The following is a 72,089-nucleotide window of genomic DNA, read 5'->3' on the forward strand; positions in this document are numbered from 1 at the left end:
TGTTGTTCTAATTCCCAACCAAAGTGATGTTATATATGTTCGCCTTTTCGGCAAGAGTCTTTTAGACGCTTCAATTATCAATTTAGTGCTTGCTTTGGAAACTATCCATACCGCGAAAGCATGATATACAAAAAGTCTACTTGACAAAAGCTAAATCTTTCTTTCTTTGGTGAAGGGGTCATGTTTGGATTCATAAGAATCTCGCTCAGCATAATCTTTTTTGTCTACTTAAGATGCTTGTAGTATTCGGTACATAACAAATATGATCAAATATCTGGAACCATATTCTTCTTTTGCATTAGGGTAAACTACACTTTTGGTCCTCAAACTACAGTGTAGATGACAGGATATTTTTGTCGCTAAACTTTGATTTATTACAATTTCTGGCTTAAACTTTTTAAATGGTTGCAATCAAGTCGCACAGCTCAATTTAGTTAACTAAATATTGATGCGTCACTAATGTATTGAAAGTGATGCAGCGGTGTTGTGATTGATGATGTGGTAATAATTAATATGTTATATCACTTCCACATGAGCGTTGCATCAATATTTAATTAACTAAATAAAGTTGTGAAATTTGATCGCAACAATATATAAATTTTGAGCCAAAAATTGCAATAAACTAAGTTTGAGAACCAAAATGTTACGTGTTTCATAGTTTGAGGACCGAAGGTGTAATTTACCTCTCAAATTATAATGTAAATACACTTTCCTAACAAATAATGCCATCCAAGACTTGCAAAAAGCTAAGGGCATATTTGGTTCATGATTGGAATAGGAATGAAAAATGAATTGAATTGTTTTGGAATAGAAAATGGAATAATGAACCATCCAAAAAATGTTTGATTCATTATTGGAATAGAAAACAGAATGAGAATCTAGAATTTTGAGAGAATGTTTTGATTAAGATAGAGGAAAGTAATGAAGTGAGAGGAAGAGAAAGTGTTGTGAGAGAGGATTTGAGTAGAACTTTACTTTAGAATAGGTCAATTCAGGATTTAAAGCTAGATTTGATCATAAATTGATTTGGCCATTTCCATTGTAAAGTGGAATAGGAATCGAAATTTAATTCTTGTAAAATAAACAGTAACTATCAAAATCAATGAATCTCATTCTTATTCTATAGTCTAAAATAGATGAGCCAAACATGTCCTAAAATCAAACTCCGATCTTACTTATAGAAAAGGAAATATTCGTTCCAACAACATATCAGTGAACAACGTACCGACTGTCCCTAGAGCAAATGGCAATGGGCTTGGTGGTTGGTACCCGAGGTCCCAAGTTCGAACCCTAATTGATTCACATTTCCTGCTAAGTTTATTTTTAAATAAAATAAACAAAGCAGGTAGCGTGCTATGTATCTCTAAAAAAAAAACATATCAGCGAACAACTTATTCTAAAATCCCAACAAATCTTAAGTACGTTTTATTGAAAGATGTTCCTGATATTCCTTATCCACACCCCCCGTCCCCCCCTAAAAGCATGGACTGAATAAATGCTGAGCACAGTACATTGAAGAGATCTCCACTTCTTTTAAGACATAATCTTTCTTGTGAGCAGGGGGGGGAGATAAGAGGGAATGGTCAGATAATGGTGTGCCTCCTCTTTTAACAGCCTTTCATGTGGCCCCTCATTTGGCATTTTTACCTTTCACTCCCTTGGCTCCTTTTTTCTTTTTCTTTTTTTTCTAATAAACTCCTTTTCTCATTTTGCTCCATGAGGAAAAGTACACTTGTCCTCTATCCTGTTTTGTCTCTTCTCTATACATAAGGTTTTATTATTATTATTATTGTTATTATTATTATTTATTTGAAGTAGGATAAGGAGAGAAATTTTAATCTAACTACTTCAATTTGAGTTCTTGTTTGATAGGATAAGAAAGGTTGTTTCACTTGCTTGGGGGGACCTCTATTTGTAGGACCTAAATGTGTACAAAAATTAAATATCATAAGCTTATGAGATGATTAGGGTTTCAAACGATTCATCGATCGATTCGAACCGGGTCGGGCTGATCCGGGCTTCTCCAGTATATGGCCCACACATCTCGCTCTCTCGCTCGGCCTGTTCACAACTCTACTTAGGAGTTGTTTGGTAGTATGTAATTATATATAAATTCAAATTCGGTATTTGGTTTGATACATGTGAATCCAACTGCTGCAGTTAGAATTGCATAAGGAGGCCTAACTGCAGTAGTTGAAACTATGCTTAAATTGGTCGCAGTTCAAACTGCAACAATTGGAGAGAGTCACTTTAAACAAAAGACAAGCTTGCTCCCCTAATTATTTTTATATATAAAAATATTTTTTCTTTCCTATATTGGAGGTAATTCTACCACCACATATATAAAGTAATAAAATTTTGCAAATACACTTCTCAACACCATGTAACCATGCAAAATTATATACAGATATAGCACTTTCTACTGTATTCAACCAAACGAGATATATGTAGTCGTAACTATTGTATTTCTAACTGTATACATCTCCAACTACACTGCATTTCTAATTACATCGCCCATTGTAGAAGTAAGCATATTTTTAGTTCCATAGTTTGACTAAATTTCTTTGTTGGACTTAGACTATAGTTTCATTATCAAGAGAGTCCAAAATTTGGTCGTGTTTCTGAAACAGAATAAAGTTTTCATGAACTGAACTGTTGTAATTGAAACTACAACCAAAGGAGTATCAAACTTTAGGGACTAAATTTATGTCTAACCCTAGGATTTAAGTTAAAAAGGGATAGGGTTTTCACTATGGTAGTATTGAGAGACAAATAGTAGCATGGGTAGCATGGTATATCTTTAGTACAGAACATTGGGGGTCCCTAGTCCCATGAACTTGAAGCTAATGGAGGCACCTAAATCTACACCTGCCAAACCAAATCTAGGGACCTTTTTTTTTTTTTTTCTGGTGACCCAAATAAATTTAAAAAAAAAAAAGAAAAAAAGATGCAAGTGCTCTGTGCACTAAAAAGGGGGGTTTCTTGCTCTTAAATGGAGGTGTAAAGAGAGAATATGCATGTAAAACAGTGAAGGGGTGTGGGGTAGTGAGAGACATGGATGATGGGGGGTGCTGTTTCTCTTTTGACATTAGTGGACAAGTAAAAGTTGGGCAACCATGAGGAGGGGCCCTGCATGCACAAATCTAGCATGGGGTCCCCTGGGGATTCACTATACTTATGTGTTAGGGATGTTATTGGGTTAGGAAATTCAAAATTTTATCCGAACCCGAATCCAAAAGAAGTCCCCAGCAGATTCTGGTTTGGGTATAGAATTTGTCTGTGCCCGAATTTGAACCCGAGTAAGAATAAATTTTACACCGACCGTTCCTAGAGCAAGTAGCAAAAGACTTGGTGGTTGGTACTCGAGGCCCCAAGTTCGAATCCTAGTTGATTCACATTTCTAGCTAAGTTTATTTCTAAATGAAATAAATGAAACGAATAGCGTACTACCTATCTCTCTCAAAAAATAAATAAATAAATAAATAAATTTTATATTATTTACTATATGTGAATGTTTAACTTTATGTTTAAATTTATATTTTAGAAAATTATATTTTAATATAAATATATTTAGAAATGTGGTAAAGAGAAATGGTTATATTGAATTCGGGTTTTCGGGTTCGGGTTTTGCTCTCGGATTTTTGGTCGGGTTCGACTCTAGATATGGACTTTTAAAACCCTACCAACTTGCTTAAAATGCCATAAAATGATTTCCAGATTATCTGAAACCTGCAAGGTTACGAGAACAAAGAATAAAGAAATTTCTTTTTGCCTTGTAAAACTTTTTCACCACAATGTAGAGAAATTAATACATTATAATTGGCATAAACAACGCAAAGAATGTTCTTAGTCCCTGCTTGATAAACTTGCATGCTTAAAATTTCATCCAAAACTAAATCCAAGTGGGTCTAGTTTTCTCCCTTTTCTTCTTCTTTTTGATAGATGGGTCGTGGTTTCGGAATTTTAAAACAGTTGGATTTCAAATTTCAGTTTTCCGTGGCATTCCATTGAAAACAATTATCCTCAATAGTACAAGTCCAAGAACATATAATAATGCTTGAGCTAATAATAATAATAATAATAATAATAATAATAATAATAATCCAAAACACCTAGTACGATAAATAGACATGCAAACTGATACAGGAGCATTTCCAAGTTGCAACGATGGCGCCGGTGCTGGACCACAACAGTTACGTTTTCTCACGGGCTGCGCCTCCATCTCGTTCCGTGAAGCTCGGATCATGCCGTGCTCCTGCTCCAAAGTCCGAACATGCCGCTTTCAGATTCACACTTCCAGGTCAATCATTTTCACACAACTAAAAAATAAATAAATAAATAAAAGGGTCAATACGAGTGTTCGTTCGTAGATTCAGCTGATGTAAAGAACACAGTAATAAACTATTCCGTAAAAGACTTCGTCGTTATCTTATATCTCACTTTAATATCGCGCAGCCAAAATAAAATCTTTCATGAAATAGTTTATTAATGCACTCAATCCGACGACTCAAGATAACCGAGGAATACAAGAAGAAATAATATAATATATTCATTAAACAAGTGCTCGGAATTCGAAGCACTTACTGCTGGAGGCTTTTCTCCAACCAGCCATGCTTTTTTCTGAAAGAAACGCCGATAGCTTTTTTCTTTTCTTTTTTTTAACTTAAAAAAGGATTCTATCCCCCCCCCACCAACCAAAAAAAAAGAGCAAAAGCTTTCGATTAGAACTTATTCTTGAAAGTTTGAATGTTTATTTCTGCTTTTCAGTATGGTTTTTCGTTGTAGAAAAAGCATCATAACTTACTTGTCAAATGCTTAGATGTTGTTTTTCAGCTAACTACACAAGCTACTCCAAAAGGTAGACTAGATAGGTGTTATTGAGCAAAGTACTGTGATTCTGTTTGGTACAGCTATTTGATAGGCTAGCCAGCCGCACAGCACTACGGTGGTGGGAAGCGCCGAGGATGGCACTCTCCGCCACGGCAATTTTCCTATAGAGAGCTGTGGCGTAGGCCGACACCCCAACATCGATTCAGCCATGCCTGTAGAAGCCAAACCAAATAGGCCGTATACCCTGAAGCACTAAATTAGAGCTTATGCTTTTGAACTTAAGAATATCATTTAACCCCCCCCCCCCACCCCCCCCGCTCCACAATAGCAGAACCCACAAAACCTGACACAGAAATGGGACCGGACACGCACATACTTTGGCACCAACGATAGAGAGTACATGGAAACATGCAAAAGACTAGGACAAAGCGAGAGGGTCTTCATTCTTTAAGGACCATGCTAAGGGGAAGAGCAAGTAGTAGACCTGGGACCAGACACATCAAACATGGGGAGGTCACCCTCCAAAGCATTTAACTTAGCTGTGTTGATATGGGCAATGACATAAATCCTGAAGCTCTAGACTCAGGCCAACTAAGACTGGTGGGGACAGTTACAGGAAACAGTCCAAATGAATCTGCTCATGGGGCAATGATGGGGACTCTCCCACGTATGTACATTAATGAAGTTCAACAGCATTCTGAACCATCATTTAGTGATGAGCCAGTGCGATCGAAACAGGTGCACGCAGCCCACGTGACGGAACAAACATATGGGCCCTAGCTATGAGCCAGCATAAGATTAAGCAGTCAAGCATAGTGTGGCTTGGGTGTAATTATGGACCATTTCGCTGCCCTAACAATGTTCTTGTACTTGTTTGGCCTCGTCATGCGACCCGTTAAAAACGGCTCGAGAAAGATATCAGCACTTCTACTCGCATGCATGGTGGGAATCATAACTAGCAACCAGAAGCGACAGAACATTAAAATCCACTCATTTAGGGCATATTTGGATGTTGCAAATCATACGAGGATAACTTTTGTAGGATAGGGTTTTGTTCAGTGGTTCTAAATAATAGTTGACTTTAATCCCATTACAATATATTCTAGTAGTTTCAGTGTTCAATCTATCAGGCCACATTTGTATGATTAGAAATTAGGATTACTAATTTCTCCTTTTTTTTTTTTTGGTACTTTAAATCGTCCTTCCATAGAACTAAAGTCCTATGGGGAGACTCCCCACTGTGAGACCGGGGATCACCTCCGTCTCTGTTGCTTTAAAATTTGAGCCACCGATTGTCGGACGGCTGTGATCCCTGTTTCACCATGAGGTGTTTAGACTTAAAAAGGTTGATAAGAAATGGGTATTATAGTCATATGTGCATGTGAAATAGAAGAGACCATGGAAAAGGAGATAGGAAAACAAACCTGAGACAATTGAGGGAGACCTTTTTAAACCACAGGAAGGCAATTAATTTAGGTTGTGGCCTGGATCTGCAAATTAAACAATTATAGCTTTAGCTTATTCGTTAATGCCGTAGTTAGCTAGAGTAAACAGTAAAGAGAATTTTCAAGCAAAGACTAATTCATCATTGAAAGACTAATTCATCATTGGTCTCATCTAATTTTGGTTACTCATGACAATCATAAAAAATACATATTTGAAAATGTTAGCTTTCCACTGAAGTCACCTTCTCTTGCCGGATTTTCTGACTGTTGCTGAAGTACTGATTTGGATGGTTGATACCAGTATCACATGATGTGCCGTGGATAGCTTCAAAAGTCAATGTGCAAGCTAACTGGCAATTTTCAGATTCAAATTTTGTTATTTTTAGTAAAATGAGAGTTGAACCAAAGGAACGCAAATTATCAGATAATAGTTGGGACGGCAAATTCTTAGATACCATTACCTGGTAATGCCGATTTCGAACTTTATCCATAACTTCATCCTGTTGTCGTCCTCCAACCCCCATTTTATTAAGTGCAGCTCTCAAATTCTCCTCACTGGAATATTATATATATATAATACAAAATAAGGTTACAAGCAATGGGCAAGAGGAAAAGGAATCATTTACTTCTGATGAACAAAGTTCTTGTCCAAGTTCAGATGCTTATATTTACTGGGGATTTTCTTCAAAAGTTGGTGAGATATCTCCATATACTTCACAATTCCTATCCATTACATTTATGTTCCATTCTAGTTTTATTGGTCTATAGGAATGTTGCTTTAAAAACTAAATACTTATGGTCTCAGGGTTCTTTACACATTTAAACTAGTGTGCATACAGTGAATTGACATTTTTTTTTCCAGGGAACGCGGAAATAAGGATGCTTATTTGTGAGGATGTGTCAAAGAGGCCAAATTTGAAATGGACCACAATGAATTTGGTCATACCTTGGTCTATTCATCAAGGAAGAACCAAACAGTGCAGTTCACTTTCTGCCCTGTTCTAGCAGGCCCAGTTTGATTTTGGCTTACAATTCCAGGCCCATATTAGGCTTACAAGTCTATAAACTTGATATTCCTTTGCTTCCCTTCTTTCTATCAACTTTGTTAAACTTAGCAGAGTTTATACAAGATTACTGCTAATATCATAAATTAATGGAATAATTACAGTAAGCAGAAACATATAACATAAAATTGTAAGAACTTAAACTTTCATATCAAGAAACGCAGATTATCTTTTTCCTTTTTTCTTCTTTTTTCTGATATTTCCAAAATAATGAGACAAAATTGGTTTATGCTATAGGAGAGTAGGAATGTAGGATGCGTACCTATGGCAATAACAGAACTTAGATGACAAAGTCAAATATTTGTCTAAATGTATAACTAAGTTACAGTAATTAGCAGAAAAAGTACGAAGAATTTCATGTCACGAAATAAGCAAAGCTTATCCATGAGTCAAAGAGGAGAGTAAGTAATAATAGATAGATAGATAGATGTCCGAAATAGAGATACGCATGATCTGTTCAATAAAATAATGGACTTTTTTTGCATTTAGGCTCCTCAAAAAAAAAAATTACAAATGGCCTTAGTAAATTTATATTTGCATATATGGCCCTCTCCTTATCATGCGAGCGCCATGTTGGCGTTTTTAAAATTGAACGGGTGATTGAATCATCGTATTTAAACACGGTAATTCAATCATCGTGTTCATATCTATATTCTATTCCCTCTTTTTTAACTAAGAGGCGAAAGATGATAAAAAATATAAAAAGGAACACGGTGATCCAATCACCGTATTTAAACACGGTGATCCAATCACCTTGTTCAACTTAAAAATGCCGCATAAGCGCTCCTGTGGCAAGAAGAGGGCTATTTATGCAAATATAAATTTGTTAGGGCTCTTTGTAAAATAAAAAGTTTCAAGGAGGCTAAATGCAAAAAAAGCCCTAAAATAATTGATAGCAGGAAGCATAGTTCTAAACTGATAAGAACTAATAACAGTATTCATATTACGAGAATTATTAAGTTCCGTTAAAGAAACTTACTCGACTACAATAGAAGAGAATCAGCATAGCTCATGAGGAAATTTGTAAAAATTAAACAAGCTAGAAACGGTGTCAAACCTGAAGTGTCGGTAAGGACAACCATGGTGATCACCAACACTAGGTGTCGATGAAATGATCTTTTGACAGGCGAATGGAGTGTAATCCTGGAACAGAAAATAAGGTAATTGGTGTAATCTGTGTGAGCAGATAAAAATTTTTAAAATTCTAGTAATTGGTGTAAGCAAGCGGGCTTACTGTCCTCTTTCCTTCTTTGCCATAATTGTGGCGAATGCTGTAAGCGTATTCTTTGTCGAACCTCTCAGCACCAACCTATCGCAAAGATTGAAAAAAAAAATATATGAAATTAGTTAGAAACAGAAAGGTAAAAGAAAATCAAAGCATATATTCGGTGCCATGTTTGCTCTATAGAAAACAAAAGGGTATCCGACTACAAACATTGCATAGCCAATGATTCAATGAGAAAGAAAAGCCTAACCTCAGATGTTATGGGCCTAATCAGAGAAGGATCCATTAAGTATTGAAGGACCCTTACTTTTAATTGCAATGCTGTACAAACAAATTAAGCTTCTATCGTATATTTGTAAATATACTTCAACAATTAGAGGAACATCGGCATGGCGAGTATTATGTTTTTCTGTCTCGATGAAAGGAGAAATATAGCCAGATCTCATAACGTCTGGTTGTTGGCAAAACAAGGGAGCAGTTTTCAAGTATTGGAAAACCATACAATGTCTGCTACCTTGTGGGCTTGAATTCTGGTATATGTAGCTATTTAAGTATGGCAACTAAAACTCCTAAAACCTCAAGTAGTTATCCACTGGCCCATCACAAGAAAAAGAATAATTTACCTCTAAACCTCCGAGAACATATCACAATTTATGATGCCCATCACCTAAACTTCTTCGTGGAGAAAAAGAGAATTTACGTAACATTGTAATCGGTTTGAATTTACAGAAAATTGCTGATGTTCAACCTTTGTTTTAGTGGGTGTTTGGCGTAGTTTTTGAAAAGCGATTTTGGGCCCAAAAGTGATTTTTGACTCAATAGAGCGTTTAGCAATTTCGTTTCAAAATCTGATTCTGCCTTTAGAATCAGTTTTTTGATTTTTGAAGCGCAAAATCGGAAGCAGCTAAAACTTGCTTCTTCAAATCTTATTCTGATTTTGGACTCAAATTTTAAATTTTTATTTTTATTTTAGATTCAAATTTAAATTTAATTTCAAATTTCAAATTTTAACTTTAAATTTCAAATTTAAAAATTTTAAATTTTAAATTTAGATATTAAATTTTAATTTCAAATCTAAAAGTTTAAATTTCAAATTTCAAAATTCTAATTTCAAATTTCAAATTTAAGATAAAATTTAAATTTTCAAATTTAAAATTTTTAGCTTATATTTTAAATTTTTAAAATTTAAGTTATAAGTTTAATTTAAATTTTTCAAATTAAAAATTTTAAAATTTTAATTTTAAATAAATTTTAATTTTCAATTTTCAATTTTAAGTTTTAAATTTTAAATTTTTAAATTTTAAAATTCAAATTTTCAAATTTTAAATTTTTATTTTCAATTTTAGATTTAAAATTTCAAATTGAAAATTTAAATTTAGATTTAGAAAATTCAAAATTTAAAATTTTAAATTTTAATTTTCAATTTTATTTTTTAAATTAAAATATCAAATTTTTAAATTCAAATTTTAAATTAGTTTAAAATAAAATTTAGTAAAAATTTTATTATTCGCAAATAGCAAAAAAATTTTGCCAAACAGTTTTACACAATGACTTAAGAAAAATCGCTTTCCATCTAAATTCAAGCCGAACGTTCTACAATTTTTAACCAAAAAATCAATTCTCCAAACCAAAATCAATTCTGCAAAAGTCATTTTTCCAAAATCTAGGCCAAATGGGCCCTTAGCCCGACCATTTCCAAAATGAATTAATGTCAAACCTTCCATAAGCTTAAACGAGCTTCTTGAAAATTGTACATGGCTGGAATAAGAAAAATTTAGTCCATCCAATTAAAGCTTGCTAGTTTGTTCTTTGGTTAAGGCCAAGAGCTTCGTGGCTCGGTAGCTAGATCTTTCACTATCATGTTATTTTGGATTATTTTGTTTTCAAGCTTAAGAAAAGTATTTATGAATGCAATGTTAATTCACGAGGATTAAACAATTACTTGATAGAGTTGACAACATAGAATGCAGATTTAAAAAAGTGGATTTTGATATTTAAGCAGCTGTTAGACAAGAACCTTCTTAGAGAACTCCTCTTTCCAAAAAGCAAGAGCATCATCCAACTTTAATCCAACACCCTACAAAGGGCAAAAAAAGTATTAGTAACAAAGAAATATACATGAAGTTAGGAGAGCGAACTCAGAATGAACTTCGAAGAAATAAATAATGACTAAGGATCTATGACAATGTCAGCCAGCTTCATACATTATACTTGTCAGTAGAAGTGGGTATGTCATTACAAGAAAAAAGGGCCAATTAATTCCTGAATTCTAATAAGCAGTTGCAAATACTAGAAGCTTTAAGCATTTAGAAGACATTAATGCAAAACAAAACAAGAAGTTACTGAAAAATAAGAGGAAAAAATGCAAATGTAAAGCTTTATAATATAGATTTGAGCAAGTACCTTAAGAAAAAGGTTAAGTTGTATCCTGCCTCCATGCTTCAAATGATGATCTTCCCTTAACTGCAATTAAAAAAAAAATTATACAAACAGAGTACAATCTTGGGCAGAAAAATCCTACAATATCCCAAAAGTATGAAGCTCCATCACCTTATCAAATAAATGGCGCATACAAAGAGGAAAAGAGTTACTAGCTAGCTGATCTATGTCCTTTAAAGATATTTCGGCCGATTCATTTGGCTGCGAGAAATACTGACAAGTGAGCAAAAACAATTAAATATACTCATTTGGCAATTCATATCAAATGAAAATTGAAGTGACACCTGAGTGTAATCAGGCCCCAAATAGCTGTTGCTTAATGCTTCAACAATCTGAAGGGAAAAATGCAAAATCAATTTGTTCAAGCATGTCTAAATATATATAATACTAGCTGCCAGCCGGAGGAAGAATATTACTCACGGGAGTCAACCTATCCTTCTCCTGCTCCTTTATGGTAGATGTCCATTTCCTGTCAGAAGTGGTGACATTTTAATTGGTCAATACATTGTACAAATTAACAAATGAAAAATCAAACCATACGATGGGACAAATAAACAACACTTAAGCAGCTTAACACAGGTGATTATTATTAGAATCATCATCATCAAATGAACAGCATAGAAGAAGATGATAATGTCGCGAAGGCCAGTGACTGCATAAACCATGGTCGTTGTCACAACTTAAACTTTACTTTCAGAGTTTCAGTTTTGCAAATCTTGAGCATTAATTAAGTATTAAAACCTTCAGTCCCCACCGACAAGATGAGTGTTGTGCTCTCAAGTTTTAATAATCAAGGTTAATAGTTATTCTAAATGAGTTTAAATTGAAAAGGAAAAATAAGGCCAGGAAAGAACTTAGTTGCAAGTAATACATGCCTTAGCAGTCTTGAAATGTTGCACCTCCATCCTAAGTATTGCCTGAGTTTAAATATTCTTTATGATGCTAATGTGCTTTTAAAATCACTAAGCCATGGGCTTTATTGAAACATTAATCAAAACTGCTTAATTAGATGCTGCCTGCATTCATGAACTTTTAAGGCATCATTTCCCTGTTCTCCTGTCTTCTTTGCTCACATGTTTTCTGATGAGTAATAATGGTTAGATATGAATCTTCAGGTAACTTTAGTATATGTTCAGGATTTGGTTAGAGCTCAAACAACCATTTTAAGATGACCTGTAATATCCATCCAAGTTAAGCAAGCCTCAAGAGAGCAAACAAATGTTGCTTCAGAAGTGATATTAGAACCTTGTATGAACAGAATTCCAGTTGTTGCCACTATTGGAAATATTTTTATTGACTATGGTGTTAAGTCAGGTTAATTCTTTTCAGATCAATAAATGGCTAAAAAGAGTTGGTAAATATAAACGGGTCGAAATAGAATATGCAAGCATTGGGTGTACTATTTATACATATATAAACATGAAGGGGATCAATTTTCTTCTCAGAGAAAGCTTGATAATAAGTAGTATTCGGAAATTTCAAAGAACTGTGTCCTGCATTTATGCCACTACAGTTTGTTTGACCTGTTGATACAGAAGAAAAAAAGGATAACCACAAGATCATGAGGACAAGCCGTCAACTGCTGGAGCCCATTATGAACAAAAGATAAGACCATCAACTTAGAAACTTTACGAGTAAGAAATGCTAAAATAATTGATAATCACCTATTGGTCAATACAAGGGCCTTGGAAATATTGCTGCGGAATTGGGTAACAACAAGGGAAACCACCTAGTAAGATTAAGAGAAAGTTGGAACAAGACTTAAAACTTTCTTTTGTCAAATTGATGATGTTACTAGAGAACTAGCATTCACCTGATTCATGGGAACATAAGCAAAACCTTTTAGGATAAATACTCTGCGGCTGCCAACCAGGTCTGGAACTTCTTCAAAAGGGACCTAGTAATTTTTAGTCCAGGTAAACAAAAAATTAGGTGACATTTTACAAAGGAAAATGGCAATAACACAAGTAAAAGAGGTAATAGATGTTTAACAAACCTTGAAAAAAATAGTGTCAGCTGCAAAACAGTTAAACTGAGTCAGGTTGCTTGATGAAATAATAGAAAATTCTATGACTTAAATGTAGATTTTCTTTTGTTGAGGGGAAAGATCTAGAAATATTTTATAGCCCAAAAGTATATGGAAGAAGGAACTAAATTTTATGCCTCCAAACAAAAATAGAGATTTGAATATTCAGCTAAGTCCTGTTAACAATAAAATTAGGCATTCCAATACATACAACATTTGAAATCTATCTTATGGGAAATGTTCTGCTTTTCAGAAGCAATTCCATGTGATAAATGAAGACAAGAAGATCAACTGTGGTTTATGGATCCAGATTAGCTAGACCAACTCAAAGCTCCCCTGTTCCAGATGCACAGAAAGAATTGCTACAAATTCCGTGAGTCAACCTCTTAGCTACCAAAGTATTATCACCACAAAAGAAGACTGATCAATTGTTCAGGTAAACTGCATGACTCACTAAGTCTTATTACAAAATTAGCACCTAATAGGTAACCATAATTAAAGGAAAAAAGAAAAACTGATAATGGAAATAAATGTTGGAATAATTAGTCTCTTACGCATATTGCAATTGTAACACTAACTTACCTAGTAGGATTTGGCACATAATGGTCAAGTTTCTATCTAACAAATACAAGTCAGTGCAGGACATCCAAACAGCACGGTCATATTGGTTTATCTAAACTTTCACGGCTACTATTAGGACTTATAAAATAGCAGATAGTTGGATTATCAAGACATACTGTTTGAAGATTGACCAATTGAACGTGCAACTTGCACCAATTTGTCCTTCACAGTCTATGAAATGCAAACAAGAAGAAGAACTCAGTTAGATAAACAGAAACAGAAAGAGAACAAGTATATAAACCTTAATGAGGTGTCAGTGTACTTGAGCTTATAAGGAAATAGTTCAATCAAGTTAAAAGGTTCAGTTCACCTCATATTCTGCATGAATTAGAGCTTTATAAGGGAGCTGAAACTCGGTCATGAGCATCCTCTACAGATGTTAGAGAAACACATTTAGGCCTAACCAATCAGAATTTCTCCCAGTTATTCCTCATCAGAAGATAGAGAGGACCAACCTGCGATTCGAGGCTTTCAAGGCGAAAACGGTAGCGGAATAAAGTGGTCTCCATAGAAAGGAACCATTTCCTCAGCTCCTCACTAAGAATCCATCACAAAGCAGAGATCAATACCACAAAATTGAGATCTTTACATCTGAATGCTTCAAAAATGGCTTCAAATACGGTACTTACGTTCTACAATACACAAGGCGAAGCACAAAGTGCGATATTATGTCCTTATTCATAACCTCGGCCGGATCCTGATGCCGCATGTTCGTCTTCCACAGCTCCCTGACCTAATTTTCGCGCAAAAATCAAACATTGCAATCCGCAAACGATCCCGATCAATTCGATTAGAGCTAAACTACAATCAAAATTACCAAATTTTCCATTTCTTCGGGCTTCTTCCCCCGGGCCAACCCATCCGAGATCCCCTTCAGAACTACAACATACCATACAAAAAATACTCAACTTCAAAGCAAAACCCTAAACCATCTCCACTCGAAGAAGAGAGATGGGTGATGCTAGGGTTTACCGCGGAGGCGATCGATGGCGTAGAGCTCGAAATCCTCGAGGCGCACCTCGAGGGGAGGAGCGGAGCGGTAGAGGGAGAGGGTTGGGGTCGGGGACGCGTCGATGGAGGGTTTCCTCTGAGATCGCACGATCTCCATTGTCGCGGGAGGAGGGGGGCGGGAGCGGCGAGGACGGAGACGACGAGTTTTATCCGGAGACGAGGGTTTGGCGGGAAACGACTCCGGTCCGATTCGACCGGGCCGAGTCGAAACGAGTCGACTCGGACCGGAGTGGGCTTTTCCCTGCATTTGGCCCTAATGCAAACGTTAATTACAAATTAAATTGACCCATCTGAATCACAAAGTCGATGAAATTTGAACTCAAAATTTCTAAAAAATATATAAAATAACTATTTAATGTTTAATTTGTTGTCCAAAGAAATTTTTTGCACACCAGCGATATAAAAAATTAATAGAAGATCAAATTAACTATTTGTAGAAAATTTCTGCATTCATGTAGTGTAAAAAATCTTATGGTCGTTCCAAAAGTAACTTATTTCATCATGTTGTGTCATTTTTAGCATTTTCCTACTCGAAATTACAAAATGTCGTTACTCTAATCTCACTATTTGATATGGTACTATACGATAGTGTTCGCACATATAATAACTTTTTATTGATCGAAGCAAAATTTATAATTAGAGGGCGTTTCGGTTTGGATTCTCTGTTGGGACTTGACCTCTTTGAGCATGTTATATTCGGCCACTTGGATCAAACTGAACTTGCAAAGATAGATTCGATTCTATCGAAACTATTGTTAATTAAACTGCTGTATTTTAGCGAAAATATGAAAACTCTTTTTTTTTTTGAGAAATAGGTAGCAAGCTACCTGCTTCATTCATTAAGCAAAATGAATTAGGCGTACAGGATGGAAGCAGCTAGAGCCTCCGAAACGAGTCGGCAAAAAATAAAAAAACAAAAACAAAAGAAAAATAGAAAAATAAACGAAAAAGAAAAATAAGAAAACTAAACAACACAGAACTTATCGAAGAGCCAAAGTAGACAACGGAGAACAAAATACGAGGGGAGACGAAATGTGAGTAACTGTCGGTCTAAAGGGTGTCTGTCCAGTCTTTGGTCAGATTAGCAACACGTTCGAGAGCCCGGGAAGCATTGGGAAGCACTTCACGGAATAAAGTATTGTTGCACTCCGTCCAGACGACCCACCAGATGGCCGCCAAACGAGTAAGACTTTTCGATCTCCTCACGGCATTGGGGTTGATAGAGGTCTGTGTCCATAGAAAGCTGACATCCCTTGAATCCGATTCAGTTGCATCTGGACCTCCCGCACAAAATAGAAGGTATCTGACAAACACACAATCTCGAAAAAGGTGATCGCACGTTTCTGGTACCAACACACAAAAGATGCAATACTGATCCACAGGGCAGCCCCGGCGAATCAATCTGTCTGCTGTAAGTAATCTCTTGCGAAGTAGAATCCAAATGAAGATTTTGTGTTTAAGTGGGATTTTTAACGCCCACAGGTGCTCGTACAGAGGGTCTATCTGGCTTGCATCAGTGATGAAATCATATATGGATTTAACAGTAAACTCTTGGTTGGCGATCCATCGCCACTTTAGTGTATCCGGTGCGTCACTTGGACAATGCTGAGGGAGTAGGGTTTTAAGCAGCCTGATCTCCTGATGGTTACCAGCAGCGGTAGCTGTAGCAAATCCTCTGGTTATGAAACGCCATCTCCACCCTATTTCGTTCCAACATTGTGAAACAGTGACCTCCCGATTAACGATATTGCAATAGATTCCTGGAAATTGGGTATTGAGGGGGGTTTCTCCGATCCATATATCCGACCACATCCTGATGTTTTTTCTATCTCCGAGCACATATGAGGCGCCACATTTGAAGACATCTCGACATCTCATTACACTTCTCCACCACTGGGAGTTAGGTCTGAAGGCTCTTCCCTCGTGTAACGGCCTTCTTCTGGTGTAATATAGTGCTGTGATCAGCCTCCCCCATAATATATACGGCTCTTTGAAAAAGTGCCACCACCATTTGGTTAAGAGAGCCATATTCATAGCTTCTATATCTTTGATCCCCAGTCCCCCTTCTTTTTTACTTTTGCATATCGATTTCCAGCCTACGAGGCATGCACCCCCTGAAATTTGGAGCACCCTTTCCAAAAGAAGGATCTTCTGAGTGCTTCAATGCGGTTCAGGACCCATTGCGGCGCTTTGAAAAATGTGAAGTAGAATAACGGGAGGTTTGTGAGTACCGAGTTTACGAGGGTTAGTCTTCCCCCCTGTGAGAGCAGTTTTGCCTTCCAACCTTCGATGCGTGTCTCTATTCGATTAACTATTGGAGCCCAATCTTCCTTTCGAAGGGATTTGGTGTGTAGCGGCAGCCCCAAGTAGCGAAATGGTAGTTTGCCTACTCTGCAACCCAAAATATCAGCGAGTCTGTTGGCTTTGCTTGCGTTGGGTCCCAAGTAGTGAAGTTCCGTCTTGTTCAGATTTATCTTGAGACCAGAGGCCCATTCAAACATCTTCCAGAGGAACAATAGATTACGCATACCGGATTTCTTTGGCTCGGAGAAGAAAATTGTATCATCCGCGTATTGGAGAAGCACTGTTTGACAATCTATGGTTGGTCCAATACCCTGGAGCAGGTTATTACCCCTGGCTGCTTCCGTGAGTCTAGCCAAACAATCGGCCACCAATATGAATAGGTAGGGAGAAAGTGGGTCCCCCTGCCTCAGTCCCTTCCTTGTTTTCAGCCACGTTGTCGGCGAGCCGTTTACTAAAATGGCGATTTTAGCGTTACATATACATTGTTCAATCCAGGTCCACCATTTGTCGCTGAATCCGAGCCACCGCATTATGCTTTGCAGGAAGGTCCAGCTCACCTTATCGTAAGCTTTCTCGAAGTCGACCTTAATGCTGACGCACTCCTTGGATTTTGCGCACCAGCTGAGAAGTTCACTAGCGGTGACAAAAAAGTCAGCTAGTAGTCGATCTTTCAGAAACGCCGATTGTGATGGAGAAATGATCGTCGGTAAAATGTACGCGAGTCTGTTCGCAAGCACTTTAGAGATGATCTTTTGAATTCCGTTTATGAGACTTATCGGTCTGAAATCATTAACATGACATGCCCCTTCCTTTTTAGGAATTAGGCAGACGTAAGAGTAGTCTGTTGGACCCGTAAAGAGGGCGTTATCCTGGAGATCTATGAAGATATTAAAAATGTTATCCTTAACCGTCTCCCAGAAATGTTGGAAAAAGATAAGCGGGAAACCGTCCGGTCTAGGTGCCTTGTCGCTATCCAGTTGAAAGGTAGCCTTCTTGACTTTTTCCAGTGTAAAAGGGCTAGTTAGAGAATTCGGGTCAGATAGAGAGTCCGCTCGATACAGGCCAGCCCAATCTCCGTAAGAAGAAGAACCTTCTTCTACCGTCCCAAAAAGACGTTTGAAGGAGTGAAAGAAATAAGAACTCATTTGGACATCGTTGTTGATTTGTCTTCCAGTATCTTCTTCAATGAATTGTATATTGTTGCTACGCTTCCGCCCATTAGCCACCGCATGAAAAAATTTTGTGTTATTGTCGCCTTCCTTAAGCCAGTGCTGTTTCGCTCTCGTTTTCCATACGATTTCTTCCTCCTTAAGGATGAGCTGAAGTTGTGCTTTAAGGTCGACCCGTTTATCCCAAATTTCCTGCGGCAGACTATTCCGTTCCTCTAAAATGTCGATGCTTTTTATTTCCTCTTGCATACTCCTTATAGCGTTGGATATACTATGGAAATTCGCCTTACACCATTCCTTCATCCTAGCTCTACAGTGTCTGAGTTTTGCCGTCAGAGTGAGAATGGCCGACTTCTTATTGGTGACTTCGTTCCACCAGATTGGTACGTTGATAGAGAAGTCCTCCCTAGTGAGCCATACCTTCTCGAACCGAAATCTCCGCGGAGTGGGCCTACTCCTCGTAGTGAGCACTAAAGGTGTGTGATCGGAGGTAATCCTAGGGAGCGCGGACACCCTGCTGTGCAGAAATGCTTGGTCCCAATCCGTTGAGACAAGAAATCTATCTAGCTTGGCCATGGTTGGTGAACGATGCATATTTGACCAAGTGAATTTTTGATTAGAGATGGGCAGGTCGATGGCCTCAAGATTCGAGATGAGGTCTGAGAACATGGCCATCGCTCTAGTACTCCACGGATTTCCGGTGTGTTCTACCTGATTTCTAGTGAAATTAAAATCCCCACAAATGACCCAGTTTTGTTTGCACAAATCGCGATTAGAGAGAGGAGTTCAGAACAAAACTCTTATTTCCCGTCCCATGCTGGTGGCCCGTACACGTTTGTCAGGTAAAAGCTCCTTCCGCTGGGAAAATGCTTCAAATGGAGGGTAAGCGAGTGTTGGCGAACTATTGCCTCCGTACATGTGAAGTTTTTTGAGTTCCAGCAAGTAAATAACCCACCAGAGGCGCCAATTGCAGGAATAAAGTGGCATCTATCGAAATTCGAGCCGCAACAGGATCGCAGAAACGATCTAGACACTCAAGAATATGAAAACTCTTATTAAAATCGTCTAAATAATTGATATATTGTTGTTGTGGAAGAAGATGATTCCTCTCTAGTCACATCCGCGGTATTGTTTTAGAGTAAATAAACATTAAAAACATACAGAATTTATTTGCATTATGGACTATTTTAATTTAGCTACCCAGCATTTTAAAATTTTGATTTTATTATCTAACATTTTAATTCGTTTGATTTGAATCAATCGGCTGCATTTTAATTTCAAATTTTGAATGTGTCATTTATGTTTAAAGATTTAGTTAATTTGTTTTATATAATTCTCACAACTGTAAATTTATTAAAATAAGTAATTAAGTTAAATTTTGAAGTGAATATACCGTCGACTAACTCAAATCACATAATTGAAAGTTTGGGTAGTATAATTAAAGTTTCGAAAGTTTGGACAACTAAATCAAAATTGTGCATAGTTCATATAAGTTCTGTAGGTTTTTACCTAAGTAAAAATCACTTTAATCATAAACTAAACCAACTTTTCTTATTGGAATAAAATTTTTATGAGGGTATTAGAATTGTAAATCGATTATTAGAATTTTTATTTAATTGTTAGAATTATATGGACATGTTATTAGAATTTTTTTAGCTTATTAAGATTGCATGTGATTTGTTAAAATCTTTATTTAGTTGTTAGGATTATATATATATAATTACAAAAATATGCCTTATTTCTGTTAATTAAGAAAAAGATAGCAAACTAAACCAACTGTTTTTATTGGAATAAAATTTTTATGAGGGTATTAGAATTGTAAATCGCTTATTAGAATTTTTATTTAATTGTTATGATTATATGGACATGTTGTTAGAATTTTTTTAGGTTATTAAGATTGCATGTGATTTGTTAAAATCTTTATATAGTTGTTAGGATTATATATATATAATTGCAAAAATATGCCTTATTTTTGTTAAGAAAAAGATAGTAAACTAAACCAACTTTTGTTATTGGAATATAATTTTTATGAGGGTATTAGAATTGTAAATCGATTATTAGAATTTTTATTTAATTGCTAGGATTATATGGACATGTCATTGCATGTAATTTGTTAAAATCTTCATATAGTTGTTAGGATTATAAATATATAATTACAAAAATATGCCTCATTTTTGTTAAGAAAAAGATAGTTCATTATCATTTAAATTTTATAAAAGACGGTAAACAATTGGGCGTTTTAAGCTGAGTTGGACAAAATAGAATTATTTGGCTAAAAAAAATGTTCACATAATCATTTGGCAGATTATAAATTTTTAAAGGTTTATATTGAAAAAAAAAATTCCCTTTCACGAATAGTGACCTTTTATTTTCCTTTCTCTTTGGAAACTCAACTAGCTTTTAAGTTAACAATAATTAGAAGAAGTTACATATTTGAGGGCTATAAAAATATTAGAGAGAGGATCAATTTGTAATTACATTTGAATCCTAATTATATCTTACTCCATTCATGTCTCCATGACAAAAGGCTTGTGGAAGAAAACACCGGCGATCGCCGGCTTGTCGCGCCTCCTCCTCCCCGAAGATTACAACAAACACCTCGTTGTTCGTTTTCGCAGGTACTTTAATACTTAATCCCTTGTTATTTGATTGTTTACTTCGCTTCTTAAACTTCGTTTCCGCCATTTCTTTGTATTACATCATGATCACGGCATATATAGAGTTCCTAAAAATCCTCACTTTGTTTCCTTGGAAAAATCTCGCTTACCAGATCAACTCTTTGTATCTGTTTGGCTCAGTTTTGAATATAACTTTTGTGCTCAGTAAAATAAATTTATCATTAGAGCGAGAGACCGAAATGAATTTCTATTTTTAGATACTTGCTTCTTCATTTTATCTTCACTCACCTTATGATTATTATCTTTCTTTTTTTTTTTCTACCACTATGTTTGGCACCTAATCTAAATGGGATTCAATGAAATTTAGTTGAAAAGCATTCAATTCAACTCATTTAGAAATCAAAATTTTTGTTGGAAGATGAGAAAATCATTAAATGTAATTGTTTTCTACTCTATCCTCTTTTAAAGATATAGATAGTAAGAATGATGTTAAAATTAATTTAATGGGGAGTATATAATTTGAATTAGCAATAAATTTAACCGATAACAAGTGAGAATTGTCATTAAATCCGACCTCAAATTGTGGAATTTGGATAAGAGTCACACATCTCGTTTCCTAATGAATTAAATTCTCATTAACTTTTAACTATTCTCATTAACTTTTAACTTATAATACCAGGAAGTAGCTAATCTATCTTTCGAAAATATTATTTAATCTTAGATTACAATTAAAACATTGACGTGATGATAATAAGATTATTTACCGAAAATAACTCATGCCTATTCATCGTTTTTCTAACTCTCACATACGTTGATATTTATCTACCCATAATGAGATGATTTACCGAAAATAACTCTCACATAATGAGATGATTTACCCATATAAGTTTTTGGAGATGTTATTTATCGAAAAATAAAATTTGTATAAGATTATTTTCAAAAGAAATTCCTCGGACCCTTTCAAACCATTTTGATTGATCAAAATCCAAAAGTTTGTTAACACGAAAATCCCCCTTCATTTTGAAGAGAAAAACAAAAAAAGAAAAAAAGAAACAATAGACCCACCAGCAAAATTTATTCTATATGACCCGTCATTCAATTAATAATTAGTGAAAGCACCTGTGCGTTGCCATGTATCAATTTTGTAGAAATAAATAAATAAAAGAGAAAAGAAAATAATAAAAACATAAGAAACATAAAAAAAAATCAAAGAATATAAAAATAATAAAAGTAGAAGAAGAAGAAGAAGCTGCAATAAAAGTATAAGCATAAAATTATAAGAAGGTTAAAGAAGAATAAAAGAAAAAATTATAAAAATAATAAATTATTTTTATAATAGCAATAAAAGTATAAGAAGAATAAAGAGAGAAACTTTTTTTAAAAAAAAGAACCAACATGTGAGCAATAACAATATATAATAAAGTCATTAGGAGAAAAAAAAAAACAATGAATATTTTAATAAATAAAAACATGTATTTGCGATTTTATTTTATTGTCCATTTGTCACTGCTATTTTTAAGATGACCGTAAAGAAAGAAAGTGAGAGTAGGGGTAAACCTCCTAACTGGAAGTATATGAGTTTTTATAAATATAGCAATTAATTATAGGGATGTGTGTACGAATATTCGACATTTTATTCGAATCTGAATCTGAAGAGAGCGAATTTATTCAATATTAAATAGATATGGTTTTATTTTGGATATGGATGTCAAAATAAAAATCCGACAGATATGGATACAGATATGGATTTTGCTTGTACCGAACCTGAACCTAACCTGAACCCGAAGCTGAATTTATTTTACATTATATATAATATGTATATGAAAATTTGGTGTTATATTTGAATTTGTGTTTTAAAATTTTAGATTTAATATAACATATTTTTAAATATTGAAAAGAGAAATAATTGTTTCGGATTCGAATTTTCGGGTTTAGGTTCGGATTTCGAGCTTTTGGTTGGATTCGAGTTTGGCTGTTTGGGATATGGATTTTTAAAATCCATCGGATTCGGGTCCGGGTTCGGTTTCGAATTTGGGGTCGGGTTCGGGTTTGAATTTTTAAAAATCTACCCTAAATCTGACCCGTTGACATTCCTAATAGGCATGTGAGAGGTAGGCATGTGAGAGGGAGGAAGTAAAAAAAACCTCTTTAAGCTTTAATAAATCTAAAAAAAATGAGAAAAAGTAAAAAAAAAAAAAAAAAAAAAGTCCCACTCCTTCTCAAATTAAGGGGGTGGGTACATGTAGGATTTAATAATGGAGATTAATGTATAGATATAGATATAGATATAGATATAGATATAGATAGGTATAGATGTGAGAGGAGAGAGAGAGGAGAGAGAAGAAAATCCAAAATCATTGGCTCATTGCTATGTAAGAGAGATAGAAAGAGGGAAAAAGGACGTGGGCAAGTTATGTGGTTTCTTACTCCCTCGACGGGATGTGAGGACAACGGATCAGAGCGGCAAAATACTCCTCGAGATCCGTGAATTCGAAATTGTACCGCGCACTGATGAATGTATAAATACATCTTGTATACGCTGATGAATATTTAAATCTTTTCATAAAAAGATTTAAACTCGATATAAGTTTTTCTATATATATATATATACGAACTTAGGTCTCGAGTACCAACCACCAAGCTCTTTGCCATTTGCTCTAGAACGGTCGGTTATATAGATTATTTTTTTATAGAATAGATTACATCTATCATATATATTATATTTTAATTTTATAATATTAATATTTAAAATATTAGTAAATGTGATGTACCAATAGATCTGTTAAATATAAAAATGTTTAAACACCGTTCTCTAACAGCTTAAGTTTTTAGAGTACAATGATTGTTTCACAGGGTATCGGAGCAGGAGATTCTAAAATGGTATAGCTTAAGTTTAAGCTTAAGCTTTTAGAATAGTTTCGATCCCAGACGTGAGGGGTAGTGTTAAATATAAAAACGTTTAAACACAGTTGTCTAACAGTTTAAGTTTTTAGAGTACAATTGTAAAAAAAGTAAATAGTGGTAGAGAAAAACTATTCTATGAATCGGATGTAAAAGTAAATTTTATATATTATTTTTAAAAATCTAATTACAAAAATTTTAATTCCATAACTTTTTTATACAAAGTCTTTTTATATGATTTAGATTATATATATTAAATTAAATTTTTATTAAACTAAATTTGTACATAAAAAAATGAAAAAGAGATTAGTGAAAGAGGTGGCTCCCACGACGTATGATTCCCACGCAACTTTCATTATAAGTAATAATAATAGAAGGGATGTTTCAATCTATACTTAGGCTGCAAGCAAACTGATGAGAAATTAGTTTGCGAATTTTTGCTGTGTTCTTCATGGGAAAAAATGGAGCATGATGATTGTAAGAACAACATTGTCCATCGATTGAGTGGGTATGTATGTGTGCTTCTTAATCCTAAACTATTTGCCTCTTTGATTAATCCTCTTAATTACCTAGCTTTATAGATGGATATACATGCATTTATTTTTTCCTTATGTTTTTTTTTTTTTTTTTTTTNTTCTTTGAGAGAGAGAAAGGTAGTACACTATATGCTTCATTCATTAGGTAAATAAATAGCTATGTAGGGTAAGGTAGTTAGGACCTGAGGAAGCAACGAAACAAAAGAAAGAGAAACTAAATAAAGAGCTGAAAATGACTAAAAAGAGCATAGAGTCTAACGAAAAAAAAAAGGCCTCACCCAACTATACAAAAAATCGGTCCCACTCCTTTGCCAGTACTCTAATACAACGAGTTGTAGAGATAGCATTCGTGGGTAGGTTTCGAAAAATAACATTTTTTTTATCGTACCAAATCGTTCACCACAGGACCGCCACAAATATCTGAGGCTTCAGGTTGTCAAATGGTGATAGGGATGTCAATGGGTATGGATACCCGAAATTTTATCCGATCCTGAATCCGAATGAAACGGATTTATCCGATGGATATAGATATGGATTCGGATATGGATATAAAAAATAGAAACCCGACGCATATGGATTCAAATATGGATTTTGATTGTACCCGACCCGAACCTGAACCCGAACCCGACCCGAACCCGAATTTATTTTGTATTATAATATATATAAAGAGTTGAGCTAGAATACTATCGATAGCAAATGGGCTTCGTTGCCACCCATTTGTTTTCAATGATAAAGTCTCCAAATCGACGATTGGCATCGTTGAACATGATCTATACCACTTGAAGTATTTAGAAATCAAATTTTAAATCTTTTCGACAGCATTTGCCTAATGATCAAAGGTTTCAAAATTTGTAACTTTAATGGTTGATAGGAGGCACTTTCTCGTTTAACGGCGTAAAGATATCCAAATCAATTGAATTTTTGTTAGAAAATTCTTTAAACTATTTAAAACAAGATCTATACTTTTGATCTTGACTACAAGACTCCTATCATCATTTTTTAAGGAATATTTATTTTCAGCCGTTCATTTTTGTGTCCACTCGATGGATAAGAGAATAATATCGAAAATGTATAAAATTTTATTTCTAAATACTTCAAGTGGTATAGATCATGTTCAACGGTGCCGATCGTCGATTTGGAGGTTCCATCATCGAAAACAAATAGGTAACAACGAAGCCCGTTTGCTACCGATAGTATTCTAGCTCAACGAAGCCTGTTCCATCAGAGAAAAATTTTGACTTTTGTCGTAATGTTCATTCTCCAGATGGCGGGCGTCGTGTCATCTTTGACACCTCCAATCCCGATGAACGAATACATTGATTTTCCTTATGTTTTCAAACTTGTTTGGTGTACCCTTTAACTATCATGAACAATAGAAAATTTTAGTTCCTAGCAAGTTTTATGTCCTTCCTTTTCTTTTCCTCTTTTTTAAGTTTGGGAAGTTACGGGAACATTGCTTGGACGAACCCGCTAGAAAAATGTTGGTAAATTTCAATCATAAACAGCATCAATTGTCCCTAGCACAAATTGTATAAGACTTGTTGATTGGTATCTGAGATTTCAAATTCGAAACCTAATATATATATATATATATATATATATATATATATATATATATATATATATATATATATAGAGTTGATGCTAGAATACTCTCGATAATAAACAGAGCATTTTACTATCGAGTTGTTTTGATGATGAGAGCTTTCAACAATTGACGATGCGTCCGTTAAATATGATCTAAACCATTTAAACTATCTAGAAATCAAATTTCACGCACTTTCGATATTGTTCTTTTATCCATCTAGTGAATAGAAAATGAATGGTTGAAAATGAATATCTTTAAAAATGATGATAGGAGTCTTGTTATCAAGATCAAGAGTATAGATCTTATTTTAAATAGTTTAAAGAATTTTCTAAACAAATTCAATTGATTTGGATATCTTTACACCGTTAAACGAGAAAACGTCTTTATCCACCATTAAAATTACAATTTTGAAACCCTTTGATCATTAGGCAAATGATCGAAAAGATTTGAAATTGATTTCTAAACACTTTAAGTGGTATAGATCATGTTCAACGGAGCCGATCGTCAATTTGGAAGCTCTATCATCGAAAACAACTGGATAGTAAACGCTCCGTTTACTATCGAGAGTATTCTAGCTCAACTCTATATATATATATATATATATAATTATATATATATATATATATATTATATATTATATATATAAGTAGACGCTAAATACTCTCGATAGTAAACGGGGCATTTTACTATCGAGTTTTTTCGATGATAGAGCTTCCAAATTGACGATTGGCTCGTTAAATATGACATTTAAACCATTTAAACTACCTAGAAATCAAATTTCACGCACTTTCGATATTATTTTTTTATCCATCTAGTGAACAGAAAATGAATGGTTGAAAATAAATATTCTTTAAAAAATGATGATAGAAGTCTTGTAATCAAGATCAAGAGTACAGATCTTGTTTTAAATAGTTTAAAGAATTTTCTAACAAAAATTCAATTGATTTGGATATCTTTACACCGTTAAACGAGAAAACGTCTCTTATCCACCGTTAAAATTACAAATTTTGAAACCCTTTGATCATTAGGCAAATGATGTCGAAAAGATTTGAAATTTGATTTCTAAACACTTTAAGTGGTATAGATCATATTGAACGGAGCCGATCGCCAATTTGGAAGCTCTATCATCAAAAACAACTCGATAGTAAAACGCTCCGTTTACTATCAAGAGTATTCTAACTCAACTCTCTCTCTCTCTCTCTCTCTCTCTCTCTCTCTCTATATATATATATATGTTATTGAATAAAAACATAATGGCGTGTGTGATTTTGAGCCCCTTCGATCACTAGACAAATAAAATCGAAAAATCATAAAATTTATTTTTTAGATACTTCAAATACTCTTAATCAAGTTTAACGGAGCCGATCGACGATTCGAAAGTCACAACATCGAAAACAATTTGAAAGCACGGAATGCTCCGTGCTTTCAAAAGCACAGTAGCCTCACTATATATATATATATATATATATATATATTATTTATTTATTTATATATATTATTACGAGATAATGCGACACGTTTAATGCGGTTTTGGAGACTACGGTCTATAGACCAGGTCCACGCAACAATTTTTTACGCGCCTAGAAGCATATACTAGTGTCGCATGCCGCATGCGGAGTCGGGACTCATCTCAAAGTGCGAGAGCGAGGGAAAAGAGAGAACCCCCAATCTCTCTCTTCTACCCCTTCATGCTCTCTCCAAAACCCTAGCTTTCTCCTCCTCCCTCCTCCCTTCTACCCTTTCCTAGGGTTTCAAATTCCCCACCCCCTCCACCAATTCGCCCCATCTCCTTGCAGGTTGCGGATCGACATGGACGAGGAGGAGCTCACGGCGCAAGAAACGGCCCTCTACGATCGCCAGATCCGAGTGTGGGGCGTCGATGCGCAGAAGAGGTAGTGCGCCCATCTCTTTGAACTCTTTTTCTTTCGATTTGAAGTGTTTTGAGTATATTTTGTTTGTTTTGTGTAGATTAAGCAGGGCTCACGTACTGATTAGCGGTTTGAGTGGTGCAACTGCTGAGGTAGTTTACCTTTTGTTAATATTTTGAACTACTTGTTGTTAAAAACTCTTCTTTGGCGTGTAAAGTTTGTATTTATCCTTACTAAGAAGCTTGGTGGTGCATTTAAGTAGCTTGCTAAGTATATTGTTTCAACTCAATGCAGTATAGTAGGTTAAATGTATTACCGACATACAATTTGATTTCACAAATTGATTGCGCTGTCCGATTAACTTAATTGAAAATATTTCATTGGTTCTGGGAATGAATTGATAGATTACTATGGAGCAGTGATTTTATAATTTGATGAATATTTGTTACTTTTGATAACTACTATTTTATCTCGTTTAAGGGCCTGTTTGGCCAGGGTGAAGCTTTTGGCATAGTGCTTTTTAAAGAAGTGCTAACAATTTTTTTTATTAAAGTTCGCAGAACTTGTCTATTGGTTTTTGGGTCCTAGAAGTTCAGTTTAACTTGCTGCCACAACCATAGCTTTTGGCTTTTGATAGCCAAACAGGCAAACAGTAGAGACGCTGTTCTACTACAACCCAAGCAAACAGGCACAAATGTTTGATTTGCTTGGTTGAGATTTTATCCATTAGCTAATTGCTTTTTCTTCTTTCTTTTTTCTTTCCTTGTTGATCAAAATATATGTGTTCTACCATTTGGCAGCAATTTTATTTATTATGCTACTAATTGAGATCTAGTAATAAGTTATAAATAGTCTGATTTGATGCCAAAATGGAATGTCGCTGATCTAAATTTAGTAGGAAGCATTCTTCAAAAGTGGCTTATTTGTTTCCTTCTTCTGTTGTAGCTTTGCAAGAACATTGTTCTGGCAGGAGTTGGGAGTTTGACATTGGTGGATCCTCGTCCTGTTACAGAGGATGCTTGTAATGCGAACTTTCTTATTCTTCCTGAGAACATAAACGGTGGCAGATCGCTAGCAGACGTCTGCTGTGAGTCTCTAAAAGATTTCAATCCGATGGTTCGGGTTTCAGCCGAAAAAGGTGAGTAGAAAGATAAATGGTGCGTTACTTCTAAGCAACTAAACCAGTTAACTTTTCTGAATTTCAGTAATCTGGACTATAAGCATCTATCCTCATTTATTTGGGGCGACATTACATAGTTCAATAATTTGATCTGAAAATTCTGATTATATTGAAGTTAATTGCAAATCAATAATTTGCAATACGACAATCAAATCAATGCAGCTTTAAAACCACAAGGGATACGGCAGAATGACAATAAATGACAACCAAACTGGAGACACCTGAACTTAAAGATCTTCAGAGAACCCACACTAAGGCTTGAGTAGATGTGCACCCAAGGTCCAGGTGCTGATGCTTTTGCCAGGGTGTCTCTATTGGGCCAAAGCAAGGGGGGACCCTTGGGGCCCCTGTGCGAAGACCCCGAAGTCTACGCCTCAAGCATGCCTATTAAAACAGTGGATGAAAGACTTTTTTGTAGGGTCACAGTGTCAACACTAGTGTAGGTACCCGCGCGATGCGGCGGGTAATTACTGCTAAAGTAAAAAATTTATAAATAATAAAATATGAACATAAGTAAATAAAATTATAGTATGCCAGTATTAAAATATTAGTTCACAATGAAGAGCATTGTAGTAAAATTTTAGAAAGAGTAAAATATCAACAAAAGTAATAGTTATATGCAGTGAGCTATAGCCAATACAAAAACTTGAGTGACAGGCAATAAAAGCAAAGACAATAGGAGAGGCCACTGCAAAATTTTGAAAAAAAAATCACTTCTCAGCTTCAGATATAATTGAATTGCACTGCTGAGGAGGAAAATCAAAGGAACCTTCCTAGCAGTTTACCGGATCGACTCGGATTGTCCATGGAACGTTCCATATCGTCAATCTCTGCAGGTTAATTTGAATCGATTTACGTCGCCATATCAAATCAAACATTAAAAAAAAAAAAGAAAAAAAAAGAAGAAGAAAGCAATTCAAATTAACATTTTGTTGTGCATACTTCACAGCTTACCATTCCATTCCTTAAACAAATGAAATAGAAGGAAATACTACTAATCGAATGGAAAATTAGAAAAAACGAAGCAAATATTTTGATGCTACAAAAAGAATAGGGCAATAACATGAGAAGTAGACCATCAAGAGAAAATAATAATCTGGAAGAATATTCCAGAAGCCAACCATCAAGACTGACGCTTCCCCAATTCCTCTCAGAAAAGAAGTATCTTCATAGCATGACACAGCCTATAGAATAATCAAAGCATTTTGTAATGATCTTCAAAATATCTATTTATTCTAGCATAAAGACAGATAGAGAAAGGAAACAGAACAATAAATAAAAATAAAAACACCAATTACTTTGCCAAATAGATTTTTAAAATAGACAACATTAACTTTCAATTAACTCAAAATAGACTGCAAACCCAGAAAATAAAAGTACAAATTTTCTTGCATAAATTACAGCACAAAAGAGCCTCAAAACCTATTGTGAGTTACTTTGAGTTTTGAATACTCAACTTTGAATATAAAAATCAAGATAGTTTACCATTATACCGTTAGAAACTGAATGAATCTGAAATTTACATGATTCCGTAATTATCTACATCTACAAAGAAAGCAAGAGAGATTATCTACTATATATCTATATGAAGAAAATAAAAATATAAGCTTACACTTTATGTTTCTTCAGGTAAAAAAAATAAATCTTTTAATAAAATCCTATCTTCCTCTTATTCCAACAAAAAAGTTCAAACAAAATACCAAAAAAAAACTTTCTGAAAAATCATAATCGAGAAAACTAAATTAGAGAAATATAGAAATTTTTGATCAAATCATAGTCGAGCTTGAGGCGGGTGAGACTCTCGTCGACGCCGCGCGACACGTGCTTGGCTCTAAAGTCGAACCTGTCGGCATAGTGCCCACACTTGGTGGAGACGACGATCAATAAAAACTCAATTTTAGAAGTCTTAAAAAGAAACCCAAAATACTAACTAATTGTAGACAGTAAAAGCATCACCAAGATATGAGAAGAAGTTGTCAATTACATTGAAGGATCATTCATTGAAAGTAGGCATTTAATTTAATTATATAGGCATAAAAATGAAAGAAAATAAATGTCTCAAATAGGTAGTGGAGGGATGTAACGGTAAGGGTAAAAATGAAGAGAAATGAATGTCTTAAATATGTAGTGGAGGATTGTTAATTTTAATTAAAAAATCAGTAAATTTATTTATTATAGGTAGTGGAGGGATGTAACGGTAAGGATAAAAATGAAGGGTAATAAATGCCCCCAATAGGTAATGAAGGATTGTTAATTTTAATTAAAAAATTAAAAAATTTATTTATTTATTGGAGGTGACAATTAGTAATAGTGGGGAAAGAAAGGAATGGGAGTAAAAGGGTGAGGGAGGGGGTGCCACGTGGCAAAAGTATTGAGGATTCATATTATGTAATAGATTATATTTTATCACCGCTCCATTTTATGACAACATAAAACCTAATCTTGAGCCTCAATGCGATAAAATGTTGAGAAATCCAATCCAATCCAATCAAGGAACAGATAGTATGTTTATATATTCATGATGCTGTGTTTGGACCTTGGATAGGCATTCCTCAGAAAATTTGAAGCATACTATTATGACCTGTTAGGCTGTTCTACTATGAATGTTGGTCTCTGTTGAAAATTTGAAATGCTACTCTTCAGTAAACCATTTCTTCTGCCAATCTTGTTTTTTAGTTAGGTTTGAGAAATATTAGTGAAGTATTAGCCTGTGTCTTATCTTAAATAACAAATGTTGCTCCTTAAGTGCTATTTTTTTTGTGGAGAAGGACTTGGATGAGAGTCCATCTTGTAATTGTTATGGAATTTTTTTCCCCCAGTGAAATTTAAATATGCTTTCTAATTGAATTCTTTCTTACTTTGCTATAGTTGGTACTTGGTAATTATATTAAATGTAAATCATCTGGATGCATTCCTTTTGTTACTTATTCCGTGTAACTTGGTCAATGCTAGTTGACCTATGAAGTTCGACATGTTTCCTTATTGTATGTCGCATTTGTGCAACTGGTTGTTAATAAATTGAGATAACAAAAGTGTTAGCTTATTGCATGGAATTGCCAAAAAGAAGATACTAGCAGAATTTGAAATTCTGTAAAATAAACCTTTAAGATGAAATGCCATTGTGTCAAGTACAACTTTGCTAATAAAATGGGCATTAAGGCCTAGTAGAACTGTTGATGGATGCATTCTATATTGGAACAAAAAGGAGATACACGTTAATTTTATATTTTTCTGAACTGGGATGTGATCGGATATTCAGATACTCCAAGCTACCACAGTGATAAACACTCAGGAAATTGAAAATTTTTGTTGTAATAGCCATTAATAATTAGCACTCTTTTTATACTTTAACTTCCCTATCTGAGTAATGCTTTGTTTCTTACAGGTGACTTAATGCAGTCTGACGGGGAATTTTTCAACAAGTTTGATGTTGTAGTTATTAGTTGCTGCTCTTCTAAAGCTAAGGTTGTAATGTTTCTTTCTATAATTATAGTCGGCTAGATGTTCCAGTCATAGCAATTGTATTTTACACTCAATTTTGTGAAGTTCTAGGTCAACTTCCTCATAGGATGGCATATTCTTTTCCACACCTGGTTAAATTGTTTGTGTTATATTAATTACACTGATAGTTGATTCTACCTCAGAAATTGATTAATGAGAAATGTCGCAAAAGGTCAAGGCGCATGGCATTCTATACAGTAGAATGCAGAGATTCTTGTGGTGAAATTTTTGTCGACCTGCAGAATTACACATATATGCAGGTGCACATATGCATTCTGTTTATTATCTTTTTCTAGATATTGTGTTGAAAATAAAGTTAATTTTCCAGTATTGTTTCCTTCCTGATATACATTATCGAGATTCGATGGATATGATTAGTACTTTATCAGATCCGGCAGTTGGCTTTGCTCCTACGTTGGCCTTAGTCAAATCAGCCAACCATGACAAACATCTGGAACTGCTTATTTCAGGAAGCTCCCCCATGCTATACGGATCGTAGTGAAATATAATGCTTTAATACTAGTCTGAACTACCTAGTGTACTCTGCTTAATCTGGCTTCGCTCAATGTGACAAAGAAGATTCAGGTTACGAATTAAGAAAGACATTGCTTATAGGTCAAATAAGTTGTTGATATGGATGTATGATCTATGCAGTAATATGTTTATTTTCTCTTAATTAATGTGCTTCCATTCTACACAGTATTACAGCACCTCTGACTTTTGAAAAGTCCTTGTTCCTGGGTCTTCTTACTAAGGATATATGATACTATGAATTGTTGCTTCTTCACCCCTTAGAAATTTTGCCTTTGCATCTCCAATCTTCTGACTACTGCCTCCTACTACATCTCTTCTTTCTTTGCCCATGCATGCTTACTAGTACAATTTTTATCATTACTCTCAAATAAAGTAGGTAACTTTGTAGGATTGAAAGTTGCTTTAATAAATGGATGCCCTCTTTACTAATATACACTTCTGACTGTGGAAGTACAGTATTTTCTTTTTCTAATCTTGCTTATTGTTGGTAATTTGTACTTCGCATTAGAACACCATGGTTTACATGCTATGTATAATGATTAGCTGCTTTCATTTATTTTGCCAGAAAAGCTCTGATGATACTGCTGAATGTCAATTGGATTTTCCGAGTCTTGAGGTACATTATTTGGACCATGCTTGATTTTACCATGCTAAGTGCTAGCGTTTTTAATACTACTAGCACCTCCTTATATTTTTGTGCATCATTTTACTGCATTTACTTTTCTCTGAAAGATTAGTTTGCGTATGAAATATTAATTGGAGAGGAGGAAAAAATCAAATATGTTTTTAGTTTCTTATGGAATAGAAGTTGGAACCTCTCGAAGTATCTTCAAATGCTTTCAGATGTCTGCAAAGATGGAACAAATCAGAAATGATAGCCCATCAGCAAAATTATGCAACTTCTGAGAAAATCTTATGTTTAAAATTTAAGCTTGTTGGATAAGTTTAATATTTGCTTATGGGCTGCAACAAGCTTGAATCTGTAATGACTGAGAAGTTCATCCTTGTTTGGGCTGAACTGCTGATCTTGAGTAGCTCCTTTGCGCTTGACCTAGTCCTTGGAAGGCAGGCTTGAGTAGAAACATTGCTTTTGGCTGCAATCTTGCTACCTAACAATTACTCGTCTCGTGTTTTGCTGTTGTTTCTGTTGGTGCAGGAAGCTATTTCAATACCTTGGATGGATCTTCCAAGAAAAGTGAGCAAATTGTTCTTCGCCATGAGAGGTTTGTAAGTATATTGAGCAATTATAAACTGCAATGCCTTGCTTTCTAGGAAAATAGATGAGCTTACTTTTTGTCCTCGTTGGTATTGTTGCTATTCTTTTGTTCTTTCTGGAAAAGGAATTCTATGTCATGGAGTGTGCAGCTAGATGGCAGAGTGCTCACAATCTAGACATCTATGGGGTTTGTTTGACAACAAAATGCAAAAAAACTTAGTTGTAATTTTTTTCCACTTCTATGATATTTCAATGGAGGTGTCATTCCACGTCCAGTTGGATTGCATCGGAAGTTAACCAACAATGACAAGAGTAGAGAAAGTTCATTTGCCTGCGCATCTGATAACATAGAGTTTTCATTTAAAATTTTTGAAAGAACAGCAATGATACCAATGAGGCCTTAGTTTGGTTATGTCTTGTTCTAACCCTCTTCTTAAAGCTCTCATTGATTCTGATGCAAATGTTTGGGCATTACTCGTTCTGCTTTTGTCTTTCATCAATTTACGGTTAAGTTTTCGTTATTCCTATCAGAATCTTGTTTCATAATTTATTTGATTATGGTTGCAATTATAGTAGAACTTTCCTCCTTAAATTTGTATTACTATTGAAGTTATTAGTTTAGACTTAGGAGTTGAATTTTAGGAATATGGTAATGTTGGTTAATCAAACAGTCTGCTGAATAAGTGGAATTGCTAACTAGCATGTTACTATTCTCATTCTTTAGCATATAGCATTCTATGAAACTGAAATATGTAGATTATAAAATTGTTGGATATTTGTAAGATGATGTCCTAATTAATTATGTGGTCATCTAGTGTTATCTTCATTCCTGCTAGGGCTGCTAATGGTATGGGCTTGCTTGATACAACTATTGTTGTGATTTGGGCCAGTTTGGTTTGCATGAATCTTAATCCAATTAAGTCTGCATGCTTTTGGGCCAGTTTGGTTCGCATGAATCTTAGACCAACATATTAACCCTATTTATTTTGTGCTTCGTTATGGTTTCAAAAATTTCTGAAATCTATCGCATACTTTTTAGGCTAGAAGATCCAAAATAGAGTAAAAAAACCTTCAAAGAGTTAAGCGGTTGATCAGTTAGTTTTCCATATAATATCAATATATTTAGTTTCGAAAGATAGAGGTTAGGATTGGTCTGGTCAGTTCTTTTCAAGATAGGTTTGCCGCTTTAGTGATTGTTAGCTCCTTTAGTGAGGTTGCGCTACTTGTTAAGTTAATCACGATCAAATTTCTTCTTTGCAGTGTTGGATATGTTTGAATCGTCCAAAGAACGGAATCCTGGTGAAACATCTATTTCCGATCTTCCTGAAATTCTGAAGTTGAGGGAGGAAATGTGTAATGCTCAGGTGAGTCCATTATACTTTTTAGGCAATATAGTGATTAAGCATAATACAATTATTGACATTAATGTACCATTGACAGTCTGTGAAAGACTATGACTCTCTCGTCCCACAAAGTCTCCTGGAGCGGCTACTGGCAGCTGGAACGAAAGAACATCCACCAGTATGTGCAATTCTTGGTGGAATTCTTGGGCAGGTGTGTCTTAACTCTCTAAATGATTAGATGGCCATGTTGCACAACTTCACTACAAATTTAGACCGAAGCATCTTTTTACGAATAGAAATTCGGTGGACTGAAAGCTCTGAGGCATGTATTCATAACAAGGAGTGCTAGGTTTATGTCAGACCATTAGGCAAGACGTTGGTCCAAAATAGAAAAAAAAAATGAAAAGGTTGATCTGATGGCAAAATAAATTGTTTTTCACTAAAAAACCCTTGTTGGAATTTTTGGCTTTTTACCAGAATATGTATCGTCAATTTGGCTCTGAAGGCTCTATATTATAATGTTTTTCTAAAGAGAAAATTGGGTGCATATTGCATATTTTGTTCCTTACTGATGGTGCTGAAGATCGTAAACTTATGGACTGTTTTAGAATGGGTAAATCACATTGCTGGTCCCTGAACTTAGATTTTAGTGTCGTTATTAATCTTTGAGGTTATGTTTGGATGTCAAAAAAAGTTATGCATAAATAACATAGTCGATATGAGAATTTTCCAGTGCGATTGTAAGGAGTTACTACCAAACGTACGAGCTTCTTGAGTACATTAAGGAGGCATACCGAACCAGATTTTTATACATCCAAACAGAGTCTAAAAGTGTTAGGAGGGTTTACAGTACCACCGGGACTCTATGGTTGCCCCGAGTTCATATGTATTTTGTGCCCCAATTCTCTCTCATCAGATATTATATGGTTATCAATTTATATTTTCAAAACTGTAGTAAAGTTTGTTTTGTGGAAATAATAGGAAGTGATTAAAGCAATCTCTGGTAAAGGAGGCCCTCTCAAGAACTTCTTCTACTTCGATGCTGCCGATGGGAAAGGCGTGATAGAGGACATCTCAAAGCCTCATGCAGGCTGAGATATTCTTCTTTGACTCAAAGGTGGTAACTTGTTTTGCTAAAAAGAAATAGGTTTCTTTTCTAACTTGATGTCTTTTTAGTTTTGACACCATTAGTTCTATGTATTGTTCAAAGCTAGTCTCAGGTAATCCTAATTTTGATATACAACCATAATTACTTTAGGAAACTCTGTGCAAGTTTGCTGTAGGAAACTTCCTGTTACATATAACGTGGTTTATTGGTTTCTTTCCAAAAATTTGCAACTAGATGTATCAGTGCAGTAAATGCTTATTATGGAATGGTTGATAGAAGGGATTTGTATCGGAAAACCTCTTGAATAATAGCTCGAGTCCCTGTAGATCGGGAGTCGACTCGCCTGAACTCGACTTTTGCACTGGGCCGGCTCAAAGTCGAGAACAGGTGCCGTTCATAGGGATCGTAAAGTGGTTAGCATCCGATCAAACATGGTGTTGTTCGACTTTCTCCAACTGATAGCGTTCGATTAGCTCCATAGTTTGTGTTAGGAGGAAATGTATTGGAAACGTTTCTAATGTATGAAAACATAATGAAGGATTCAGCAAACAAACAACATGAGAATTGTTTTGTTATGTCATTTTCAGATTAGGATGATGTTATTATTTTATGATGTTTATATAAATAAAAGCGTGAAATGTGTATTCAAACTGGGTAAGGTAAGCATGTCACAACCATTAGCAGGAAGTGGGAGTTCCCTCAACCTCCACGTATCCTGAAAACATGCTATAAATACTCACACTCCGTAACTGAATCTCACCAACCCACCCCTTTCTCTTCTTTTGAAAATCTTTTTGAACTTCAAACGTGTGGTTTATAGTTATTAGTAACGTGGGGTTTATAGTTATTAGTTCACAAACTCCTTCAAAACCCATCCCCCATTTCCAAATTCTCCACACAAAACAATCCCATGAGGAGAGTCCAAGCAGTTGAAGATGATCAACTCCACAAACAATTCCACCATCTCCAACAGGATTGGAACTCCTACAAACAATCCCTCCCCCGCCGCCACCGTCGTAGCTCCTCCGCCTCCACCACGACTACGACCGCCGCCGACGCCGCCGCCACCCCTGCCCCGGAGTTTCTCCGCCTCCTCCTCAACTCCCCAAAGAAGCTCATCTCCTCCCTCCAAGACTCCCGAACCCCTTCGGCCCGACCGAGGTCCGTAGCAACCCACGACACCGTCACCGAGCGAAAATCGGCTATCAAAAGCGGCAAATTGAGAGGTAGGAGCCTCTTGGAGGCCTTGGAGAGCGCGAAAGACGAAGCGGGCCAACTGAAAAGCCCCCATGGAAGAGAGGACATCTGTAGCATTTGCTCCTCAGTTCTCATTCAAGAAGCTGAAGCAGTGAACTCCTCTTCTTGTTCATGCTGTTCGTCGTCGGTCGACCGCTACAAACGCAACCGCAACGTGCGCTACATTTGCTCTTCTTCCAACTCATCATCTTCCTCTTACATAGAAGCTTCTTTGGAGAATAATAACAAGATGGTGAAAGATGAAGGGGTGGTGGTAAGTGAGAGAAATGAGAAAAAGAACATAAGGATTAATAGTAATAATAATAATAATGCTAATGGAGAGAAATGGGTGGTGAGAGTAGGTTGGTTTGCCCTAGCACTTGTGGTGTTGGCTTTTGGTCTCATTTCCTATGTGGAGTTTGGTGTAGAGGAGAGTGTTGAGTTCATGATCCCTACATGAAGGCTTAGAGTGCTGCTTTTTATCCATCATTTATTTTTTTTGTTGGTTCTTGCTTTTGTGTGGATTAATTGATTTGGTTGCAATGATGATGTTGTGATTGTATTATAAAGATTCTTTGTTTTATTTAACATGTTTTCTTTTTGCATCTAGTTACTTAGAGGAATGGATTTACCTGTAATCATTCTATTCTCTCTCTTTTCTTTTCAGAAAATTATGGTAAAGAATGCATTTATATAGAAAGTTTGTTAGACCACTTGAGATTAATCCCAATTATCTTATTTTAGTGTTTTTTTAGTTGTTTAATTTTTGTTAAATTTTTTTAATTCCTTTTTTTTTTGTGTGTGTGTAATGTGTGTGTGTGGACATGGGGGATAGTTGTCGGGTGCCAATCTCAACCCTGCCTTTCAAATTCAAAAACTGAAAACCCATAATCAAAGAGAAGTCAGATAATTAAGAAGAAGCTGAAATTCACCATCAATAATCTCAAACCAAAATCCAATAAATACTCCTAAATTAGGAGCTTTTGTGATTTTGGTCTCAATTTATAGAGGCTTTAGAATTAGGATCCAACCTGGGTTTTATATATTGGCAATTACATTACGGAGACGTCTAAAAAGAGAAGGTCTTTTTTATCATAGTTATTTCATATAGGAATAATGCCATTCAATTAAAAGTATCTATATTACATAAATGTATAAAAGAATAAAATATTTTCTAAACATATTGCCGATTCCGGCGTAGGTGACAAAAAATTTAATAGTTAAACGAAACGGGTAACACACTGTCTTTCTCTCGAGAAAGAAATTGAGAGAAAAATTTACAAACATATTGAAACATAAAATTATAATATTAATTTAATTAGATCTTTCATTATTTTATATGGTATGATATATAGAATTGGTTTGAGACATATTTTATGTTGCATACCTATTCTGAGGAATATTTTTTTCTTCATCAAAAATACCATACAATGAATTGAATTACTTTTACATAAATTCTCTATAATCATCTCTCCTTCCCTTTGACTTGGTTGTTAATCTCCCGACAGATTACATACCAAAGTGACCATAGATATCAATATCAAAACATAGGGGGTAGGGATCACTTCATAATAAATATGAAAAGAAATAATAATAATAATAAGAGGGCAATTGCCTATACACCCCTGAAAAGTTTCCGATTTTCTTATTTACCCCTCTTAGAAGGCTAATATTAAAAATACCTTTCTTATGTTCCAAGAGGAGTTAAGTTCCGTTAGTGAGCTGCCGTTATCTCAATAAAATTACCATTTTGCCCATTCTAATATACCCTTTTATCGTAACTAACTTTTCTTATATACCCTTTATATAGCGAATATTTTTCTTATTTGTCCTTCAAATATCAATTAATTAATTAAGCACGTCGGGAGCGAGCAGATGAACGGATGAGATCGATCGCAGCTAAACAAACCTTGGTGGCTGGAGGCATAGTTAGTTAATTCGGATTCGGCAAAAATTCGGTACGGATAAAATTCGGATAAAATTCGTCTTTTAATTTTTAAATTTGTTGAAAAATACGGCTAAAAATCAGATTCGGCAATTATTCGGATATGTGATTTTTACGGGTATTATGCGTTCACCAATTAAAAACTCGAGATATAAAATTCAACTATATAATAAATATATAATAATTAATATACTATATATATTATTATTATAATTTATATATATATATATATATTAAATATATATATTTAAAATTATAATAAATATATATTAATAATTTATAAGAGTTATATATTTAAAAATATTAATAAATTTAGGTTTATGCAGATCAGAATACTAATTTATTTCAATTAATTTCAGATAATTAACTATTCCATCCTAATTAACTCTCCAAATTAACTCTTCCATCCTAATTAACTCTCCCAATTAACTCTTCCACTATAATTAACTCTCTCAATTAACTCTCCCAATTAACTCTCCCAATTGACCCTCGTACAGCACCCCTCCTCGTCCCCTTCCTCCGACACCGACAGCACCCATCTCGACCACCATCGCCACTCCAAACCTCGAGGGTGGCGACCCATGAGGCAATATTGGCGATCAGAGCTGATGTTTTCGACAGAGGTAGAGACGAAGAACGGGTTTCTCAGTAACGAAGAAGGCATCCACGGCGATGGTGTCGAGGTGGAAGGCACGATGATGCTACTGGTGGTGAGGGAGATGATGTCGACCCGCCGACCACAGCGATGTCGAATGTGACGAGAAGGAGGAGGAGGACGACGACGAGATCTGCACGAATCGTTGCGGCCCTCTTGCTCCCAGCGCCGGCCAAGGCGGCGGAGGAGGAGGAGGACGACGACGAGATCTGCACGAATCGTTGCGGCCCTCTTGCTCCCAGCGCCGGCCAAGGCGGCGGAGGAGGAGGAGGACGACGACGAGAGTGGCGACTCGCGGGCCATTTTTTTTGTGCGAATGAGGCGAGGCTTCTTGGGGGCGAAGGTGGAGGCGGAGGAGCCGGCGCCGAGGTTGGCGGTGGTGGTGAGCTGCTGGAGCTCGCGGCGGGCGGCGGCGGGCTGCGGGGACCCAAGTTGGGAGAGAGAGGATAAGTTGGGGAGAGAAAGAGAAGATAATTTAAGGAAATAGTTTAATAAGGTAGAGGCAAAATATGTATTTTAATTAGGTTTTAATTCTGGTATATATTTAATCCATGTTTAACTCCAGTTAAACTAACAGGGAATAAATGTGGGGGTATTTTGGAATAACGGTGAAACATATGAGGGGCATTTTAGAAAGAAAAAAAAAGTAGGGGTAGATCGGATATTTCCAGACGCATGAGGGGTCTATAGGCAATTATCCCTAATAAATAATAATAATAATAATAATAATAATAATAATAATAATATACATTTGGTCACAAATGTGTGAAAGCCAAGAAAGAAGATGAGCTTCTCAACCACCACCCTCATCTACCAGCTTTTAGCTTGTAGCAAAGAAAAGAAATTCATTGAGTTGTCTCAAATTATGTTATTGGATGTATGTGCAATATTATTATTTTTTAATAAAAATGTACAGAATTTATCTGAATTGTGGATCATTTTGATTTGACCATACAAATAATCTTTCAAAATTTTTATTTTACTATTCAGCCTTTCAATTTATTTAATTTGAATCACAACGGTATTTTTGAGTTCAAAATTAAATTAATTACTTATTTTAATTAACTTAGAGTTGCAAAAATTGCATAGAGTATACTAGTTAAACTTGTACAGATACACGACACATTCAAATTTTGAAGTTAAAGTAATCTTGACTGACTGAAATCAAACAAATTGAAAGTTTAAGCAGTAAAATTAAAATTTCAAAAGATTAAGCAATTGACTCAAGATAGTTCATTATTCAAGTAAGTTCTATATATTTTTACCTCATTTTTTTTGCAAATAATGAGAACATTAAAATATTTGATGGGCGCTTGTTTGGCTTGAATTTAAATGGTGACAAGCATAATTATTTGGAACTTCTGGATGTGGCATAAAACTAATATGATTTTTTGTCCTAACTTTTATTTGTTTCCTGATGAGAGATACTGGAGATCCCGGGTCCAAATTACTTTTGAAACTTGCATCTTAAATTTTAAATTTTAAATTTTAGATTTTAAATTTATAAATTTTATATTTATATTTTAAATTAAAATATTAAATTCTATACTTTTGTTCAAATTTAAAATTTAAAATTAAAATTTTAAAAATTTAAATTATTTAAAATAAAATTTAGTAAAAAAAATATTATTTGTAAACATTAAAAAAAAGTTTGCCAAATATGGCTAAGGGCAATTTTGAAATAGACTGTATTTTATTGTCAGGATTACTGAATTTTATAGACTAAATCAAATATAGTTATGCTATAAACGCTGCAATCCAGCATTACATTACTGCATTCAACCAAACGCGCTAATGTAGCATCAATAGCAATCTCATTTAAAAATATAAAATATCTGGATATATCGAAATACTTTGTAATATTACATTATTCGAACCAAATGCACCCCAAGAGTGCAATAAATTTATCGGAACCAGTTAACGCATAATTTTGTTGGTTTGAATCGAGTAGCGAATATCTGAATCCTCTAAACTTTAATTATTACTCCATACGCATTTCAATTAAAAGCATTTTGGAAGTTCTTCAATAAGCTATACGAAAAATGCAACATTATTGCAGGAGCCCAGAATCAAACAGGAGCGTATTTTATACATTCGCTGTAGATGGAGCTTCACATAAATTATTTATATTTAGGTAACATGCCTGTAGGTAGGGGGTGAACGCATGTTTATTTGCATCCCTTGCATCGTTGTGTATTATAATTAATAACATATTTGTGATACCACGCTTTTTAGAGAGGGTCATTCATTCTATAATTATTCTAATTATAGATTTACTCAACTCTGTTATTCTTTTGGATCTAATTATTACTCAAAATATTATATTCGAGTAAAATGATTGAGTCTTACCGTACCTGATATATAGCATAATTATAAATTCATAGAATAATAAGAATTTGATGATTGGTATTTGAGATTTCAAATTTAAAATAGAATTATTTTATATTTTTAAACGAGTTTATTTTTGAAAAAAAAGATGAAGCGAATAATTTATTATCTTTCTCTCTCCCTATCCTCCCAACAAAAAAAAGAAAGAAAAAAAAGGAGAGCAATAATGAAGATATATATATATATATAGAACTTATTAATGAAGCTTTGTTATATCCCATTCTTTTAAACAAGAATGTTCCTTGATTCTTAAATAGAAAAGACCTCTAACAACCCAATTAAAACCTCATTTAATAATAAGCTTTATTTCTCTCACTCTTCTCACCTCACATTTTCCTTTTGCAATAATTTTGTTAATGTTGCTACCACAAAAAAACACTTTGGAGATGTGTGAACCGTCCAATTAATCATGTGATCATCAGTCAATCAGGGTGAATATGAGCCGTCCGATTGGAGATGATCATGGCTAATTGTGATCTAACTAGACTATGTTCTCATGTTACTGCAGAGAGATGTCATTAATTCTTCAAAAGATTAATTTCATATATGTCCCTGCAAATATAGTAAATGACAAATATATTTCTATAAAATACAACTTTTATATATTGTTTTTGTAAAAGTCCTGATGTTTTATATATGTCTCTACCGTCAGAATTCGTTAGAAACATTTAGTTAACCATAGATTTAATACTTAACTCTGTTTAGTTTTTGATATTTTTATTCCTCTTATATTATATTTTTATGACTTTTGGAGGGACATATTTATGATGATAAAATTAAAAATATAAACAGTTATCTAACAGTAACAAATCAGAGAGACATATTTGAAAATATTAGGACTTAGAAATATATTTGTCATTTACTATATTTACATGGATCTGTATAAAATTAACCCTTCTTCAAAAGTCCCTGCTCCTCCTCATAGAGGTTTCATTCAATTGGTTTAAAAATAAAGTCGAACATGAAATTTTTGGGATTAAGATAAAAATTAAATAAAAACGAACATAACTTAAGCTATGGATTATTTTAAATCGACTATCCAAACTTTCAAAATTGTGATTTTACCGCTCATCCTTTCAATTTGTTTGATTTAAGTCAGTCAGCGGTACTTTGACTTTAAAGTTTAAATACGTTGTTATTTTTACAGATTTAGTTAGCATACTTCATATAATTTTTATAACTAAAAATTTATTGAAATAAGTAATATTAGCTTAAATTTTAGAATTAAAGTGCTATTGACTGACTAAAATCAAATAAATTAAAAATTTGTTAGTAAAATCAAAATTTTAATGTTAGGTAGTTGATTTAAGATGATCCATAGTTCATATATGTTTTGTACGTTTTCGCCTAAAAACTGCACACATATTTTTGCGAAAGAGTTTAATACTTATAATTGCATATTTATTTTATCTAAATTTTGAAAAGCTTATATTTCTCATCAGACATCTTTTTGAGAAGCAGTAAATTTGACATGCTTTTATCTAATTCACAACTATACTTGTTAAATTGTCTGGTAAATTATTTATATTTTTATTCATATCTTTTTTACTCTATTTTTCTCGTGCCACATTCGATCTGAATCCAAAGGTTGATATATATATATATATATATATATATATATATATATATATATATATATATATTATATATATATATATATTATTTGAATATCTATTGAATTGCACCAATGATTATGTGCTATTAAGTTTTCGCGCACTTGGATTGAAATATGTCTTAGTGATGGATATGCGGTCGTTCTAGGCGTTGAGTGCGTGGTTGGATTGAATAGTTATAATCGAAACGGATGAAAATGATAAAAGAGGGGGTGTGGTTGTGTGGGAAATTGTAGGTCGTGGGTGTGCTGGTGAAATTGAGTTTATGGGCAGGAGGTGGTGATGTGTGGTGCTTTCTGGGTGTGGGTGCGTGGTACGGGGTATAAGTGTCCAGCGGGACATATATATAATATTATATTATATTATAGGCTGGGCTACTATACTCATATGTATAGAGCCTTTTGTATTCATAATTTTTCTGTCGTTTAGATGAAAAAAATGTGCGGTTGGGATGAGAGTGGTTACGTTAGGTTGATAGTAGACCTCCTAGGGTTGAGTGTGGTTGTTGAATAGTATAATCTAATGGGTGAAAATGATTAAGGGTAGATCAAATGTTAAAATTTAAAGTAAAAAGGTCTATTACTCATAAGCAGGTTTAATAGGTGACATGCTCTTCTCTCTCTCTCTCTCTCTCTCTCTCTCTCTATATATATATATATATATATATATATATAGTCCTGCTGTGGTGCTTGTAAAAACACCAAGCACTTGGCGCTTATAAATTTTTTTTATCGTTAGATCTAACCTTTTGATCATTTCCACCCGTTAAATCATACTATTCAACCAACTACCGGCTCAACCCTAGAGGTCCCACATCACTCTAACCACATATCTCTTAATTCAATGGCCAAAAATCTATAAGCACTAATAATTTGATAGTTTTAAAAGCGTAGAAGCCCAATTATTTATGTATATATATATATTACCTATAGAATCTTGAGAGCTCTTTCTAAAAGAATTTTATAACTAGCTAATTATACGCACTTTTTTTAAACCCAAAAAAAGAAAATAAAAATTACAAAGGCCCGTTATGGATGGTCCTAAATCTAAAAAGGTCTCACCATAATTTATTTAGTAGGGTTTGAACTCTAGCTTATGAAGATCAACAGCTGGATTATGAAACCCTAATTGCAACCTAACCCAAAAATATAAAATAAAAAAAAAAGATGAGAAGTGTTGTACCCATCCGTACATTACAAAGTTATAATAATGGCTAACTCCATGGCTAATCTATGCTAGTCCACATCGCAGCAAACGACTTATTAGTAGGGATGTTAGTGGGTATAAATACATAAAATTTTATTCGAATTCGTATCAGAACGAAACAGATTTAGCCGATACTAAATAAATATAGCTTTGACTATAAAGTATAAATAAAAAAATATTTGACAGATTCAGATTCAATTATAATTTTTTGTTTGTATTCAAATCGAACTTAATTGAACCCGTACACATCCGAAGTTAAAACTAAACATGTATAAGAACTTCTAGCTTATATATATGAAATATATATATATATTTAGATACTTATTTAGTATTTAGTATACTAATAGTTGGATTAGATTTTGGGTTTGAATTTTTATATCAACCACTCAAATACGTTATTGGGGGTTTTATGTTAGTACTAGATAAACATGGCCTAAGGAGCTATGACTATTCATTTTAAACTATATAATAAAAGCCTATTTATTAAATTGTACCTAACATAGTTAAAAAAAGGAAAAGTATGCTTATAAACTGTTAAAGGTTTTAGCTCATCATAAGCTGGCAAAGGACATAACGCGTGGTAACGATTAAAAATGAAAGAATAAAGCTGCACCAACCATTAAAAAAAAAAAAGAGTATATTTATATATTATTATCTTAATGAAATAGAGATGCTCCAATTATCAAATGGAATCGACTCATTTTTATTTTTATTTTTTAAATATATTTAGCAGAACTAAGCTATTAATTTTCTAATCAGTAATACGAAATATATACCGGCTAAATATGCTAAGCATTGATAACAATCAAGACATAAAATTGTTTAGCATAAATAAGTTTATGTATATTAGACCGGGTAGAATTACTTATCCATATTATAAATCGATTGAACTGAGTGAAATTATTTTAGTTCGTTTGATCTGATTTATTTTATACTTTAACTTGGTTTGAGTTGTGAAAACTTTCAAAACCTCAACAGAGCTTATACAATGGATCAATTTAGTTAGTCTAGTACTGAATACTTATTAGTTTGAACTGTAATTTATACGTTAATTATTGGAACATTTAAGCTCGTATGTAAGGGTTTTAATTTAATTACTAATTATGAAAAATAAATTTGGAAATAAACAAGTGGGTGTTATATATGTGATTTTGGCGAGTATAATTAGTCGTCGGATGGAGAACAGAGAATATCAGCGTCAACGCCACGTGGAGTGTCCCACAATGGGCACGATTCCCAATGGCTGTGTGTGGTGTATGCCGGAGATGTGAGCACCGTCCATCCAAGTTGACGTGACCTCATCACCCCCCATTCCCACATCGCGATGTCAACCGGTCGGATCGGAAGTGAATTTTTTAAAGGAAAACTTAAAAAACCTCGTGTGGTTTCGCACGTTTTTATTTTAGTACTCTATGGTTTAAAATATATCAAGTTAGTACTCTCTGGTTTCATATATTTTTACTTTAGTACCTTTTAGTTTAAAGTGTATCAAGTTAGTTACCCTATGGTTTCGTACTTTCTCACTTTAAAACGTTATGGTTTAAAGTGTATTAAGTTAGTACTATGTGGTTTTATTTTTGTATCAAGTTAGTATCCTGTAGTTTTATTTTTGTATCAAGTTAGTATCCTGTGGTTTTATTTTTTTCTTAATGAAATATTAAACCACATGGTACTAAAGTGAGAAAGTGCGAAACCACAGAGTACTAACTTGATACACTTTAAACCACAGGTCCATAGGGTACTAAAGTAAGAAAGTTCAAAACCACATGGTACTAACTTAATACACTTTAAATCACATGGTACTAAAATGAAAGAGTGAAACGACAATGAGGGTTTTTGAAGTTTTTCCTTTTTTAAAATCTAAATTCGAATGGACTTATCGACTTTGAAATCCGAATTCCAATCTAAATCCAAAAATTTGTATACTAAATAATTATTTTTTACTATATTTTAATATATATTATATTAAATTTAAAATTTAAAATATAAATTTAAATATAATATTAAATATTTATATATATAAAAGGGATAATTGCCTATATATTTCTCAAAATTTCAAAAAAATCTCATTTATCTCTATATTTTTTTTCTTTCCAATATACCCCTTATATTTTCCTCCGTTATTTTAAAATATTCTTGTAGTTACCACTCGTTAAATTAACTTAGATTAAACGTAAGTTAAATATCTACTAGAGTTAAAAAAAAAAAATATTTTTTTTGTCTTTAACTTAAGTGTAAATAAGAAATGTTGGTGATGATAAAAGGATATATTTGAAAACATCAAAAAATCAAAATATCTTTTGTACCTGTAACTTAAAAGCAAATAAAAAAAGTCAGTGATCGTAGAAGAATATATTTGAAGAGGCAAAGTAGTAATTTCATACCGATAACAGTTATTGCTATAGAATTTAACTCTAGGATATATTTAAAATAGGTTGGAACATAAAAAGAATATTTTCAATATTAACCTTCTAAGAGGGATAAATTAGAAAATTGAAAACTTTTTAGGGGTATATAAGTAATTGCCCCTATATATAAATATGTATTAGGGTTAATCGCATATCTCTCTGTGAACATATTCCTAGAAAATTCAACTTTTAACTTCTATTTCTACAAAAGTTCAGCGATATTCATATTTATCTCTCTGGTTTGTTACCGGTAGAGAACTGTTTATTTTTAAACAAAAGATAAGTAAAATATCAATTTTACTATTACAAATATGTCCTTCCAAAAATCCTAATTACTATAATCGTATAGAAATGCCCTCTAAAAATTTTTTTCAATGGTCATCTTTTTCCTCACTTTCTTTCTCTTTAAAATTCAACAAAATTTATTACATCCTCTTCTATCACTTTTTTCTCTTAAATCTTTTTCTTTCGAACAAAATAAGAAAAAATCATTGAGAAAATAGAATTAGGAAGCAACATGTGTTTGACATGAGCGAAACAACATGTGTTTTGGATGAATGGAGGTGGAGAAATACTAATTACGGGTTCGAAACTAGCATGAGGGAGAGAGAGAAAGAGAAAGAGAAAGAGAAAGAAGAGTTCCCATTGTTAGAATTTTGATTGAGTGAAGAAGGTATAATATAAGAAGGATAAAAATGTCAATTTATCTTATTGATTAACCAGGGTTAAGTATTTTATCTATAATTAATTAAAATTTTCTAACGGGTCCTAACCGGCGGGGCATATTTGAAAATATAAATACTTTCATAGGATAATATAAGAAAGTTGAGCTTTGTAGAAATATTTTTGCAATTCGTTATATTTACAGGAAGGTGTATGCAATTAACCCTATATATTATAAAATGTAAAATTAATTCAAGTTTGGGTTGGTTTTAGGTTCGGATCGAAAAAAGTTAAAATTTATATCAGAATTCAAATTTGTCAAATTTTTATTTTTTATATTTATTTTTAAAACTATATTTGTTTATTATCAGATAAATTTACTCAGTTCTAATTGTAAAATTTCAGATATTTATATTATACCCATTAATATTTCGAAATTCCACGTCCCAAAAAAAAAGGCCAATTTGCATAAAAAATTCACAAAGTTTGAGATTTTGCAAAACTGAGCCACCTTTTTCAATTTTGTAGATTCGGGCCGGATTTTTCGCCACCGGACGAAAATCCCCTTATTCCTTTTCTTTCTCTCTCTTCTTTTTTTCTCTCTCTCTTTTTTTTTTCTTCTTTATTTTCTTCTCGAGGACGCGCTCCAGATTGCCCTCCCCATTGCGGACGAGTTCCGTCACCTGTTCCTCCGTGACGCCCTCCCCATTGCTTCCTCCTCCTCCACCGTCTTCGCGGCCCTCAGCGAAGGTAATGAGAGCGGCGCCGCTTCTTCTTCCTCCATCTCCTCTTTCGTCGGCACCGGCGGTCCTCGGTGATGGTAATGAGGGTGACACCACCTCCTTTTTCTCTTCTCCGCCCCCACCTTCGCTGGCACCGAAGAAAGAGCAAACAAAGATGTAGAGGATAGAAAAAAATATATATATAAAAAAAATTGTCTCTTTGAAAAACTATTATGTATCGTTACTATTATCAGAGAAGGCCAAAAATCAGAGAAAAAGTAAGAAGAAGAGGCCAAAAATCAAAGAAAAAAAAAGAAGAAGATGAATGTTGCACTATTAAAATTAAATTGCACTATTTAAAAAAAATTGCACTATTTAAGGTGAATGTTACACTCTTTAAAATAAAAATTACACCATTTCGCCCAAACTTACACCATTTTGCCAAATTTTATACTATTTCATCCAAAATTATACTATTTCTCTTTCTCCTCCTCTTCCTCTTCCTTATTCTTTTTTACACTATTACACCATTACACCGTAACAACAAAAATCTCCTAAAAATCGAGCCGGATTCGCCTACGCCACCGACTCGCCCCGTCCCTTCTCCACCGCCTTCGCCACTCCCGTTAGAGCATGAGAATGAACGCGAGCGAACCCCGTATCGCACGTGCCGCTGCGGAGCTTCGCGGCGCACCGCAGTGCCGCCCCATCTAGGGCTATGCCTATCCGGCTCGAGAGCGCTGCGGTGGGGACGCGGGAGCTCGACGACGATGATGCCGATGCCGAGGACGTCGTCGTCGGCGTCGACGGCGGAGGGGGGGGCGGAGGCGGGGCCAGAGAGGGAGGGGCAGGGGGGTCGGCTGGGAGGCAGGAGGGGCAGAGCGCAGGGATCGGCGGGGGGTGTGAGGCGCCAGGGCCGGAGAAACGGTGGCCGGAGTCGGCGGCGCGGCACTAGGCGCAGGCGAGGCGGCGGACGTGGCGAGCGACGAGGAAGTTGGTGTTGTGCATGGCTGTGTCGCAGGACCAGGCACCGGGGTCGGAGAAACGGTGGCCGGATTCGGCGGCGCGGCACTAGGCGCAGGCGAGGTGGCCGACGTGGCGAGTGACGAGGAAGTTGGTGTCGTGCATGGCTGTGTCGCAGGACCAGTAGAGGGGGGTGTCGTCGTGCGAGAAGAAGAGGCGGTGGAAGGAGGAGATGAGTTCGTCGTCGTCGGAGGAGGCGATGGGGAACTTCTCGAGAAGAACGTAGCGAAGAAAAAAAAAAGAAGAGAGAGAAAAAAAGAGAGGAGTATTTTCGTCTGATAGCAAAAAAATTCAGTTCGACTATAAAATTGAAAAATATGGTCCAATTTTATAGAAGCTTAAAATTTATAAATTTTTTATACAAATTGGCAAAAAAATAAAAAAAAGAAAAAAGAAAAAAGAAAAAAGAAAAACCTTCCCTACCACGAGAGAATTGGGATATTCGGTAGTTATAGAAACTGGCAACACAATGGCAACCTCTCATCTTTGACATGGACCCATTCCCCAAAAAAAAAAGAAAAAAAGAAAAAAGAGGACAAAGAAAAAAGTCACCTCTTTCCTTTCTTTCTCACTTCCCCATCCCTACATTTATTTCCCCTTCTTTAATGCTCGGTGGGCCTCTTCCCCATGTGCCTACCTCTCCCTCCCCCCTCTCCCTCCTCCTCCCCGTCCCCCTCATAAGGAGATAGAGAAAGAGAGAGATGGTGTGAGAGACTCATAATAATAATATAGAAGAAGAGAAGAGAAGAGAAGAGAAGAGAAAGAGAGAGACTTGTGTTGTGTTGTGTTCTTCCTTTTCTTACTACTCTACTGTTGTTGTTATGGAAGAAGAGGAGGCGACATCGGCGTCGCCGAGGAGGGGGAGGAGCAGCAACGCATCGTCGGCGTCTCCGGAGTTCGAGTTCTGGATGGTCGGCACCAACCCCTCCTCCTTCCCCCCGCCGCAGCTTCTCTCCGCCGACGAGCTCTTCGCCGACGGCGTCCTCCTCCCCCTCCACCTCCTCCACCCCAACCCCAGCCCCAACCCCAAGGCACCCCAACCCCAACCCCAACCCCAGCCGGACAAGCTCGGCCCCGCCGACATTGCCGCGCCGCCGAGTTCCGGGTCCAAGCGGTGGAGGGATATCTTCAGAGTGGCGGGCGAGAAGAGGGCCGACGACAAGGAGCGCCGCCGCGACCGCAAAACCAGCAGCGCCGCCGCCGCCGCCGCCGAGATCGGGATCAACATATGGCCCTTCGCGCGGAGCCGCTCCGCCGGGAACGGCGCCGCCGCCGCCGCGCGCTCCCGCTCCGCGGCTGCCGCTGCGCCCGCGCCGGGCCGCAAGGCGAGCAGCGCGCCGTGCTCGCGCAGCAACTCGCGCGGCGAGTCGTCGCCGGCCGCGGCGGCGGGGCCGCCGCGGCGCTGGGCCGCGAGCCCCGGGCGCGCCGGTGGGGTCCACGTCGGCCGGTCGAGCCCGGTCTGGCAAATACGCCGCGCCGGGAAGGGTCCCGAGCCGCGGGATAAGGTCGCCGCCTGCAGTCGGCGCCCCGGCGCCGGGGCCGGGGCCGGGGCGCGGGTGCTGAGGCTGAACGTGAACACGTGCATCGGGTACCGAAGCCACGTGAGCTGCCGCGGCGATGCCGGGGATAACAAGAAGAGCGGCGGTGACGGGACTGCGGAGGACGTTAACGGCGGCGGTAACGGTAGCCTCTTTAACCTACGGAACCTCTTCTCCTCTAAGAAGGTCTACTAATTAATCTGATGTGGACTCTTGTTTTTCTTTTTTTCTTTTTTTTTCTTTATTTTTTTTTTTTCTGGGGTAGGTTTTGGGAGTTTATAAAGTATGGTTACTTGTAAATTATTATAACTGCCCTTCAATGTAATCTACCTTGTCTTTATATTTTTGTTAAACTTTAAATACCTCTTTTGTTATTTCACACTTTTTAACTTTAGTATTATGTGGTTTAATATGTGTCAATCTAGTGCTCTGTAAATTTTTTTTTTTTTTTTTCGTGAGTTCTTCTATTAATTTTTCGTTAAATCATTGTATATATAAAATTTAGGATATCCTACCTATAGTTTATTAAATATTTATTTTTGTATTTTTAGTTTTAACTTTTGTAACTGATTTAACAAAAAAAAAATTAATAGATAAAATACTAATAAAAAAAATTACAGAATACAAAGATAATATATTTTATATTATAAAATATTAAAATAAAAAAAAATAAAACTATGTGGGTGATATTTGATTTTTTTTTTTTTGGTTAACTCACCACCATTAATGTGTTCTTGGTTAGATGTAATTATAAATATAGTTTAGTTAGAGATGCATGCAGTTGAAAATACAGTAGTTATAACTGTATGAATCATGTTTGGTTGGATGTAGTAAAAAGTGCTGTAAGTATAAATAATTTGTTTGGTTGTATGTAGTTGAGAAATAATTTTTAAAATTTTATTATTTTATATAAATGATGGTGAGATTACCTCCAATGTAAAAAAAGAAAATATTTTTTTATTTAAAAAATATTGAGGAGGTAAGCATATTTTTTATTTAAAGTTACTCACTTCAACTGCTGTAGTTGGAACTGCGGCCAATTTAGACGTAGTTCGAACTGCTACAGTTGGGCCTTCTCCTGCAGTTCCTACTGCAGCAGTTGGAGTTAAATATATCAAACTAAATACTAAATTTGCATGTACATACAGGTACAACTGCAGTGCAGTTGCAACTACATTTAACCAAATCGCCCCTAATGGATTAAGTAGGTGTGTAATGTGTTGCAAGTTTTCATTAATGTTCCTTTGCGAGAACCCATTATTATGCAGCCTCTTTTCTTGGCAGTTGTTATAAGTCAAAATCATTCCTAAAGGTGTCCATGGATCGGGTCGGATTTGGATAGTTGATATACTGTATCCGTACTCTAAAAAAGAATAGTTAGAAAAAAAAAAAAACTATACCCTACCTATTTAATTTCGGGTCGGGCTCGAATCTCGATATTTAAGTTACTAATATATACATCGAGTCTATTTGAGCAGGTCTGGATAATGACTATTCATATACTATCTGTTAAAGACCGGATATGGATTGGATCCAAATCGGGTACGGGTATCCGTATACATATACATATATATATTTATAGACTTTATTAAATTGACCGGACAAGACTTGTTTCGGCCATTATATTGACCAATTAAAAATCTAAAATTCAAAATAATTTCATATGTAAATACACAAAAATAAAAAAATTATGATATCATATTATAGATAAAGAGAATATAAGTTGTAATAATTACTAATATTATAGAGGAATCAGAAAACTAGGTTGTCGACTATGATTGGATAAGGGATTTTGAAAAAACTCACTCATGCCACGCCTGTAGAAAATTAATATCGTTGATGATGACAATGATGAAAATATTGTTTCATAAAAAACTCTTAGGCAGAAATAAAACAAAAAAATAAAAAGTAAAAAACAAAGAGTAAAAAAATAGAGAAAAGAAAAGAGTAAAAGAGCGGTTAGGATTTCAGTGTTTCACTAGGATAAAAATATTTAGAATCTCTAAGTCCTATTAAAATTGATCTCTCAACTTCAAAAGTTCAAATCTTTTTTATTTACTATCGAATATTTCATCGGGTCGAATTCGGGTCCAGTTCTGGATTTGAAAATTATTTCGGACCTTATTCATTTAAAAGTTGGGTTCGGGTCGGATCCAAATCGGATATGGGTGTAACATATCCGGACCCATACCCGAAACTTTAATGGGTAATTTTTTTATCTGTATACTATTCATTTTTTATCGGGTCTAGTTCGGGTCCGGATAGGGTTCGGATAGGGTCCGAATCGGTTATGGTATATCGGATATTTTGGACAGCTTTAATCATTCCAAAGCATTGGAATATGCAACTTTTTTGTTTTTTCGTTTTTTCAGGAAGAATTTGCGAACTCTTTGTTTGGTAAAATATAATCGCTCTCAAAGTATTTTAATTTAATTTGTACATAGTATTGGATTTAAAAAATATATGTAATGAGTGCATAAATTTTGAATGGTGCTGGGATGATTTTAAAAATACTATTATTAACTTACTTTGAACCTTAAAGTACTTGAATGGTTTAGAAGGATTCTATTTTAAAGACTAGTTTAAGTTTCATATATATATATATATATATATATATATGGCTAGGGCTACTATACTCTTATGAGTATAGAGCCCATTGTACTCTTCGACCATTAGATGAAAGGATGTGCGGTTAGGATGATAGTGGTCCCCGGTTAGTTTAATAGTGGTCCCCTAGGGTTGAGTGGGCGGTTGGTTGAATAGTATGTTTTCGAAAGTATAGAGGACTCGGTGCTTATAAGTTGTTTTCGATAATGGGACATTCGATTCGGTGATCGGTTTCGTTAAACTTGATCTACGCTATTGGAACTATTTAGAAACCAAATTTTATAATTTTTTGAATTCGTTTGTCTAGTAAACGAGTAGCCTCAAAATGAGCGGCTGAAAATAAAAATTTCATAAAAAATAGTGATAAAAGACTCAAATTTCAAATCAAAAGTATTGATCTTGCTATTGATATTAAGTAGAATTTTCTATTAAATTTTTATATAATTTGGATACTTCTACACTGTTGAACTTAAAAACATGCCACATCGGCCGTTAAAATAGTCATTTTTGAGACTTTTTGATCGCTTGGTAAATGATGTCAAAAAATTATAAAATTTAGTTTCTAGATAGTTCCAATAGGGTAGATTATACTTAACGGAGCCGATCGCCGAATCGGATGTTCTATTATCGAAAACAACTTTCAAGTACGGTACTTTCGAAAGTATAGAAGACGTACTTTTATATATATATATATATATATATATATATATATATATATATATATATATATATATATATATATATATATATATTTAAAAGAGTTGTGTGGGCTTATTCTTCGGGGCGTAAAATAAATTGAAAAATTATTTTTGGTATGAAAAATATTTTTTCGTTTATTTGGTTTGATGTAATTTTTTTTTCTAAAATATTTTTAGGAATTTTAGAAAAAAAATAAGTTTTTACTTTTTATTGTTTTTGGAAAAAATATAAAAATTCAAACAGCGTAGTTTTTTTTTTTTCATTCATTTTTTCACAAATCAAACAAATATAATTTTTTTTTCAACCAAATAAATATTGATGAAATTTTTTTTTTTACAAATCAGACGTGATAAAATGTAAATTTTTTTTTCCATCAAAATTTTTTTATCAAATAATTAATTTTTATGGATTTATAAACCAAACATACTCTTAGCAATGTTTTGTGGCACACATCATTTCTGGTGTGCAGTTTTAATTTGCTTGAAAAGTTATATATTTTGTACATGAGAAGTGTGATAAGATGATTACATATGAAATATCATACTCGACTTTTAATTTATTTTTAAAAAATAAGATAAATAATTTTGTAGGTAAAATAAGTCATTCAATAAAATATGGATATTAAAATCTATTGGGGAATAAAATCAAGCTCTTTTTTCTAATCATACAAGAAAACTTTTGTACGGGATAAGTTAAATTATTCTTATAGAACTTATTTAGACGTCACCAGGTCCTAACTTCGAATCCTAATTAATTTATATTTTCAGTTAAATTTATTTTTAAAAGAAATAAAATGAAGCAGATAGTATAGCTAAATTTATTTTTAAAAGAAATAAAATAAAGTGGATAGCATGCTATATTTTTCTCTTAAAACTAAAAAAAATTATTCAGATGCTTAAACAGTGATTTAAGCTTTAGTCTATATATTCGTTCGATTTATTCAAAAAGTGTATAGTATTTGAAAAATAAAAAGTATGATAAAAAACGAGAATAGATATCGTGTTTGATTTTAAAGTTATTTTCTCGAGATAATATTAATTACCTCATAGATATAAATTAGCTCCAAATGTTATATTATATATATATATTTCTTAAACTCAACAGATTATTCTATGCTAATTAGCCTGTTTTAGCTTAAAGATACAAAGAATGGACAAACACTACAACAAAAACGGTCTATAGCGACACTTTTAAATATAGGTATATGTCAAAAAAGTGCTGCTAGCTAAAATTACCGACACTTTTAAAAAATATTGCTATATGTGGGATCGCTAGGTATATAGTGACAGTTAAAGAGTGTCGCTATAACCTAAAAGAGTGCTACTAATTTACCAACACTTATTTAAGCATTTAGCAACCGCCGAAACCCTATCTCGTTGGCTGCGGTGGCGGAGGAGGACGACAGGAAAGGCTCTTCGTCTAGAATTTCAGTGGATTGAGTGAAGAGTGAAGAAAAGATGGTAATTGATTTTTTTTTTTTTTTCTTTTCTGTTTGTAATTGGGCCAAATGGACTGGGTGTGGTGGGTTGAGTAGAGTAATCTTTTATTTTTGGTTGGATTGAGCTTTATATTTAGGCATTAGTAGATATTTTTTTAAGTTTTAGGATAAATGTGACACTTACTCAAAAGTGTCTTAAACATGTGTCGGTATAACCAAATTCTGTTGTAGTGAAAAAGCCTCTTATTGGAGTACATTATTAGTTTTAATCTCCACTACCCTTTTTCCCCTCAGCCAGAGTAATTTATTAATCCTCTAATTGGAACATTACTCAATAGCACATAAATTTATGATTAACACGGCCAAGTATTTAATTTCTTAATTTGAAAAGATATGATTTGTCCAAAAATTTCTATGCGTCGAAAACGAAAACAATATAATTTTGAGATTCAAAATCAGAAATTTTACTTTAAAACTTCTATTTCTGCTGCGGCGGAGAGAATATATTTAGGAGAAAAATACGATCGGAAGTAATTACAATGTACTTACTTTCTAATAATAATAGTAACAAAGTGATGTTGTAGGACTATCATGTATAATAATACTAATAATAATGGTATACTACAACAGAATTAGGTTATAGAGACATATATTTGGGACACTTTTGAGTAAGTGTCCTATTTATATTAAAACTTAAAAACACATCTACTAATGCCTAAATATAAAGCCCAATCCAACCAAAAATAAAAGATTACTCTACTCAACCCACCACACCCAGTTCATTTGGCCCGATTATAAACAGAAAAAAAAAAAGAAAAATCAATTACCATCTTTTCTTCTCTCTTCACTCAATCCACTGAAATTTTAGACGAAGAGCCTTTACTGTCGTCCTCCTCCGCCACCGCAGCCAAGGTGATAGAGTTTCGGTGGTTGCTAAATGCTTAAATAAGTGTTGGTAAATTAGCAGCACTCTTTTAGGTTATAGCGACACTCTTTAACTGTCACTATATACCTAGCGACCCCACATATACCAACACTTTTTAAAAGTGTCGGTAATTTTAGCTAGCAGCACTTTTTTGACATATACCTACATTTAAAAGTGTCGGTATAGACTGTTTTTGTTGTAGTGGTAACATGTAAGAATAAGCATCTACAAAATCCAAAAGTGCCAGCGATTCAACAAGAAGCAAGAAACTTATGCCCAAACCCAGAGATTTTTTTAAAAAAAATAATACACAAACCCCTATTAAACATATAGTACCCTTCTCTAATAAAATTTGATTTTATTTGCTCCATAGTAGTACTAATTAATAATACTTTTATCCAACCAAGCTTTGGAGATTTGAATTGTTTGCATTGGGCTTGGAAAATAAGAGAGGAACACAATGATAATGCTTCCCCCTTTGCCTAGGGAGTAGGGTGTGTTGAACATGATATGATCTTAGTATCGAATTTTGCATTTTTGAGGGCCATTATTTTGTTGTGTTCAAAAGTGACCCTCATTAATGTGGCTCGTCATTTATGACCAAAAAACCTGCTGTTTTGAGTAGGAAATTAATAGCAACCTTGTGTTTGGTTTATTGTATTGGAATTATTATTAATTGAAACCTTATTATGTTTGGTTTTTCGGAAAATCGTGAAAAATTATTATGTAGAAACTTTTTTTTTTCGTGATTTTATTTCTTGGATAAAAGATTGAAATATAAAGTATGAATTCTTTTTTCAATAAATTATATTTTTTAGAAATCAAACTGATAAAAAATATTTTTTTAGTTAGAAATTATTTTTCTGAATATTTTTTGAAAAAACAAACAACCCTTTAAAGATTTACACAAATTATAGAACGATAAAATTGCTGGTAAAAAATCTAACTACTTTACATCAGATTTGATTCCAATCCATTTCTGAAAATTGCCTTAACATTATACAAATTTGTGAACAAAAATACCTTATTGTTGTTTGTTTGTCTTTTTTTAACATTTGTTTATAAAATATTATGTTTCTTTTGTATTATATCAATTATTCAATAAAAATTCTCCATGTTAACATATCAGTAAAATATCAAAAAAAATTTATTTACGGACATAACATTACTTATTGTGAAATACCTTCTCGAGAGTACCAGTACGTAACTTATTTAAGACTTGTATGTACCCTGAAATTCTCTGGTAATATAATTTCATTAATAAAAGATCAAAACTATTCACTATATAGCCATTGAATATATTTATATAAATAACAGTAAATATCAAAAACATCATTTTTTTGATATCTTAAATGACCGTATCACATTATTTAACATTGATATTTTAGCCTATATGTACATGTGCGTATGTGGTAGTATTCAAATATTATAAATTATTTCAGTAATATTAATTATGCTATTATTTCCACGTGAAATTACTATATATTTGTGGTATATGCAATGGAAGCGTTACATTGATCATCGTCAACAACAAATTAAACAACAACATAAACAACAACAACATAAACAACAACAACAACAACAACAGTGACATTTACGGCCACAAAGTATAAGCCATAGATAAGGATAAGGTCACAACCCAATCATGTTGTTTTGCTTCACCACTGCATCTACGTACCTTTCCATGTGCAACTAGGGATGTAAACGAGCCGAACACTAGCGAGCTGGGGTCAGCTCGTGTTCGGCTTGTTTAATAAACGAGCCGAACACGACTCTCGTTAAAGTTATCGAGCCAAAAATCATCTCGGTTCGGCTCGTTTATTAAACGAGCGAACACGAGCTGACTCACGAGCTGGCCAACGAACAATAAGTTAAAAAGATTAGATTGAATATATAAATAAAAAATAAATTTATAAAATCTTATTCATTAGACTGATATCAGTTTGAAATTTTACATATATTGATTTTTTATAATGGGGCTCGTCTTTATATTTTTATTTGTAACAATTAAATAATAAAAATATAATATTATATTATAATTATTTAATATATATAAATATAAATTAAATAAATATATAAATATAAAATATATGTATTCGAGCTGTTATCGAGCCGAACATGACGAGCTGACCTCAGCTCGTGTTCGGCTCATTTAATAAACGAGCCGAAAAAATTCGCTCGTGTTCGACTCGTTTACTAAACGAGCGAGTCGATCTCGAACTCATTTCGAGCCGAACACGAGCTGGCTTGCGAACAGCAAGCTGGATTGCCACCCCTATGTGCAACGCGCACATACGTTTACTTCATGAGGTTTAATCATTTTCAATAGCTTATATTAAACATTTTATATACATCATATTTTATAATTTATTTATTTTCAGAATCAGGAGCTCGCGCGACCCTCCACATACACCCCTTTTACTTGCTATTAATTGCTTGTTATTGAGAATCGAATATGGTAATATATTGTATTAGGCTTGGTTTGGTTGAGTTGGATTTTGTTTAATATTAATCCAAACTAACTCAAATTAACAATTAACTCAAATTGAGGTTTTAACCTAACCAAGGTTCCAAATTTTCATAACCCAACATTACCAGTTAATTACTAGAGTATTATTTAACACATTACTATTTATAAAGTGATATAAAGAGAATGACAATATAAAAATTCAATCTCCCACTAAGTTTTTTTTTTTTTTTTTTTTTTTTTTTTTTTTTTCTAATAAGCACAATTAAAATTTTTAAATTAAAACTATCACTTTGGATCTCAATATGGTTCTTTTGCTTTTTTGCTATACATGGAGTTTCAAAATTTTCTAATTATCAAATACTTTGTAATAATAATTACCACACGAAGAGAAAGCAAAGCAGGAGAAAAAAGAAATATTTTTATGAATATATTACTACCATTACTACATTGATCTTATTGACAAAGCATATTCATCGAATGATTAATACAAATTCAACAAATCTAGTATGTAAATAAGAATTTGAATTTCAACTCCAACAAAGTCAATCCCCTCATTTAAAAATCATTGAATTAAGGTCTCGAAATGGAACACTTTTTGCCATAAAATAAAGAAAATATTCCCCTCTTATAATTCGAAAACGTAGCTAAAGAGAAGAATATATGTAAACAAAAAAAAAAATCTAATTATAAAATTGTCATATTGTCACAAAGTCAAACTAAGAGTGCAATTCAACCATCCATGAGCAAATAGTCAAGAGAAAAATAATCTACTATATATATATATATATATAGTAGTGGGGATGATCATATATTAATATTATTTCTCAAAAAAAATTATATATTAATATTTATTGCTATTTTTTCTGGTAAAATATATGGAGACATCTTCAATTATTGGTCATCTTGAAATGACCATAGAATTAATTTATTCAATTATTCTAGTTATTATAAATAAAAAATCATCAAATAAGTTTTAATTATTAATTATTAATTATTTTAATTTAAATTTGCCACCTTATGGAAATTCCCAACATCGATTTGGGTGCATATTTTGTTTTTGTTTTTTTGGGAATGGCGTGATATTTAGAGACACGTGTGAATGGTTGAAATTAAGAAATTAACTGGTTTAGTAATAAAATAAAATAATAAAGCAAAAAAGCTTGGGCTCAAGTGCATTCAATATGGTGTCCTCATATTTCAAAAGTTGAGATTCCAATGCCTGTTTTCGCGTTGCTAATTAGTACTTGCATGACTATATCGAGAGGTTCGAAATATATATATATATATATATATATATATATATAGTGCGTCTGGTATGCTTGTGGAAGCACGGAACGCTCCGTGCTTTCAAATTGTTTTCAATGTTCGAACTTTCGAATCGACGATCGGCTCCATTAGACTTGATCTAGAGTATTTGAAATATCTAGAAAATAAATTTTGTGATTTTTCGATACCATTTGCCTAGTGATCGAAGTGGCTCAAAATCAACGGCTGAAAATAAAAATCTTACAAAATATGATGATATGACATTAAAATTTTAGATCAAAGTTATTGATCTTGTTTTATATGGTATAAAGAATTTTCTATCAAAATTTTACGTGATTTGAATGTTTCTACACCGTTAAACTTGCAAACGGCTCACCACGGCCATTAAAATTATTAATTTTGAGCCCCTTCGATCACTAGGCAAATGATATTGAAAAATTATAAAATTTATTTTCTAGATAGTTCAAATACTCTAGATCAACTCTAACGAAGCCGATCGTCGATTTCGAAAGTCGAACATCGAAAACAACTTGGAAGGACGAGACTCCGTACTTCCAGAGCATACCGGCCCACTATATATATATAATATTATATATATATATAAGGCCATGGCTACTATACTATTATGAGTATTGGATCTCTGTACTCGTAAGTTATTTTCAATGATGGAGCTTCCGACAAGTTTGGACGATTACTCGTTAAATATGATCTAGAGTATTTGAAACTTCTAGAAAACAAATTTCGTAAATTTTCGAAATCATAATAAAGTCCATCAAGTGGGCATAAAATGAACAGTCAAAATCGAACGATGTCCTAAAAAAGGATGATTGGATCCTTTAATTCAAGATCGGAGTTATTGATCTTTATCTATGTAGTGAATAGAATTTTCTATCAAAAATTCAACAAATCCGGATTCTTTTACACCGTTAAACTAGCAAGTATCCCATACCGGCCATTAAAAATTGTCAAATTTGTGACCTCTTGATCGTAAGGTAAATGATGTCGAAAAATTATAAAATTTGATTTTTAGATGTTTTAAATGCTGTAAATAACGTTTAACGGTGGCGATCGTACTCATAATAGTATAGTAGCCGGACCCTATATATATATATATATATATAGAGTTGAGCTAGAATACTTTTAAAAGTATCACCCCATTGGTGCTTTTAAGTTTCTAGCCCTTGAATATACTCCTTGATTACTAATAGCTATTGGATCAAACACTATTCCACCTACCACCATCATCACAACCTTACATTCTTCCATTCAAAGGTTAAAAACTCAAAAGCACCACCTCATTGGTGCTTTTGAGAGTATTCTAGCTCAACTCTATATATATGTAGAGTGGGCTGGTATGTTTCTGAAAGCACGGAGCCTTCGTGCTTTCAAGTTGTTTTCAATGTTGCGACTTTTGAATTGACGATCGGCTCCGTTAAAGTTGATCTAGAGTATTTGAAATACCTAGAAAATAAATTTTGTGATTTTTCGATATCATTTGCCTAGTGATCGAAGGGGCTCAAAATCAATAATTGTAATGGCCGTAGTGAGTCGTTTGCAAGTTTAACGGTGTAGAAACATTCAAATCACGTAAAATTTTGATAGAAAATTCTTTATACTATATAAAACAAGATCAATAACTTTGATCTAAAAGTTTAATGTCATATCATCATATTTTGTAAGATTTTTATTTTCAGCTGTTGATTTTGAGCCACTTCGATCACTAGGCAAATGATATCGAAAAATCACAAAATTTATTTTCTAGATATTTTAAATACTCTAGATCAAGTCTAACGGAGCCGATCGTCGATTCGAAAGTCCCAACATCGAATACGACTTGGAAACACGGAGTTCTCCGTGCTTCCAGAAGCACACCAGATGCACTCTCTATGTATCCCAGCCGGACTCTATAAACCTAGGCTATAATACTATCAATAGCACTAAGCATTTGGTGTTATTAGGTTTTCGACTCTTGGATAAAAAAACGTACGGCTAGGATGATGTGGGCCTCCAGGGTTGAGTGAGTTGTTGGTTTAATAGTATAATCTAACGGGTGAAAATAGTCAAAGGGTTAAATCTAACGGCGGAAAACTTGATAGCACCAAATACATAATGTTATCGATAGTATCCCAACCGGACTATATATATATATAGAGAGCATGGCTGCTGTGCTCTCAGGAGCACGGAGGCCTCCGTACTCTTGAGTCGTTTTCGATGATGGAATTTTTGAATCGACGGTCGGCTCCATTAGACTTGATCTAACGCATTTGAAGTTTCTAGAAAATAATTTTTGCGATTTTTTGATATCATTTACCTAGTGATTGAAAGGATTCAAAATCCATAATTTTTAATAGTTGATATCTGCCGTTTTCAAGTTTAACGGTATAGAAGCATTCAAATCAGATGAAATTTGTATACAAAATTCTTTATACTATCTACAACAAGATCAATTTTTCTAATCGAAAATTTTATTGCTATATCACCACTTTTTATAGAATTTTTATTTTCAACCGTTAAAAATTATTGATTTTGAATCATTTCGATTGCTAGGTAAATGATATCAAAAAATTATTTTCTAGAAACTTCAAATACGCTAGATCAAGTTTAACGGAGCCGATCGTCGATTCGGAAACTCCATCATCGAAAACGGCTCAGGAGCACGGAGGCCACCTTGCTCCTGAGAGCACAGCAGCCATGCTCTCTCTCTCTCTCTCTCTCTCTCTCTCTCTCTATATATATATATATATATATATATATATATATATATATATATATTTGTTTCGGGTGCGAGTTCAATTAATTCGGCCAACTACAATAATTACAGATAAAAATATATAATATTTGTGTGAACTACGAACTATTTTTGAGTTAGTTTTTTAATTTTTTTTAAATTTTAATATTACTATTCAATCGATAAATTTGTTTAATTTAAATCCGTCTACAGCATTTTAACGTTAAAATTTTAATAAATTACCTTAATAATTTTATAACTGCAAGAATTGCACGAAGTATACTATTAAAACTGTAAAAATAAGCGATATATTTAAATTTTAAAATTAAAATATTATTTACTAATTCTAAATTAAATAAATAGAAATGTTGGATAGTACTGACTATTGCTATGTGACAATGTGTTTGATAGTTGGCACGGAAGCTTAATTACTTTATATTTCTAGCTATATTAATTTTATTTATTTTTTCAATCAAATTATTTTTGTATATATATAGGGAAAATTTTAAATAACTCTCCTATGGTTTTGCACTTTCTCATTTTAGTACACTGTGGTTTAAAGTGTATCAAGTTAGTACCCTGTGGTTTCGCACTTTCTCACTTTAGTATACTGTGGTTTCAAGTGTATCAAGTTAGTACCTTATGGTTTCATTTTTATATCAAATTAGTAACCTGTGGTTTTAATTTCTTCTTTTTATCATCCATTTCGGGGTATATAATTTAACGAAATATTAAACCAGAGGGTACTAAAGTGAGAAAGTGCGAAACCACAGGGTACTAACTTGATACACTTGAAACCACATGGTATTAAAATGAGAAAGTGCGAAACCACATGATACTAAGTTGATACATTTTAAATCACATGATGCTAAAGTGAAAAAGCGTGAAATCACACGAGAGGTATTTGAAGTTTCCCCGTATAGTATATATATATTCTATTGCTTATATTGTACTATTCGATTTCAGATATATAAAAATTGGAAACTAGAACAATGTGGCAGAGTTGTAGAGAAGGTACACCATAACAACGCATGCAGCAGAAAGCATGCATGTGCTGCGCTCAGATGCATCTGCAAACCTTCTAATCAAACAAAACTTCTTCGACGAACCATCGCGTCGTTGAAAATCTGCAACCCGCTGTGGTATCAAATTATTGTAGTAATTTCTATATTTACTTTGACATCAATTATTGAGATTCTGTAATAAAAAATATCAAATTAAATTTTTTTGTTAAATTACAAAAATTTTTCTTATAAATACTTATTTTTTACTTTTTTTTTTAAATTTTAAAAAATTTATATTTTATTTTCTTAATATTTCAAGTTATTGCATTTAGCCTTTTTCCGTCAGAGTTATATTATTATTCCGTCCATTTTTTTTTTAATTTATACCGAAAATATTCTTCAAAATATCAAAAATATATTAAAAAATATTATTTTTTATATAAGAAGTAAGGATACATTGGCCATTTTGACCGTACTATGAAAATATTTCTGAAATATTAAGAAAATAAAATATTGATTTTTAAAAGTCAAGAAAAAAAAATAAAAAACGAATATTTAGAAGAGAATTTTCTGTATTTTAATCTAAAATTTTATCATGAAGTTTTATTAATAAGAAAGGTTGATACAACCATACTCTTATTCTAAATACCAGACTCATAGTCTATATACAGTAACATACTTCAGCTTGAGTTCATTTTGAATCTCTTTTATACTTCTCTCATTTCTATCAACACAGAAGAGTTAACCGACCGTCACTAGAACACGTGACAAAGGGTTTGGTGGTTGGTATCCGAATCCCAAGTTCGAATCCTAGTTGATTCACATTTCTAGCTAAGTTTATTTCTAAATGAGATAAACAAAGCGGATAAGGTGATATACCTATTTCTTAGAAAAAAAAGAAAAAAAAAAGAAAAACACGGAAGAGTTAACCTATCTATTCTTGTGCGGAAGAGTTAACCTATCTTTTCTTGTGCAACCGTGCACAAAATGCACCCGATAAGTCACAGCTACACACGAGCCGCACATGTTCTCTCGACCAGTACACATGATCTATTTAATTCTTTAAACACTATTTGGATGTCCAAATAAATTATCCAAAAATAATTTATTTGACACGAGAATTTTCAAATATGATTTGTAATTAAGGAGTATTGTTTTTGTTTGTTCAAAAATCTTGTTAATCATAATTTAGTAGGATAGCAATTTTCTTCTATAAGATAATTTATATTATTCTAAAAAAATGGCTTGAAGTACGAATATGATATTTTATTCTAGATACCTCATCGTATTTTTTATCTACCAAATGTACAAATTTGTGAGTAACTTAACAAAATATACCGAACAAGATATTCATATATCTAAATAGGACCTCTATCAATTAGCATAACTAAATATAGCCCCCACCAATGCATTATATATAACTAGTGTTGAACCCGCGCTTCGCCGCGGACAATTTTAACACCAATATTTTGATGTGAATTTTAATATATAATAATTACGAAAAATGAGGAAAGAATAAAATTAAATATCAATACATATATATGTAAGAGAAGCAAAAGAATAGTAGTCAAGAATGAATTGCTATGCAAAAATAAGATGGAATAATAACAAAATATGTAATTATGAACTATGCAAAATATATATTTAGCTTGAATGATTACTAATTATTTTAATACATATATAAGTAATTTGGATTGATAATAAACTATGTAATTATGTAATATGCAAGTATATATTTAGTTTGAATAATTTATTTTTTAAACAATTCTGAAATAAAATAATTTTAACTTTTGTTTTCGAAAAATTATAAGGATGGATTTAGTAGAAAATATTATAGAGAAAAAAGTTTTAGATGAGGCCTGTGACACCTTCCACCCCGTCGGCACGTTTTCAGGGTGGTGCAACACGAATTCAAGTAGCTCTCAAAGATCCAGCAAAAAATACAAAAGAAATATAAAATTTAATGTAAAGACAGGTAAAGTTCAGTGCATGAGGGAGAGAGGAAGAAGAAACAATTAGAAAAATTTTTCAAAGTTCGAGCTTGATGAGTACACGTTCTCCTATATACACACCAGAATCAAGGTGAGGATTTTGTCGTTTCCCGAGGTAAGGAAATATTTGGATAGATTTAATACTTTTTCGAGGTGGATTTGAGAAAATTTGGTACCTTCCCTAGATGTAATCATTGGATAGATTTGGTACTTTTCAAAATTGATTTGGGAAGATTTATTACCTTCCTTAAGATTGATTTGGAAAGATTTGTTGTCTTTTCCATGTGTACCTTCCCGAAGTGGATTTGGAAAGATTTGGTACCTTTCCGAGATGTAATTATTGGATAGATTTGGTTCCTTTTCAAGGTTGATTTGGAAAGAATTATTACCTTCTTCAAGATTGATTTGGAAAGATTTGTTACCTTTCTCGTGTGTATCGTCCCGAGATGTAAAGATTTGATATGAGAGGAAGGAGAGAGAAGGGATGAAAGGAGAAGAGAAGAAAGGAGTAGCGGACAAGTATGCAGGAGGAACCGTCAATTAATGGATTTATATGGATGCTTTATACTTTATATCTAGAGTTTAATTAATTAGGATTGAAGGCCTAATCCAAATCAATCTTTAATTTAACTTTTAAACAGTTAACTTTAAATCCCAATTTAACTAGGATTGGAATTTTGCTTTAGATAATTGTAATAAATCTAACCAAATTCTAACATCGATCATGAGGTATTGGCTATACTAGGATTTGAATTTCACCAAACTTTTAATATCATTTGTACAAATGGTATAAAAATTGATGATTTGATAATTCTACATTACTCATGTATGTGGTGTAGCGCAATTGAGTTAGTGGTGCTTTTGTAAACAATCGAGATAACAAAAGGAAAGATCTCACATGAAAATAATATAATTAATAAGAGATTAAAAATTTGATATATACTAACTTGTCCAAACCTAATAAGTTTAAGTTTTCTGATTGAATACGCTATATTAATTAATTAGATATGTCACATCCTTGGAACCATGAGATCCTAAATTAGATAGAAACCCCTAAAGTCGTAATCCCACGTAGATTATTGATATCCTCCATTCTAAGTATAGGTCCTGAGTTCAATTCCTGTGTTAACTAGATAGGAAATGGATAAGTATGTATTGCTCATGTTATAGATGGATATCTTTAAAAAAAAAAAAAAACATAAATCTCTGTTTACTATATAATATTACAACCAGGAATGCAAATAGATCATGGGTTAATAAAGCTCCAGTTCTGATCCGTCTCGAATGAAATAGTAACTAGGAGCTAAAAATTTTTAAAAAACCCCTCCCATCCGTCCTGACCCAATAAGAAAATGGAGCAAGAGGTGGCGGACAACTTCCTTTCATTTTCTTAATCCGTCACGATCCGCTGAAAATCTATCAAAATTCGCTCCCGCTCCGGCACGCTGCAAATGAAGCAGTAAAAAGGGACAAAAAGTAGGATAGAAATCAGTCCGTCCCAAATCTACCCCGACTCACTAAAAAGATAGGATGAGAGATGGGAGACCCCTCCTGCCTCCGGATGTACCATATTTGCATCTCTATTCACAATTCTCTTTGTTGGGCTTGTTGGGCCCCCAATAAGAAGGATCACACGTTGTACATCACTATCTTTTGATCCAATGCTCATATATATTCTCACGTTTGCTGCACAAATAATTTACAGGAGCAAAATAGGCCCACAAAAAATAATACTCCGTGCTTCAAAAATAAATTATAATTGTCTTGAGGAGCTAAATGCAAAAAGCCACTATATTTAAATAGTATTCCTGACTCCTGAGAGAGCCTTTAATAAGAAGGAAACATTCCTCAACAATCACAATAACAGGTAGTTAATTCGGGTCCACTATAACTAAGTGGACCCGTGTCATGTGATATTAATTCCATACTTTTAAGTTAGGGTATAATTAATAATTATTGTTATTTTTATATTATTTTTGTATGATAATATTTATGGTTTTTATAGTTTGTGTTGGTGTAGTTATTAGTTTCTGCAGCAGAATAGTGCATATATATATAGAGAGAGAGAGAGAGAGAGAGAGTAGAGCTACTATACTATCGAAAGTATAGAAAATGCGATGCTTTCGACCTTTTGGTCTTTAGATTAGTCCTTTTAATCATTCGTAATTTTTGGATTAATCCTATTATCTTGTGGGGACAACTCAACCCTAACGATACTACTCAATTCTAGGAGGGATCACATTTTCTATACTTTCGATAGTATAGTAGCTCTACAATATATATATACTAGTGAAATACCCGCGCGATGCTGTGGATCTAAAATATTTTTATAATAAATTTTATTTTTTTAATATTTTTATATAATTTTATAAGTCTAATTATTAATTAAATAAAAATTATATAAAAATAATTTAATAGTTAAATCTTAAAATTGATATATGCCTAAATAAATTTATACATCACTTTATTTTATAAAGATTTATATGAGAAAGATTTGAGATAAATCTATCAAAATAATTTTTAAAAAATCAATAGATACAAGGGAAGTAAATTTGTAGAATAAATTGCTAATTAAAATTATATATATATATATATATATATATATATATATATATATATATATATATATATATATATATACACACACACAACTATATTTTAAAAAATTTTTCACTTAAATTTAAATTATGTATTTTTTTATACAATGATATTTTAAGTGATTTAAATTAAATCTATCATGTTAAATTTTATTATACGATTTATTATGCATATTATAATAAAATTAATTTTCATAGAGTTTAGAGATTTAAAATTTTAGTTTTGAAGAAATTTAAATTATGTATTTTTTTATACAACGATATTTTACATGATTTAAATTAAATTTAGTATGTTAATTTTTATTATCCGATTTATTACCCGTATTATTAATAAAATTAATTTTATAATTTTTAGATTTAGAGATTTAAAATTTTAAATTTCGAAGTTACAAAATTAGAAATAAATATTGTAAGTTAAAATTTAAATTTAGAATTTAAAGTATAAAAATATAAAATTTAAAACTTAAAATAAAAATATCAAAATTTTAAATTGATATCAAATAAAAAATATATATATATATATATATATATATAGGAAGGGAGTAAAGGAGGGTTTGGAGGGTGACACGTGTCATCTCTGGCCTCCCAAACCTCCTTTAATGTAATAATATATATATAAGAATAGATATATATATATATATATTATATATATATATATATATATATATATATTATATATATATATATATTATATATATATATATATTATATATATAGTATATTATATAGAACTAAGCTGGAATACTATCAGTAGCACAAAGCTATTGGTGCTATTTGATTTTTTTAGGCCATTGGATTAAGAAATGCGGTGGTTAGGATGATGTGGGTCCCAAGGGTTGGAGTGAGTGGTTTGGTTGAATAGTATAATTTTGACGAGTAAAAATAATCAAAGGGTTAAATCTAACAGTGAAAACTCGATAGCATCAAATTCTTGGTGCTATCGATAGTATCCCATTGGACTATATACATATATATATATAGAGTGGGCTGCCTATGCTTATGGAATTATGAGTGCCTCGTGCTTCAAGTGTTTTCGATGTTTGGATTTTCGAATCGACTCGCGTGGATCGTTAGGTTGATCTAGAGTAATTTGAAGTACCTAGAAAATAAATTTTGCGATTTCAATATCATTTGCCTAGTGATCGAAGGGGTTCAAAATCAATAATTTTAATGGCCGTGGTGAGCCGTTGCAAGTGTAACGGTGTAGAAATATCCAAATCACGTGAAATTTTGATAGAAATTCTTTATTACTATATAAAATAAGATCAATAATATCTTTGATCTAAAATTTTAATGTCATATCATCACATTTGTGAGATTTTTATTTTCAGCGTGTATTTTGAGCCCTTCGGATCACTATGCAAATGATATCAAAAAATCGCAAAATTTATTTTTCTAGGTACTTCAAATACTCTAAATCAAGTCTAAACGAGCCCGATCGTTGATTCGAAAGTCCCAACATCGAAAACAACTTAGAAGCACGGAGGCCTCCGTGCGCTTCCATAGCACCATACTAGCTGCATCTATTATAATATATATAAATGACTAGAATACTTTTTAGAAGCACCAACCCTTTGGTGCTTTTCTAAGTTTCTACCCTTGATCTACTCTTTGATTACTAATAGCCTTTGGATCAAACACTATTTCCACCTACACCACCTACCACCATCATCTCAACCCTACATTTTTTCATCCAATGGTTAAAATTTGAGTGACCTAGCTCAACTCTCTCTCTCTCTTCTCTCTCTCTCTCTCTATATATATATATATATATATATATATATATATATATATATATATATATATTGAATCCGGCTACTATACTCTTATGAGTACGATTGCCTTCGTACTCATAAGTTGTTTTCAATGATAGAGCTTCCGAATGGATGATCCATACCGTTAAACATTATCTAGAGTATTTAAAAACTTCTAGAAATCAAATTTTATAATTTTTCGATATCATTTACCTTATGATAAAAAACTCACAAAATTGATAATTTTTAACAGCCGGTATGAGATATTTGTCAGTTTAACGGTGAAAAAAAATCAGAATAGGTTGAATTTTTTATAAAAATTTCTATTCACTACCTAAATAAAGATCAATAACTCCGATCGTAAATTGAAGGATCCGATCATCCATTTTTAGGATGTCGTTCAATTTTAACCATTCATTTTATACCCGCTTGATGGACTTTATAATGATTTTGAAAAATTACAAAATTTATTTTCTAAAAGTTTCAAATAGTCTAGATCATGTTTAACGGTGTGGATCGTCCATTCGAAAACCCTAACATCGAAAATAACTTATGAGTACGAAGGGCTCTATACTCATAAGAGTATAGTAACCTTATCTATATATATATAGAATTGAGCTAGAATACTCTTAGAAGCACCAATCCCTTAGTTCTTCTAAGTTTCTAGCGCTTAGATCTACTCCGTG

At 33.6% G+C, this 72,089-nt stretch overlaps 3 protein-coding genes across 5 annotated transcripts; 2 read left to right on the forward strand and 1 right to left on the reverse strand.

Moving 5' to 3' along the window:
* On the reverse strand, positions 3,973 to 14,804 carry LOC109722784 (probable DNA primase large subunit). 3 transcript variants are annotated; one of them, XM_020250922.1, is made up of 20 exons: positions 14,623 to 14,803; positions 14,468 to 14,529; positions 14,280 to 14,383; positions 14,106 to 14,187; positions 13,961 to 14,020; positions 13,767 to 13,821; positions 13,000 to 13,019; positions 12,817 to 12,900; positions 12,668 to 12,732; positions 11,424 to 11,472; positions 11,288 to 11,335; positions 11,115 to 11,204; positions 10,968 to 11,027; positions 10,582 to 10,641; positions 8,574 to 8,648; positions 8,397 to 8,482; positions 6,737 to 6,830; positions 6,518 to 6,625; positions 6,255 to 6,320; positions 3,973 to 4,255 (listed from the first exon to the last, which is right to left on the reverse strand). In XM_020250922.1, the coding sequence occupies exons 1-19, from the start codon at positions 14,756 to 14,758 to the stop codon at positions 6,303 to 6,305; spliced, it is 1,356 nt and encodes a 451-aa protein (XP_020106511.1). In that variant the 5' UTR covers positions 14,759 to 14,803; the 3' UTR covers positions 3,973 to 4,255; positions 6,255 to 6,302. The 3 variants fall into 3 exon arrangements, with proteins under 3 accessions (XP_020106511.1, XP_020106510.1, XP_020106509.1); XM_020250921.1 differs by having other exon boundaries at positions 3,973 to 4,319; XM_020250920.1 differs by lacking the exons at positions 3,973 to 4,255; positions 6,255 to 6,320 and having other exon boundaries at positions 6,497 to 6,625; positions 14,623 to 14,804.
* Positions 24,083 to 36,823, forward strand: LOC109723141 (SUMO-activating enzyme subunit 1B-1-like). The gene is made up of 11 exons (XM_020251373.1): positions 24,083 to 24,161; positions 27,574 to 27,669; positions 27,746 to 27,797; positions 28,591 to 28,783; positions 32,211 to 32,290; positions 32,470 to 32,586; positions 33,426 to 33,476; positions 34,017 to 34,083; positions 35,337 to 35,440; positions 35,517 to 35,630; positions 36,401 to 36,823. The coding sequence occupies exons 1-11, from the start codon at positions 24,115 to 24,117 to the stop codon at positions 36,512 to 36,514; spliced, it is 1,035 nt and encodes a 344-aa protein (XP_020106962.1). The 5' UTR covers positions 24,083 to 24,114; the 3' UTR covers positions 36,515 to 36,823.
* On the forward strand, positions 50,884 to 52,336 carry LOC109722811 (translation initiation factor IF-2-like). The gene has a single exon (XM_020250957.1). The coding sequence runs from the start codon at positions 51,208 to 51,210 to the stop codon at positions 52,117 to 52,119; it is 912 nt and encodes a 303-aa protein (XP_020106546.1). The 5' UTR covers positions 50,884 to 51,207; the 3' UTR covers positions 52,120 to 52,336.

Source organism: Ananas comosus, linkage group 17 (assembly GCF_001540865.1).
Source record: "Ananas comosus cultivar F153 linkage group 17, ASM154086v1, whole genome shotgun sequence".
NCBI classification, from domain to species: Eukaryota; Viridiplantae; Streptophyta; class Magnoliopsida; order Poales; family Bromeliaceae; genus Ananas; species Ananas comosus.

Coding starts and splice junctions, on each gene's coding strand:
- LOC109722784 (XM_020250920.1), bottom strand. CDS start 14,758: ATGGAGATCGTGCGATCTCAGAGGAAACCCTCCATCGACGCGTCCCCG. Junction 12,901..12,999: donor CTGACACTATTTTTTTCAAG/GTTTGTTAAACA, acceptor AAAAATTACTAG/GTCCCTTTTGAAGAAGTTCC. Junction 11,473..12,667: donor GCCCTTGTATTGACCAATAG/GTGATTATCAAT, acceptor CACTTCTGACAG/GAAATGGACATCTACCATAA.
- LOC109723141 (XM_020251373.1), top strand. CDS start 24,115: ATGGAGCATGATGATTGTAAGAACAACATTGTCCATCGATTGAGTGG. Junction 27,798..28,590: donor TGAGTGGTGCAACTGCTGAG/GTAGTTTACCTT, acceptor CTTCTGTTGTAG/CTTTGCAAGAACATTGTTCT. Junction 35,631..36,400: donor TTGGTGGAATTCTTGGGCAG/GTGTGTCTTAAC, acceptor TGGAAATAATAG/GAAGTGATTAAAGCAATCTC.
- LOC109722811 (XM_020250957.1), top strand. CDS start 51,208: ATGGAAGAAGAGGAGGCGACATCGGCGTCGCCGAGGAGGGGGAGGAGC.